Source organism: Heterocephalus glaber, unplaced genomic scaffold, assembly GCF_053883595.1.
Source record: "Heterocephalus glaber isolate CG9 unplaced genomic scaffold, H.glaber_assembly_v1.0 deba00001472, whole genome shotgun sequence".
In the NCBI taxonomy this organism is placed as follows: Eukaryota; Metazoa; Chordata; class Mammalia; order Rodentia; family Bathyergidae; genus Heterocephalus; species Heterocephalus glaber.
Genome location: NW_028258315.1, coordinates 11,671,185 through 11,743,273, shown reverse-complemented (window position 1 = coordinate 11,743,273; position 72,089 = coordinate 11,671,185). Strand labels below are relative to the sequence as shown.

At 40.7% G+C, this 72,089-nt stretch overlaps 1 protein-coding gene across 1 annotated transcript; it reads right to left on the bottom strand.

Annotated features, from left to right (window-relative positions):
- Positions 1-22,645: 22,645 nt before the first annotated feature.
- Edn1 (endothelin 1) lies at positions 22,646-29,156 on the bottom strand. Its single transcript, XM_004847682.3, has 5 exons — positions 28,652-29,156; positions 26,946-27,114; positions 25,613-25,771; positions 25,316-25,429; positions 22,646-23,893 (listed from the first exon to the last, which is right to left on the bottom strand). The coding sequence occupies exons 1-5, from the start codon at positions 28,713-28,715 to the stop codon at positions 23,791-23,793; spliced, it is 609 nt and encodes a 202-aa protein (XP_004847739.2). The 5' UTR covers positions 28,716-29,156; the 3' UTR covers positions 22,646-23,790.
- Between the last annotated feature and the right edge of the window lie 42,933 nt (positions 29,157-72,089).

Below are 72,089 nucleotides of genomic sequence, written 5' to 3'. Positions count from 1 at the left end.
TCAAATATTTATATCAGATAACCAGAGTGAAATAAAAGCCAGCAACCCTCATCAGTCAAACTCTGGTAATTCTCTGGGTAAGTTGGTTACAAGACTTGTATCTTGTCGCAAACACAATTTTGGAAACTATCCATTTCTGCTGATAGTTGCGGGAATAAAAATGCTGAGTTTCAGCAAGTGAGTGAAATTTATTAGTCAAGGCTACAGCAGATGTAATTGTCTTCTTCCTTTCCAAATCTGAAGAGATAATTAGTTAGCTTCAAAAGCAGAAGATCGCTGTGCAAACACACAGGATGTGAATTTCAAATGTGCTAGTGCTTAGGTAAGTCCTGGAGGGCTCAGAGAAAGGCTTCATGGAAGAGGTCTGAAGATTCAGGTGGCATCTTCAACTCATTCACTGTGTCAAGGAACACATTCAAAATGGAGGAGCATTGGCTCGGAAGCTCAAATGGCATGGAGAGGGACACCATTAAATCTCTTCTCAGAAGTGCCTGCAGCTGAGCCATCTGTTTGGGCTTCAGACATGCCTGCCCCGGGCTTTGGCCTTGGGATTTGGTCAAACCACTGTTTCCTGAAACTTTGTTTGTTGACTTTTGTGCAGGGAACCCCTTTCCCCAGTCTCTCCAGATACTGAAACTATACCCAATCCCATTCTTATGAGACGGCCTGAATTTTGCTAGTACTCATCATAATTTCTGATTAACAAGTGATGTAATTGGCAACCAACTTTGTAGTTTAAAGCTATAAATAGTTGCCATCTTGTAAAACATCAGAGCACTTTTTCAAGACTGCTTGAATCTGTTGTTCCCAGATTGCAATCCTAATTAATCTCAAATAAATGTAATTTTCTTTATTCTAGAATATCTTGTTTTTATTCTCATTCAACATTTCACTCTTTCATTCATGCATTAATGCAGTAAATATTTATTAGTGACCCTACCATGACAAATCACCGTGACAAGTAATACAATGTGTAAGATCTACTTCTTGCCTCCCTGGGATCAAGAAAATAATATACATAATCTTCTTTTCCTTTTATATTTGCCTAGTAGCCACCAGAATTTGTTAGTGGTAAAACAATGACTGAATCTCCTAAGGGTACCTGTTCATATTCCTTTAGGATAGGCTTTCCCGACTTTTGCACCAGATAGCTCTTTGTGGCTGAGGGCTAGTCTATTAACTATAGTGTATTTATTAGTATCTCTGATCTCAATCCACAAGATGCTAGAAACTCCATGTATCCAGTTGTGATAATCAAAAGTACCTTCAGACATTGCCAGCTGCCCCTAGGAAGAAAAATCATCTCCAATAGAGAATCATGACTTACAATAGGTGGACAACAAAAGATGGTATGGATGATTCAGTAAGGAGAGAAATAAGAGAAACTGGGAAACAGAGAGTGTCATTTTGTGTGTGTGTGTGTGTCTGTGTGTGTGTTATGAAATTTTAGCTGCCTAATGATTTTAACACCATATTTAAACTTTTGCTTCCATTAGGATAGAAAAATTTGCAAGAGACCATTTTTTCCAGCCCACCCAGACAAACTACATAAGAATACCTTTGAAAAGCCCAACAAAGAACCGAGAGTGTAAGAGATCTAAATGAAATGAATTTCAGGAGAGAGAAGAACATAACTGCAATAACCCTAGAATGAGGGTAGAGACAGAGCCATTGTGAATGGGACGAAAATTCACCAGAGCTTTTTCTGCACTTTTGATGCCTATTGGAGAGCAGGGGACTTGAGAAAACTCCATCCTTCAGAACTTACACCAGATAGCAAAAACAGTCTCCTAGTGGGAAGGGTGAGAAACCCTGGGAAATGCAGGCATACACAAATGACCTATGAGTGAAGGTTAAGCAGGAAAACTGGAAGAAACCTGTGTACTCCAGAACCGACCCTGATGTTAGGCAGAGCAAGCCATTGTCCACCAGGAGAAGGTCAGGAGGGCTAAGTAGGACCTTCCTGGGCAGAGCTTCACTGGCTATGCTAAGGCGGAGGGGAGCAGGAGCAGAGAGCCCAGCCTGCGCTGGAACCCTGTGTGGAGTCGGAGGCACCACCACCCCCATCACAGCCAGAGTAGCATTCATTCTGCATGAGTCTGACAGGGACTCGGGAGATGAGGCTGTTATCTAAAGCATCCCCCGGAAAGCTCACTGTGTTGAAGCCTTCCCAGCTAACGGGTTTCTGAAAGGGTTGGGTCAGTGGATGGACCCACTGATGAAACCCTAACTTGGTGACATCACTGGGAGGTAATGGAGAGAGAAGGTGGGGCCTAGTTGAAGGAACTGAGGCTCGGAGGGGTGACCTTGAGGACGTATTTGGCTCCTGGCTCCTTCCTCTCTCAGGCTCGCTTCCTTTCTCTCTGCTTTTTGGTGGCCAGGAAGTGGCCATCTTTCCTCTGCCATGCCATTCTGCCATGATGTTTCTGCCTCACCATAGGCCTAAAAGCAGTGAGTCTGGCTGACCATGGAGTGAAACCATGAGCCAAAATAATTCTTTCCCCCTTTGAGTCAATTTATGTCAGGCGTTCTGTCACAGGACGGAAAGTTGACTGACACAGGAGAATACTGACAAACACTTCCACACCCCTGGTTTTACCATGAGTGCCAGGAAGTGAAATCCACCTCTGACAGAGAAACAGGGACGCTGAGGTGGATCCCGAAGTCTGTGGACTGAGCCAGAGATCTGAGGTGCCCTCTAGCACCCCAGTACTTACATTGGGGTAAGGAGGCAGCAGGCATGCATTTCAAACTCAGAATGTGTTGACATAACTAAAGCAACAACCCAGCTCAGGCCCGCCTTAGGAGCAGGCTGCGTGGATCAAACCCCTACACTAAAAGCCTGACAGAAGATGAAACACGGCAGTGTTTGAGTGTTTGTAACAGTTTCCTCAGCCTCTACTAATTCTTTTTCATACTCACAATGTGTGACATTGAATCCAAAATTAGGAAATGCATGAAAAAAACAAACAAAACAACATAAGCAGAACCCAAGATGGTACAAATGTTGCTATTTTTAGAGTCTTTAAATATATGCATACATGAAATACACACATATATATGAAATATTAATAAACACATTGGCAACCTATGAGTCAATTAAGAAATAATAATTCGTGATCCAGTCGAGTATATCCAAAAACATTAAAATTGATTTAATGCATGAAAATAATCAATATAATTTGCAATATTAAGGGAAAAAGGAAAAATCCATCTCAATAGATTCATAAAGCCCATTTGATAAAATTCAACACACACTCAGATAAAATGCTGTCAGGAAAATAGAAGAAAACTTTTTCAGCCTAATTACAGATCCTCCTCAAACTAATAACACTGAATACTTTTCCTCCAAGTTTGAGAGGTAGGCAAGAACATCTACCCTTAGTATTTTTATTCAGCAGTATTCGAGAAGGTCTAGCAATTTTATGAAGCAAATGCAATCAAAAACAGAAGTTCTAACAGAAGAAATCAAGCTGCTTTTATTCAAAGACTACATGACATAGAAAACTCCATGGATTCTACCCAAGTGTTATTCATAGTAAGAAGTGAATTCCCCAAAGCCTCAGAATACAAAGTCATTATACACTATATACCATAGTTTAGCAAGAAAAATTGACAAATATAATTTAAAAATATGACCTGTGCCTGGTGGCACAGGCCTGTAATCCCAGCACTCTGAAAGGCTGAGGCAGGAGGATGCAAGTTTGAATCCAGCCTGGGCAATTTAGAAACTTACTGAGACCCTGTCTCAAAATTGTAAAAAATCCTGAAAGTGATAGGGACATAGTTCAATGCAAAAGCCCTTGTTTTCATCCTCAGTACTGCAAAACAAAACAAAACAAAAACAAAAAGACCAAAAAATTATATGGTTAAGAATAATATAATGAAAGATGTGCAAAATCCCTACCTTGAAAATTGTTGAGAAACCAAAGACCTAAGACATGCTATTTTCATTAATGAGAACACTGAAAATTGTGAAGATGTCTATCCTTTCTAAATTGAAGATAAATTCAACCCAATTTAAAATCAAAATTCCAACAGATTATTTTAAGAAAGTGCCCAATCAACTCTAAAGTAAATATAGAAAGCTAGAGAATCTAGAGTAGTCAAAACAATTTGAATAAAGAACAAAGTTAAAGGTCTTAAACTAATCAATTTGAAGATTTACTCTAAAGCTACAGAAATTAAATTCATATAAAGTTAACTATACACCGAAGGTCCTGAAATTCTGTTCTTAGATGTTTACTCAACAGAAATGAAAATATAAACAAGTAGAAGAGATGGTTACAAGAGTGTTCATAGCAGTTTTAATAGTAGTTCCGAGCTGCAAACAATCCAATTTTACCCACAAAGAAGACTACTAATATATTATGATATTTGCACATAATACAATTCCACTCAGCAATAAAGTGACATGAACTGGAGATTAAGACAAAGACGTGGACAGATATTAAAAGCATGATGTTGATCTGTATGACTTGGTCCTGGAGTGTCACCCAAAGACCGATGTGTCCCCAGTGGAGCAGTGTTCAGAGGTGGGGCCTTTGAAATGTGATTGGATCATGATGACTCTAACTTCATTAATGGATTCATCCATTGATGGATTCATAACTTAACGGCATTATTGGGAGGTGATGGAAAATTAGAAGGTGGAGTTGAAGGTATTGAGTCATGAAGGTATGACCTCTATCTTCTCCCCGATCTCTCTCTCTCTCTCTCTCTCTCTCTCTCTACCTCTGTCTCTCTCCCTCTTCTTTCTGCCTATCATGAAGTGAGCAGATTGGCTCCACCACTTTATCTCCGCCATGATGTTCTATTGCACCTCAGTCAAGCAATCATACACTAAAATTCTGAACCCATGAGCAAACACAAACTTTTTTTTTCAAGTTGTTTGTGTCAGGCATTTTGTCACAGTGGTGGAAAACTGACTGACATGTGAGCAAAACTAGCAAAGCCCAAAAGAATATGTACTGTATTACTTTGATTTACATAGGGGAAACCAATTTATAGAGGCAAAATTAATTTATGGTGAAATGAAGCAGAGTGATGGCTTTCTCTAAGTTCCAGCAGTCTGGGGTGGGACAAGAAAGTGTATGTGTGAATAAACCAAGCAGAAAAAGATATGAAGGATTTTTCCAGGTGATGGAGAGGTTCTTTATTTTGGTTTAAGTAGATGGGTATAGTTAACAAATCACACCAAATGGAATAAGGTCTATGAATTTTGTTGTATATAAATTATACCTCATTAAAAATGTTTTTTAAATCCATAACTTATAAAACAGCTTGAAAATAAACAAAGGTAAAAATTCTCTGAAAACAGTCATTGAAGCAAGACAAAGGAAAAATGTCCTGAAACCAGGCAGCTGTGCTACCACTGCAATCTAACAAAAGGATCATCCTTTGCATCTACATCCTGTGTACTCCAGTATGAGCCTTTTGGTGCTGCAATTTTGTCTGTTAGTAGAGATGCCAGGTTCATTTGGCTCTGGGTCAGAGTTATAGAACTGACTAAATAGAAGTACCACTGGAACAGACTAAATGAAAGCCAATGTTCAATTTGGTCTTAAAGTCAAGGGTCAACTGGCAGATATGTACTGCCAATTGATGCTCATTTCTACCATAAAACTCAGACTTCAAATAGAGAGACATGCTCCCAGTTTCTACCCATGAGTTCCAAGAGTCCTATTGTCCATGCTGTTCAAAGCCATTGGCAACCAAAAAGAATTGCTTACACATGGGCCAGACTTTTCTGATGCTCTTTCTTCTCCTGGATATTTTTGTACATGGAGCCTGAGCGAGCAAAGAGAGCTGAGTGAAACCCAAGCATTGGTGAGAAATGAGAGTTGACACATCAGTGTGGCATGGGTGGGGCAGAAGGGAGTGGGGACAGCATTGCCCTCCCTGTGACAAGCGTATTTCCCACTGGTTACAGCGCTCCATCGTCTTTGATGTATCCTTTCCCATAGAGGAAAATTCTGTGTGAGAGAGGGGGAGGTAAGTTAGCTCGTGGGAAAAAATGTCTCTTCGGGCTGTAAGCAGCAAATTGGCTCATGCCCAAGTAATGTCCTCAAGGTGTGCCATGAGAGATGAAGTCACTTGGCTCATTTTACCAGCTTCAGGATGGCGTCAAGACCTGACAAAGCCAGGCAACACGTACAAGGAAACTAATCTGGGGCAAGCCCATCTTCCTGGATGCAATGAGGTGGGGGCCTGCTTCAAAAACAATGCTCTGTAGCTCCTCACCTGAAAAAAAAAAAAAAAGCTAAATGGTGGGACAAGAAAGTCAACTGAGTTGACTGAGTTGAGTAAGAATGCACATGTGAAGCCCAGGCCAACAACAAGTACATGCACCCCAAGCCATGCTAAAGTGCTGGTACCCTTTGAAAGCATTCCTCTTTACATATTTGATGATTTAGTGAGGAACAACTAAAACTTGCTTTTTTGAGAGGACAGAAGTAACATTTCTTGAAATGTAACCTGCATACAAAAAAGTGCATAGATCACAGTGTTCAGTGCAAAGAATCCCACAAAGCAAACACCCAAGTTCTCTACACGGACACGGAGCAATAAAACAGAAGTCCCTCTGCTCTCTTCTGCCTCTAATCGCCCCCAAAAGGAAAGTCTCTTGTCTTTTACCGTTCAAGCATTTTTTTTTTTTAAATTCACGAAGTTATAGGGCTCTTTATGTTCACACATCACTGAATTTCCCATTTTAACTTACTGGGAACTACCCTTTTATTTCATGGCTTATTTTGCTGCCTATAACCAGGGAGCAGTTTTTACTCACACCCTAAAGCTGAGGTCAGTGACATGTGTATTGCAAAGCATTGTCCCCTAGATAACGCACCTTATCGTGCCTTGAGCTCATAATGCTGCCTGTGTGGTCAGCGGACACTGAGTGCTCATCAGGTAGCTGGAGTCACACTTGATCTTAGCCCAAAGGCTGAGAACTAGAGGCAGCTGGATTAGAGAGTAGCAGTCATCATAAAACACATTAGTCCTCCCTTATCCAAGACTCCCAGTGGATCCCCAAAACCCTGGATAGTATTTGTTGTAGTCAGCAGGATTTGGAAAGGGAATACGTTAAATACAGGACACATAACTTATAAGGTTACTTTATAATTACCCCAAAAGTTAAATGCAAAGGAGTACAAGAGATTAAGCACACACTAGAGGTCCAAAGGATTCAGCTGAAGGCCTGGATCCCAGCAGTTTCCCACACAAGTCCAGCTAAAGGCTTAGAGTCCGAGGCAGTGTCCTACTCTAGTCCAGCCACTGTCCTAGAGCCCATGGGATTGTCTCTTGCTTGTTCATATTAAGGATCTGCACCTGTAAGGCCCAAAGCCCAGTGGTGGAAGCCAGAAAATCTACACCGGTGAGATGAAGAATTTGTGCCACACTGAGGGATCCACCTTGGAGGCAGGAAGTGATGCTCACAGTGAAGATCAGAGCTCCCCTGACGAGAACAGCAGCCGTTCCCAGTGACATCGAGGCCTCGAGCTCCTCCTCCAACAAGAACAGCCTAGTTTGCATCGGGAAAACCATCCACAGCAAGCTTCTCCTAGCAAATCAACAGGCCAAGATCTTCCCCTCCAGTTCTCTTTTTATAGCTATTGGTAACAGTCCTCAGGTGGATCCTCCACACCCAGACCACGCTGATTCAGTTCAGCTGGGCATTGCAAGTTGACCATTTGTCAATCTACCACAGTATTGAACCCTGTAACGTAAAGCCTTTTGTATTTTAACTAAGCACTATTACATACAGAGGCCCAGACATTGGTAGTTTGAAGCGAAAGAACAAAACTACAATGAATTTATTTCCTTCTTCACAATTTTACAGTTAGATGATTCATTGTTATCAAAGATCTTAGCAAACTCAGCACATTCTCTTTTTCTCCTTATTAAACATTTTCACTTAAAGGAAGCATTTTACAGCTTCTCATGGCATATCCCAATTACTCTTGCACTTGGGGACCACCTTTCACTAAAATAAGGATTATTTGAATATAGCTCTGGGACACAGGGATAACCAAGAGAGTCACTAACAGGTGGGTAGTGTATACATGGCAGATATGCTGGACAAAGAGATAATTTATATCCCAGGTAGAAATGAACAGGAGTGAGGGAAATGATATTATCTTATTCAGAATGGCATGCAATTTAAAACACACGAACTGTTTGTTTCTGGAATTTTCCACTTAATATTTTCAGGCTATGATTGAACCTGGTTAACTGAATCTGCAGAAAGTGAAACCACAAATAAGTGGGACTACCATATTCATGTGCAAAAATAGCAAAGATAAGTTAATGCAGGAAGGAGTGCTTTTATTTCTATTCAATAGCACCATCTACTTTGGCAGGAGTAGAACAAATTTCTGTTTTGCTGGTAATAAAAGAAGCTGCATGTGGAAACTTGAACTAACGGCGTTTTTCTGATTTATTGCAGTGGCTTTGTTAGTGCCATTTCATACAGACTGGTATTCCAGAGAGCTGCCCAGTCTCTTTTTAGACACCCATATTATAAATATCTTTTTCAGCCTGTAACTTGACAGACTTACTATCTTCCGGCCTAAAACTTTGTAAGACTCTCAGTTCAGACCTGCAAATGAGTTTAAAGGCAAATATGGGAGAGATTCTAATCATTCTCTTTAAACTACAACACTGAGATTGTTGCTTCAATTAAGGGCGTCTTCTCTGGATGCTGAGGACAATACAATAAAGAAAACGCAATCCCCCCTGTATAAAAGCTCACTGTCAAGTGACAAATCAGAGAACAAATATCAGAGCAGAGACAACAGGGCCCTTTTGCCTTAAGGAGTCCAGGAAGGCCTCTCATAAGAGAAAACATTTGAAAAGGAAATAAAATTTCCCCAGGAAAACAATGGGGAAAAGAAAGCATCTTTTCTGAGAAAGTAGCATGAGAAAACCCCAGGTAGAGAGAAAGTTCATGGCCAGGGTGAAGAAACACCTATCCTACTATTTTTTTTCCAGTTATAAACATCTGTATTGGAATGACCCGGATGATGCTAAAGCAGAGTTCTGGGTCCCATCATGCACTGGACCTTATTTCTGGGACCCGTCATAAGAGATTCTTTATCTGGGAAAACTTTATTTTGTACACAAAATTTGAGAACTGTTCCCGTACAATAGTACAGATGGAAGGTAGAGGTGGAAGACAAAGACACAACAGGAGAAGAAAGTTGGGGGCAGTTGGTAAAAGGAGTCTGTGATGCATGGGGGTTGGCCCCTAGTGTTTTATATGAAAAAATTAATCTCAGCAATCACACTGTGTGACAGGCATCTTAGGCATGAACAGATGGGGACTTGGGGAGGCAAAATTGCCTCCAGAGGTGATAGAAGTGGTGGACCCATGGTTTGAATCCAGGTTTATCTGAAGACAATGGCCATGTTCTTGGCCATTTAACTGCATTTGAGAAAATTTCCTCAATACAGCTGAGCTGATGAGAATCTCTTTCTGCCTCAATTCTCCTTGAGAATGAGAACTCTCTCAGTTGGGTACAATGGCAGATGGGACCTCATCTTTAGAGCCCCATTTTTCCATGGGAGTAGTAAGACTTTTGTGTTTCTGACTAGAGGCTTGGGGACCCAGTGGTGGGTCCAACTGCTGTGTCCTGAACTTTTTGTTCATCGGTAGCACAGTAAAAGCTTTATTGTAATTCTTTTTTGATCACTGATTTAATTCATGATAATGTCTAGCTATCTGATAATCTCTATTGGGTGAAATGTGAAAGAGAATTAGATTTAAGTCTCTTCTCTCCATTTGTCAAAACAATTGACAATTCCATGCCAACAACCAGGAATTGAACATCTGGACTGATGAGTTTTATATTTCTGGGTTTATACTATGCATATGACTGAAATTTTAGTATTGATTCAAAGTATAGACTTTCTTATGAATGTGTCTGTGTGTTTATATACTTGTAATTCAGAAAGGTCTTGCCTCTCATTGTGTGAATGTGTAATATTTTCCTACCGCCTGATGGTATCAACAAAGTAGACTATAAAATATCTTAAATTAAAAGATCTCTAGTCTGATTGGGTGAGAAATAAATAATCTCTTAAATAGATTGAGTGTTCCCCAAATTCCTAGAAATTAAGGAAAGTTGACCTCTAATATTTTCAGTGTGGGGGACAGAAAAGAGGCATGCTCACCAAAACTAATTTAGAAACAATTTAAGAATTCAAGTTCATATAACTTAAGAAAACAAGACTAGCTCCATAATTTAAGTTTAATAAAAACACTTATGTTTTCTCTACTTTATCAGTGTGAAATATAGTATAAATGTAGATTTTTATTCTACTTGAGAATGTTCTCCCTAAATGCATACAGACTTACTGATTAAATAAGCTAGTAGCACTTTTACTAAATCTTAATGGTAATGAAAAATACAAATTTGTGCTTAACAAATTTAAATCCTCATTCTAACAAATTTTAATTCAGAAGTGATTATATTTTGCACTATGTCAGATTGAAGATAATTTGTAAAATTCTTAGGAAACCAAAACCTTGGGCTGATTGAGGTAATGAATGATATACATTAGATGTCAAAAACATTTCTTAAAAAGCTAGAATGCTGAAACATTAATTGACGAGCATAATTTTTAAAGTTTATACAATTTTGCCTCTTATTTTTATTTGGTAAAAACCTGATTATAAGTGTTAATGAGTATCTGATACTTTAAGAAATTACATATAGGGAATACATATGCCCAGCACTAGTAGAAACTTCTCAAAGAGGGAATTTTATTTGTTGTGATCAAAACTAGTTAAGAGCTGATAAATTTATAAATTTTCAAAAAAGAGTTTTGCAAAACTAGAATTTGTTTTTCTCTCATATGAATTTTTTTTCCTTGGAGTCTTGATTTTCTCTTAATAAAAGTTTGTAGAAAGTTATTTCTTATCTTCCGTATAATCTGCCTAGATAGCAAAATTTCTGTCTGACCAGAATAACAGCCTCTGGCTTATGTTGGCTTTATTATGTCTTAGTCCATTTGGGCTGCTATAAAACATACTGTAAAACTGGGCAGCTTATAAGCCACAGAAATAAATCTCTAACGATTTGGAGGCTGAGAAGTCCAAGATCCAGGCGAAAGTAGCCTAGTGTCTAGTAAGGAAACTGTTTTCAGATTTACAGATGGTGACCTCCCACATGTAGAAAGCACTAGACGATTCTCTGGGGCCTCTTGTAATTATACAGCAATTAACCCCATTCCCGAGGGCTTCACCCTCACAACCTCACTTCCTAGAGCCTCACCCCAGCACTATCATATTAATGACCAGGTTTCAACTTACAAATTTTTAGGGGACACAAATATTCAGACTGTAATAATATCCTTGATTATCCAGAAGTTTCTCACTTAAGAAAGCTAAGATTCTTTATAATTATATTACCTCCTATTTTTATTTTTTAAATCTTGTGTTGTAATTTTAGTTAATAGATACCCAAATACTGTTTCTCAGTAACCCATGATCTTATCTTAAGCTAGTGTTCAAATCTAACTTTTCATTTTTACCTTCCTCAAATCTAAGGGTCTTAGAAAATCGGGAGGGTTCCCTAGCTTTTCTGAATCAAAATGTGTATAAATAAAATATTATAAATATTGCAGAAATTGTGTGCTGAAAATATTTACAGGAAAAAAAAGAAATGGTGTGCTGTATGAGAACTTGCTAGAAAACTGTCAACACACCATCGATACCCACGATGTGCTTCCGTTTATCACAGTCCTAGTTCAGCCTTGCCTAATATTAAACAACTCTATAGATCAGTCCCCTTATCTATGGGAGATATCCTCCAAGACAAAATGGGAATGCCTCTAACCCTAGATAGTACCAAACCCCAGGCTTCTTCATGCTAACTAAACATGCATTATGCTGGCTTAACTCATCACACTCTGAGACCCTAACTTCTGCACTTGGAAGGGCAAGAGCAAAACTAGCATGAATTTCTTTTTCCCTCTTCAAAATTTTACAGACAGGGCCTGGGGATTTAGCTCAGTGGTAGAAAGTTTATCTAGCCATCTCGAGGCCCTGGGTTCAGTCCTCAGCACCAAAAAACAAAAAGCAAAAATGAAACAAAAAAATTTTTACAGGGACAGAAAATTCATTTTTATCATGGATCTTAGCAACGTACATATGAGATCTATTTTTCTTTCCTTAGTAAGTTGAGAACCTTCATCTTTTCATAAAGCACTTTAGCACCAGCATATCCAAATTACTACAGTCTTTACTCTTACATGTGGGGCTCTTATTAAATAAAATAAAGGTCACTTAAACACCAGTATATGATACTATGACAGTTCATCTGGCTGGTCTTCAAAGTGGTTACTAGGTGACTAACAGGTGGGTAGTGCAAACAGTGCAGATACACTGGACCAAGAGATGGTTCATGTCTCAGGCAGGATGCAGCAGGACTGCAAGAGATTTATTACTATATCCAGAGCAGTACACAATTTAGAACTTATTTCTAGAAATGTCTTATGTCTAGAAATGGTTTTCAGACCATACTTAAGTAAATCTGTAGAAAGCAAAATTGCAAAGGGGGGTGCTACTATAGTACGATCAGTGATCATTTGATTGATTTTTTTTTTTTTTTTGGTAATGGAGATCAAATTCAGGACCTTGTACTCGTGAGGCAAGTGCTGGGCCACTGAGCTAAATCCCCAGCCCCTATTTGATTGATTTTTTTTTAATTATTAACTTCCTCCTAATTTTAGTTCTTTCATGTGAGTCTAGCATCTTCTAGACCAATGACTTTCAGCTGGGGATTCATATCACTTACTTATAGAGTTCTATTAATATATACATGTTTTTTAAATGCTCTAGACTTATTGAATTTCTCTATTTCCTTATATATTCTAATGATTCACTTGACATACTCATGGTATATAGTGTCAAGATTATTACAGTTATGTTAGAAGATTTTCTCAGTACAAGTAATGTTTATCCATTTTTATAAATTATATATTGTCTTAGTTTCTCATTGCTGGGACAAAATACTCAACACTCACAAATTAAAGGAGGAAAAGTTTATTTCAGTTCACAGTTTGCAGAGGTTTCAGTCCATAATCAACTGGCTCCAAGGCAGGGTAGCATGGCAAAGGGGCATTGCAGAGGAGAAACAGTCTATGGCAGGGTAAGCAGGAGGCAGCAAGCAGCAGCCTGCCTTTCCCTTTAATTCTATCCAGGCTATAAACCTTTTGGGTGGTGCTACCTACACCCAGGGTGGGGCTTCTGTCTTCAGTAAATCCATTCAGCCACACCTAGAACTATACTAATTCCAATCAGTGCATTAATTTAGTACCAGTAACATACACCTTTGATCCAGCCAGATCCCCAAAGCCCCACCCATGAACACATGAGGCTTGGGTGGCCACGAGGACATCTAGATACAAGCCATAACAGATATATGCCAATTATTCTTTAAAAATAGGAGAAATCATGCTTAGGATTACTCAGTCTAAAACCTCTTAGACTGACTTCATTATCTTGTTTTACATACCACATAAACAATCGGACTGTCTGGTTGCTTTTCTTGTTATTCAATCCATTATTCTTATAACAAACTAGCAACAGATCATTCCCTTTCTAAAATTACCAATCGTAAGTTCATCTTGGCCATTTTACCTTTCTGATTGTCTAGAGATAGGTTTTTCTTTTATTTTTATGCAGCTCTGAATGCTATTGCAAATCAGGCACATGCCAGGCTTCAGCAAGGAAGGAAGACACAAAGGACATGCCACATACTTTTGGGGACAGACTTCTGATGCTGCCACTTGAACACCGAGAATGTACCAAAAGACAGAATTTTCAGAACTCTCCTTGAAAAACATGAATTCATGAAACTGCTAACTCATGACTGAGTGGAACAAGAATGATTACAAAGGAATCAATGAGCTGGCAAGGAGTGAGTGTTTTTCTTTTGGAATGTGGTTGTTCTATTATTCTATTTTCTGGATATGTACAGAAATCCTTTCTTTTCCCTCTTACAGTATAACTCAGGGAAATTTAGACTCCTCTTTTAGAAACTGAAATGCAATGTTTCTAAGTAATAATATCTTATTTTCTCTGCCTGAATTCTCCACAATTAGGAAACTCTTGTTGAGTATTTTTATTTTCAAGGCAATGTATCTCTTTGCACAAGTTCCATTATCTGTCCTTCATGTTACTATGACATAACTGAAAATTTTGATTATGGTAACTACACTGTGAATGTTGCATTTGAGAATATTCATTTAATCAGATATGACAAGATTCATTTAAAAAGCTAAGGTTGTTTTAGGGAGACAATGCTTAGAATCTTTGTGGGGAAAAATTCCCATTCTTCCAAGTGAGTAAGGAAAGTCACTTCCTGGAAGGCCCAAGAATCTTAGGCCATTTGAAGGATCTAGAAAAAGTGTGGAAGTTGTCCAAATTTATAGCTACTACAGGGGAAATTCAGTAGGGGGGTTTGTCTTGACTGCTTAGTCTTAAAAGCTTTTTTAAAAATTCAATCAGGAATTCCTTATGAAAGTTTTTGAAACACAAACTTAAAAGGCCTACAAGATAAATTAGCATTCTGGCTGTACTTGTCTATATAGCCATCCTAAATCTATTGATACTAATCTTATTTTAAAATAAAACTAATTATAATCTCAAAGAAAGATTATTCTTAATCAAAAGTGAGGGGCCATAGAGAGAAATTTTGTGGGTTTTTTGTTTGTTTTTTTTAGGTACCGGGGATCGAACTCGGGTCCTTGCACTTGCGCAGCAAGTGGCAAAACCACTGAGCTAAATCCCCAGCCCCTAAATTTTGTGTTTTAATGGAACATCACACGTCAAATTGCATATGCTTCCAGGTTATTCCGCTCTAGTCCTGTTCATTACTTTTGAACCATTTTAGATCTCTTTTTAAATTGTGTACATCTGATGCATATGCAAACTCTGTCTTACCTGGTGGAGTTTAATCAACTTGCTCCCTAGTTGTGGAAAAACAGTTTTGGAACTTATCTACAAATTGGACTGTGTCCTAAGAACTTCCCAGATTGCGATCCTTATCAAATTGTCAGTCATGCCACCTGACCTGCTTACTAGAGCCCTTCAGGGACTTTCAGTTTTGTTGTCCCTGTCTTTTGTGATCTCCTTTCCTAGGCTCTGAAAAAGCACTGAGAGTTTAAGCCCAGTGGCTCCACATACATCCCTCCAAATATTCAGTACTATAGCAGACCACTTATGGCTCTGATTCTCCTGGAAAGACACTGTCTGGGATACTGGGGTCAAGCACATCCTGTGAACAGCATCTCCAAAAGCACTGGCATCCAAAGTGAAGAGCTCAAAAGTTGGTTACCCTTGGTAGTTAATATCTGGCTCTTTATTCTAATGCACCTTTTCCACTAACATTTCTCTTTTTCATGCTGAGCATCTTTTGTTCTTTCTTAAGTTTCCTGATCTCCAAAACCCTGAAACAACTAGCCCTTTGCCATCACTTGTACAGATGGTTGGACTGGTTTAGCAGGAACACCAAGCCTCCTTGGAGAAAAACTTCTGAGATCTTACTTCACTGTACTCAGAAGGTTTACGATCACAACTGAGTGTTTCAAGGTGGAATGATATTTATCGTGAATAGAAAGGGGGGCTGAATTTTATCTGAGCTCTTGTTTCTCAAGGAACTCCTACCCTTCTATGTTCTGAAAAATGGGCAATTGCAAAGGACCTACCTGGTGATGCTGTCCTCTCCTCTCCATCCTTCCTCAGAACTTCCTTGTTTAAAACTCCGCTTCTACAAAACTCTGTAAAACTCCAGCTTCTGTTTCTATCTATAAAACTCCAGCTTCTGTTTCTTTTCTTGAGACACTAATGAACAATATCCTTATTGTAACAGCCTGAGTGATACCATCTCCTTAATTGTTCATTGTATTTGGTCTTTCACCAAACTAAGAACAATGTCCCTAGCCATTGATCAGAGTGAAATGAACAGGTAATGGGGAACAAAACCAGAGCCCAATGTTCAGAGCAGTGTCTCTTAGTAATGGTATCTTAGCAAGTTGTTCAAGTCTGAAAAGATGTGAAGTTATCGTGTGAAGGAAGCTATTCCTACTCATAGAGCAAGCAGGCATTCTTGACATGGCAAGAGGACATTGGGACCATGTGGCAAAGAATAAGCAGTTGGTGGAGACTTTGGAGACGATAGTTTTACTTTTGGTTAAGTAACAAGACTTTCAGTAAAATTATTTCATCACATCAGACACAAAATTTGAAATTGCTTTCTTTTTATTTTTAAAAACATATCCCAAAATTTCAATCCAATCTGTACCGCTTGACAATAAGAGACTCTTATGCAATTTTTGTTATTCTGCTGCTTTAATATTTTTTACTATCATTAAATTAATCATTGCTTTCTGAGTTTTAGTTGGAAAGTTTAAAAGAAAAACCAACGCCATTTATAAAGAGGAAATATTTGTGCCCTTATTTTGGTTGTGTTGCTTTAATATCTTCAGTACCATTGAGTTAATTATCTTTTCTAAATTTCAACAGGATAAATCATCGCTTAATGATCTAGATACCTGTTTACCTTTCTTATGAGTCAGTCATGTGAGCATGTTCAGGTATGTTCCTCTTATCAAGTCATCTGTAGACAAAACATTTTATTGAGACTCCTCTGTACCTTTGCTTGAGCTTTAAATCTCCTGAGTGGGATCTTGCTTAGTTAGGGGCTCCAGGCTCATTCCTTACTCTTTCTTCATAAACCCTTTCCTGACACCCCCACCTCCAGGCAAACTAGAGCACTGTCACTTCACACCGCCAGCAGAGCTGATTGTCCCAGTGTAGCCTTTGCCACTTTACATTCTTCCTCATGGAAAAGCATAGCGAATAAGATTTCTGCTTTACACTTCTTAACTAGCTGCCTGACCTTGAATAAATTACCACTGAAGAGTCTTCAGAATTTTTTCATCTCTAAAATAAGATAAATAAAATATTACCCCACTGAGTGACAGGATGAAATATGTCGATATACTCCAAGCCCTCAAGAGCATTTCTGGTGTTTAGTAAGCACCACATAAATGTTAGCTACCATATGCATTTACCTTGTTTTCTACTGTGAGTCCCACAAGGCCGGTAAATGTTTGCGGTTCCTTCCTTTAAGCTCTGGACCACATATCCAATTGACTAGCGCACATTTTAGTTGGCTGAATAAGGATCAATTGATAATGATGACTGACATTAGGTTCAAAGTAACCCAGGGAGCGAAGGGGGGATGTAGGTAGAGATGAAATGACATCAATCACATTTTGACACCTATTAAAACTGTATGACAGTATATTAAGTTTATTACCGTATGCTGCTCTTTCAAGGGTTGGATATGTTTGAAGATATTCATAACAAAAATGTTTAAAACTCAGTAGGTCTGGTTTTGAAGTTCTAATGTTTTCCAATCTTTTTTCCTAGTCTGGTTCTTTTCTAATGAGCCCTGTCTAGATGGCACTTTTTATTCCATAAGCAGAGAATGGCAATAGAAGACTTCAGTGAATGAAAGTTAATACAAATTATTTTTAAGTTCTTTCTATATCTGTATTCACTGAGATCATGATAGGACCCTTTGGGGAAGATTATTATTAAAATCGTGACATGTAGGATGGGTTGGAATACAGAGAAGTACAAGGAACCACTGCATTGTGTCAAATAATTTACCAACATTCCTGAATAAAGGAATTTTGGCTACACAAACTCCACGAAGAGCCCAATTTGGGAGGTCTTATAAATTCTCTGCAATCTAATCACAGCTAGTCTAGGGAATGTCATCTTTATCTTCCTTTCATTGAGCCTGTGACTTATCTATGTATTTACTAACTCATTGAAGAGGCATTTAGTGAATGGTATATTATGCCCTAAGCTCCTCACTTGAAGCACTAGGGATGAGGAAGGTCCTCTGCCCTAGCCTAACCTGCAGCTAAAGGTAACTACATATTGAGTAGGGTCACAGTCCAGATCATTTCCAAGAGACCAAGGGGTTCTAAAATGCCAACCTCCAAGGAGTATCCTGATGTAGAATGACCACGTGTCTCAGTGTGCCCATGACAGCCCATGATTCCATGGGAATTGTTCAAAGAAAGCATCACCAAACATTATTAAATGTGCCCCACTTTAAATAATAAATTATCTGGCCACTGTTTCATGGCTTAGAGTTTATCTGAGAAGTCAAGACTCCACCTTACAGGCTGCTCCCCCTCCACGATTCTTCCTAATGCAGACATAGGACCTTAGAAGCCTTGGTCTTAGGCAAACCTTGGGCTTGGTGACCATAAATTTGCTAAATTTTCCATGCTAAAAATTTCCAAGGAGACAATGAATAACAGAGTATTTCCATTACTGCCAAAGGAGTCTAGAGCGTAGGAAAGGGAACATGGAAGTAAAAGGGACCTTACTGCAGCAGGACAACAAATGTGCACAGTCAGAACAATGCCATCCCTCTCAGTAGTACTGTAGAGAAGATAATTTACCAATCCAGGAATAGTTGGATTCTTTGAATCTGACATACACAGGGGTGTGCCAGTGAGACTATTCCAGTTTGTAAAATATTGAAATGATTTCATCCTGGTTGGTAAATAGCCATAACATTAAGAAGCCTGGAAATTTTACCTTGGCTGTCCCTTCCTTCCCCAGACCACAAGATCTGCTTGCAAGCCAATATCTGGAGTCTTAACGCCTGGTTCCACCGGAGTTCACCAGGAGCCTGCCCCAGAGCTCGGTCCCAATTTAATCCAATTGATCAGTGCCTGTGCCGTGCCAGTAGTAGCTCAATCGTGTGAATATCATTCCTGTACACTTCTGCAGCAATTTGGGCGGAAGGGCCCTGGGATCACTCAGAATACGAAACAGAAGAATAGGATACAGAAACATAGAGATTGTGAGCCAGCAGAGCTGCACATCCAGTTCCTAAAGTGCTGCCTCTCCCACCTGTGGGCATCCTGTTGTGCTGGGAACCCATCTTCTCCATCACTCGATGTCCCCAAGGCCCAGGGCCTCTGATTTCATTATCCAATGGCACCACTGCTAACTCTTCCTCTGATTATTGCCCAGGATGGGAGGAAACTTGACGGCCCCTGGCATCACACTCTCCCTGCAATTTCTTCCTATGCACAGCTTCATGGCCCAGAGTTGGCAGGCACTGTATACTACCACACAGCAAGTTTTCTGCCAACTGTACCTTGGCATAGAAAGGATGACGTAGTAAAGAAAGTATCAGAGAACTGAAATATTGACCCCTAGGGCTTATGGTACATGTGGAACACTGATCTTCCTGAAAGAGGAATAAGTTATTTCCATTCATTGCTCACTTGCAAACCAGAAATAACTACATTTCTCCAACGTGAGGTGCCAGTGCTAGCCCCTCTGTTCTGGAGAAGTTTAAAAAAAAATGAACAGGAGTCCTGAGTTCCTGTTTTGTTATTTGCCTGGTGTAGCACTGGGGCTGCTTAGTGGGTAAATCATGTGGCCCCAACTTCCAGAAAGGATCTGTTGGGCAGGGTCACATGAGAAGGAATGTAAAAATGTTAAAGGAAGCTGAGTTCTCTGCAAAGATGAGGGGTCATTGCTACATCTTTCAGGTCATTAAAGCAAAAACTTTCACTTGCCATAGAGGAATGCTGAACTTCAGACTCAGGACCCCAGGAACCTGAAGTACAAGGACGAAAGTTTTAACCTGAGGTAGAGTGAATTCCACTGACACCACAGGACGGAGAACAATGTGTTCTGCACCTTGAGAACTTGAGCTTTAAACTATGCTTCTTTAAGACTTTAAACACAGTAACTTTTAAAAACATTGCTTTCCTGAGTTCAATCCCCGGTACCCCCCCAAAATAAAAAAGCATTGCTTTATATTATAGTGAAAGACAAGTAGGCAAAAGATTTCCCCTTCACTCATATTAGATAAGGATAATTTGGCAATTAAATCTAAAAATAATAATCAAAAGTTCCTAGTTATACTCATTTAGACTCCAGAAATCCACTTAATGATGTGGCCAGATACATAGGCCTCTTTACGCCCCTTTTCTCCTCTCCAATGGTTCTTTTTGGGCTGTGCTGGGGATTAAACCCGAGGCCTTGTGCGTGCTGCAACCACTGAGCTCCAGCTCAGCCCTGATTCTTCTGTCTCATCTCCAAATGAACCTGCCAGCCATTATCAGTGAGGGAGGGAGGTTTCCTACATTGATTTTGCTTTAGCCACCCAGAACCTTTAATTAAGGCTTGCTTGGGCATCTGTTTCCACTGAATTCCAGGTGACACAGCCAGCTCTCTGGATGGAACTCAAGAGTTCAGGTTCAGCCGAGCGTTGAGGTGCTTGCCTGAAATCACAGCTACTCAGGAGGCTGAGGCAGGAGGGTCACAAGTTGGAGGCCAGCCTTGACAACTTACGAATAACTTGTCAAAATAAAAATAAATGAGGCTGGGAATGTAGCTCAGTGCAAAGGTCCTGAGGTCAAGCCCCTGTAGCACAAAAGGAAGAGGAGGAAGAGAAGATGGGAGGGATGGAGGGAGTCAAGCCTCAGAGATGACACAGCTCAGTGTATGATCTTACACCTCTTACGCCCATCACTTCCCTCCGGGCCTTGGCTTTTTCGCCTGGAAAAACAAAATGTTGCTGTTTCTCAGTGTAAGCCAGAGTCTTGCCAGGGGAACCCTAGCTGAAGCACCACCCTAAACTGAGCTTCAGGGAACTGCAGGTACTTAAAGCCGATGGTTTCCATCAAAAAGAATCTAACCCTGGGGAAAAGTACAATATCCATTAGCGCCCCCCTCCAGGTCACCACTCCCAGCCCAGGCTCTGCTGGTCCTCAGATCAAAGCTCTACTGTGTCCTTAGAGTGAAGAGAGAAATCTGTTCTAAGTGGGCTTCCGGAAACCATGCTGTTAGTATGAGAAAAACAGTAGGACGTGCGACAGATTCTCCAATCAGGTCACCCCCCAACCTTGTGTGGCCCTCAAATGTTGTTGAATATTCCCTCTATGTGTCTGAAAATATATGAATTTTTTATGAACCTCCCAATTTATTGCTAATCCTTAAGCCCTAGAGGAGTTGCTTAATTCCTTTCATTTTTCTTGCTGGTTACTGAAGCAGGAAGCATGGGCAAAGACAACTTAAGAATGTAACTGATTTTATTTAAAAAGCCAGGTATGGTTGCACACACCTGTAATCCCAGCACTCTGGAAGGCTGAGGCAGAAGGATCACCAGTTTGAGGCCAGCCCAGGCAATTTAGTAAGAGACTATGTCAAAATAAAAACTGAAAAGGAATTGGGGATATAGCTCAGTACAAAGGCCTGGGGTTCGATCCCCAGTACCACAGAAATACAAAACACACAAAAAGCTATCACTCTTACTTGTGTTGTTCTTTGAACTGTTTTGCTCACTGGCTTCTCCCACCCCATCTTTCTCTAAAATGTACTAGACCCTTGTTCTCGAAGCTCAGATATTCCTTTTCTTTGTGCCAACTCAGCATCTTCCCATGATCTCAGTCTCCTTGAAGTACCTAGTCCCTCACTGACGAAGGACAGATGAAGAAGTCATGATGCCAGGGACCCAATCATTTGCTAAGATACGAGAGTGACCAAGGTCAGGCCAAGCGCCTTCCCAATTTGAGGAAGACTTCCTGATTCCTTGGACACAACATACTGAGAAATAGTGAACTAGGTAAAGTGAGCTTTATAAAAGCAATTCCCCAAAGACATCAGACTGTGCTTTTAATGTTTTTAAAAAAGTAGAAAATGAAAAAAATACCAGTAGACGTGGAAACGGCCAAGAATATTGGCTCTAAGCCCCTGAAGACTGTTATTTGACAGCTTTCTGATGTGTCACTATTAGACCAACAGTAATTACCATGAGCTAATATTTGTTGAATGCTAGGCGTTCTTTCTGCCACTACTAGAGAAGGGCAAGGAAAATCCCAAAGGGCCATCAAGCTCTGGTGAGCTTTTGTTGGTAGTGACCCTTGGCAATGCTGTTCTCGCCAATACATTGGCAAGCAGAGTGGAGAGCAGAGTGGCACTCAAGGGAGGTGGCTCAGAAGCAGCACCAGCTGTCTCCACCCCCGTGGGCATAAGGCTAGTCCGGGGCTACCACGAAGAAGCAGTGGTGCTCAGTGTTCCTTAATAAACAAAATTCTTAATCCAAGCAAATGAAATGCCATTAGGAGCTTCTGCTTGCACTGAGCAGGCAGGCCTAGGGTCTAACAGCAGCTCCGGTGTGCGACCATGGGTAATTAGGGGAAGTTTGGGGTTATTTTTCCATTACTTCCTTCAGCCCGTTAATATGGAGAAAGCATCTCTCACCACACCCCCATCTCAAATTGTGGGATCCTGCCTCACATGTGTGCAGTGAGGTTAATGGATAAGGTCTCAGGAGGGCATTTCACAGGGAAGAGAAGCATAAGGGTTGCTTTCCAGAGGAAGATAAAGGAGTCAGAGCTGCTCTTGTTCAGTTTCTATTGCTTTTACCTCAATGGCAAATAAAAACAACTTTAAAGATATAGTCAAGGGTCAAGTTCTCTTTTGTTTGCCTACTTTCCTTCTAATCATCTACCTTTAACCATTTCCCCATGTAATTCTTACCCCATTAGCCCACTTGTAGGAACTTCGGAAATGACTCAAAATCACTACAGTAGGGAAAAAAATATTTATTTTCTAAAATCATTACCTTGACAGGCAAAACAAAGCATGTTCTCAATTTCATTCAGAAATACATTTTTAAAAAAATACATAGACCAATATGGCCTGCCCAGACATATATTCAACATGGTAAATATAAAGAATAAATTGTTTGAATATAAATATCTCTAAAAAAATAAGAACAGCAAAATTCAATCTAACCTCTTCCATTGTCTGGTTACATAAAGAAAAAATAATTTTACTGCTTGAAAGCATAACCAACATGTACTTTTCTGTATCTGTCAGAAATGCCCCTATACCATAGTGTCTCCATAAATCAAGGTAAAGGAAGCTCCTGATTGTATGATCTTTTTCCTTATGGATCAGAGCTAGTAGATCAGCACAAAAGCATTTAATCTACTACTGACACATTGGACCAGGCTTCTGTGAGGCTGGGCTCTAACATGCGGGTTGGAAGGAGTTGGTGACAGGAGGGGAAGAGTTTGGGGAAGCAATAATTAGAGGTGGGAAATACTCCAAGCAGAGTGCATTAATGCTGAGGTAGACTCATACTCATGAATCACATCCTGATTTACAGTAGTAACAGTTTCTTGCAGTTTTGTATTTTATGACTTTTAAAAACCCCGTCTTTTTAAAAAATTTTATGTGTGTTTGTCTTTCGAGTGTGTTTTCAATTTATGCATTCCTTAGAAAATCTTTGCATGAACTTTGGAGTTTCTCCCTGAAATGTGCCAGGCGCCTGAGTCAGACACAAACAGTCCCTTAGGACTTTCTTCTGAAACTCCACCCTCCCGTGGAATCTCCTTCCTCCCTCCGTAGGATGCCACCCTAATACGAGTGGCATAGTGTGTCCTGCTTTCTGAGAGGTCCATTGTCGATACCAAAGGCAAGAAGAGACAAAGCAGTTACCACCAGTGGAAGTAAAGGAAGCCAGGCTGAGGGGCACCTTCACCTTTCTTAGAATGCATACAAGAAGGACACGGGTCCTTTGCCACTCTGGAACAAGATGCGGTCTAAGCAGGGAGGATGCTCTTGCTCTGATCCTGGCCAGCTCGGAAAGAGTGCCCAGTTGGTCACAGGGCTCTTTCTCTGGAGGTGATGGCTTCAGACAGGTGGGACTGGAAGCTTTACAATCAATGTGTTCGGTTGTGGGTCACTTTCTGCTCTCTGTACAGCATGGCTTTCAACTTCGCAAGGGGCGAAGATGGTTTGATGCTGTTGCTGACGGCCTCCAACCTGTGAAAACAAGACGAGGGAAAACGAATGTTATAAAAATCATTCCTTGGCTAAAGAAACATCTAAATTTAGAATCTGGAACAAACAAACCTAAATCTGGATCCTGAACTTTCACACCAACCACAACGGCGTGTTACCCTTTGATAAAACCTCAAGTGGTATGAGTTACCATTGTGAAAGAGTTTACCGTTTTTGCTTAGAATGGGGAGAACAGTCATGTGACCCTGTCTAAGGGGAACTGGGCACTAAAGCCAATTTTGAAATAAACCAGAGATGTTCTAGAATCTTGTATACCTCTATCTCAATATTCTCTACTATGCAGACACTCAGCATAGGTTTCCAATAGTCCTGGACATCTACATCCCATAAAAACTGATAGTAACAGATGGAAAGAGAGAAACAGGAAGTATATGGGCGACCCCCAAACAAACACTTGTAGCAATTTTTTTAAAATTGCAGGCTTCATGTTTTTTGTTTTGTTTTGTTTTGTTTGCAGGAGAAGGGAAGTGGGAAAACTATAACATTGATTTCATAGCTGACATAACACAACTAATAGAAACAGTAATCATTCCCAAGTCAGTTCAGCAACTGTGATCTAGTGAGGATCCCTGCCAGCCCAGGATGCTGAACCCAGAATCTGCAGGGGTAGCTCAGGTGTCCACACTCAGTAGCAAACAAATCACAAGACCCTCCTGACTGCCAAGCCTGGGCTCAGAACACTCCGCTCACAGAACCTCTTGCCTCTGAATTTCTCAGAAAACTTTCCGTAGAATGCAGAGCAGATGACAGATCTGAGCACAGATGTCCTCCCTCAAACTTGTGAGTGCCAAAAAGTTTAGGATTTGGAAAGATCATCCCCGTAAAGCTGCCCATAGTAACCCTATGAGACCTTTGTGAAAAAACCAATTCTCCACAAATGCATTTCCCCATTTAAAAACTAATAATAAACTCAAAAAACAGCATGTTCTGAGTCTCACCAACCCTACCTAATGACTTTATTTTCCCCGTGGCCATCTGAATGACTGGTACTTTTGCAGGACTTGATTAGGCATGACTTTCATTTTTTTAAAAAAATGTCCTCTCCTCTCCTTGAAATGATTTTTAATTTCTCCAGAAAAACAGTAAGGGCACTAGGAGGGAAACACTGGACGTGACCAAATAAGAGTTGTCTCTGGATGTATTTGGCTTGGAAAATATACCTGAAACATGAATGGCGCGTGCTAAAGAAGAGCGGGCAAAAGTCTGCATGCAAGGCCTCTGTGAAAATACTGGAGGGGGGCTCCCTTGCTCTTTTCAATCTGTAGACCATGAATACCCTCCTGTCACTGTATTCTAAGCTGCTTCTCCACCCAGGTAGGGAGGACTAGAGGCTTAGGCCACAGTATCAATGACCAGGGCTAAGCCATTCTTGTGACCTCTTACCTTCTTGTTTTCCTTCCCTTCACCAGCTTCTGGGAGATGCACTTCTTTCCCAGCTGGGAAAAGTCTTTTCCTTTCTTGTGGTTCTCCCAGCCTTTCTCCACTGTTTCCTGGGACCTGTTAAAATGAACAGGAAAAACCATTTCAGCAGTGGTATCTTCAGATTCACCTCGACTCTCAACATCCCTGCTACTCTAAAACAGGAAGGCAGCTAGCTTTACAATAGGAAGGAGGTCAGGAGGCTGCACAACTGACTGAAAAGAAAAGGTAGGGTTTTGTTATTGTTGTTGTTCTACTCACCTGAGTTCTTTTCCTGGTTGGCAAAAATTCCAGCACTTCTTGTCTTTTTGGTTAGCACATTGGCATCTGTTCCTCTGCTTTATTGCCTTTGTAGGAAATAATTCCTTCAAGGATCGCTTGGACCTAGAAGGGCTTCCAAGTCCATAAGGAACAACATGCCTATCATCAAAAGAGAGGAACAAAAGATATTAGCATAATTAATAGTCTTCCAAATGACACATTCTTTTGAGCCAACTCATTCTACTGGGCACACAATGAGCTAAGCACACAGCACTGGGACAGTAACTTGAAGTGTGGCAACAACAGGAACACGTGTGCGTCCAAACAAGAGAAAACTAGTTTTCCTGATTAAGTGAAACTCTGTCTCAACTCTTCAACAAAGTTCAGATTCTTCTTGACACGAGCAACATTGTTCTTTGTTCCAAAATTATGACATCTCTGCTTTGGTGTCTATTTTATATTTTCTTCCTTTTCTAAGGTTCTATTTAGTTAACAGCTACTTGGAGTGGGAAGAACAGAAAAGCTAGTGCAAAACCATGACTCACAAGATTTTTAAGACCTACATTGAGTTGAAAGCATAGATGATGAAGCTACAGGTGGCCCCTGTGGGAGACTCGTGTTTACATGGTTCTCCTGCAGCAGGGTGACATTAAGAGGCTCCAGGAGGACTTATTGTCAGAAGCTCTCCAATAACTTGCAGTGTTCATTTTGAGGGAATACTGTTTTTCTTTACTCTATGAGTAGGAGAGAAGCCCATGAGCTATATTTCTGTTTCTGTCATCAAATAGGCTTTCTAAAGAGAAACAAGAGCACCAGAATACCGTTCTAGTTCTGCCTCAAGCTCATTGCTGCAGAAGGGACTTTCACAGTTTGGATTGGAGCTTTTCTATGAGTAAAATGAAGGGAGTGGATTATAACTCTCTCTACTCCCTCTGCTACTCACTCTCCACCCTCCTAGGAGAAGCATGGGGGAGAAACGCACAGAGGACCTCAACAGCTCATTCTCTAAGCCAAGCCCAACACTGCCATGCAAGCACTGCTCCATCCCCTCACTTAAGGACTGGGTGAGCTTCTCATCTGGAATCTGTACCAGCTTCTTGCTGGTCCCAGCCCCTCCCATCCATCCCATCCCACAATGAGCAGCTTGACCCTGAGCCTCAGAGGACCACTGGACTGCTGTCCCACCAAAGCATTGTGCCACCAATGCACTTTCCTATTGTCAGAAACACTACCTTCGGAGTCCAAGCCAGGAACTCCCCAGCAAAGCAAGACTAGTGCCCGGGAAGCCAGAGCTGAGGAATGACTAGAGCTACTATGCCCTCTAGGGACTCACTCGGGAGTGTTGACCCAGATGATGTCCAAGTGGCAGAAGTAGACACACTCCTTGTCCATCAGGGAGGAGCAGGAGCAGCGCTTGGACCTGCGCAGCAGCCCGGGGGCGTCGGGAGGGGTCTTCTCCCCTCCGCTGTGAGCCTTTGGGCTGAGCTCCTCGCCAGAGACCGCTGCAGGGAGAGAGGGAGTGCAGGTGAGGGGTGTCCTCCAGACTCCAGACACGCTGGGTCACAGTGTTTACACCAGATTGAGCAGAGCAGATAAAGGCAGACAGAACATACAGCTGCCCTTAGCAAGAAACACAAACATCACTTTTCCCTCTTTAACATGACTCACCTTTAGCTGGCTGGCTTATCCACCTGCAGGGAGATTATCCCAAAACAGAGCAGATAAACACCCAAGCTGAGGTTTACCAGCCCCCTTGAAGAAGGCTTCAAGGAAATACCTGGAAGTGGTGCCTATTGGAAACTTGAGATGGCTTGCTCAGAACTCAGTAGGGCTGCACAGACTACGGTGCCTTAAGATTGGATGATGACTAAAGACCTAGCTCGAGGTGGAACCACTTCCCTGCCAGGGTGAGCTTCTCCTCGAGGTCACCCACCCCCTTACACCTCCACCCCGTGTGGAGTGCGGAGTGCTTGGATGGCAGATACCTCTTGAAGTTAAGCAGAAGGCAAGAGCACTGGGAAATGACAGAGGAGAAAAGTTAACTCTCTAATATTCATTTCAGGTGGGAAACTCCACAGAAACCACTGATCCACGGTGAAGTTAAGAAGCAGCTGCAGGCACCCAGCAAAGGCTGTGGATTTGGATTCAGGGTCGTGGAACAGCAGCATTGGCTTGTGTGGGACACACCGCCTGTCCCTTCCCCAGCATAGCCCTGCTCTTCCTGCTGACCATCCAGCACACAGCTTATCCGCCCGACTTTGTACATTTCAAATGATCACACGCATTCCAGGATTTCCATTCTCTTAACGCCCTTGCTCTTTAGTCAGGGTCATGGAAAGAAAAAAAGGTGCACTGACCCCCCAAACAGGGGGAGAAACAGGCAGGTGCTCTGGGGTGCTGTCTAAATCCTTAAGCAGCAGGAAGTATCCAGCCCCCCTCCCAGGACAGGTGAACACAGTTTAAGTTCGTCCTCTCGCTGTTTCAGGTGCCAAAACCTGCCCAAAGAAACCTAACGTCAACAGTGACAAATTTTAAAGAAAACATCTGCTTCGCCCTGAAACCGCCTGGGGATACGCAACACACTCGCGTTCTTCAGGTAGTTTTACTGTTCACGTATTCCTCAGACGGCTTGAATAAATTCCCTTGGCTTCAAGCTGGAATGTTGAACTATTTTGCACACTAACACGCTATTCAAACAATGTTTGAATAAGTTCCTAAATGTAGCATATACCTGTACGAACACACGAATTGCTAAACACACATTTGGCTAAATTACAGTTGCCCTATACGCTTCTTGATTTTTTTTTAAAGCTCAGGAAGTAAATTCTGCAGTGATAATAACATAAGCTTTTTAAAGCTACGGTATATTTAATTGCATTCAGTTGACTTCCATTTGTTCGCTAGAACCCTTACATAGCTGTGAGCAAAATTTCCCAGACACTTGCTACCTGAACAGAAAAGGGGAAAAACAGAAGCAAAAAGCCTTCAGGCGAATCAGAGGACCCTGACGGTCCCACTTTTGCAATGCAGCGTGCCTACCTGTTTCTGGAACTCCGTGGAGAGTCACCAAGAGCAGGGGGAAAATCACAGGAAAATAATCCATTCTGGAAAAAAAGGTTTTTTTCTAAATTCCCCTGCAAACTGAATTCAAAGGAAAATGAAGAAAAACAGCTTCAGTTCCTTCGACGCGCTTCTGAGTATTCAGAGCTCAAAGTGATCCTGCAGCCCAGTGCGCTTTTCCGGGAGCAAAAGCGACTCCCCTGGCCGGTGTGGAGGCAGAGGCAGCGAGCTGCAGCGCAGGGCGGCGAGGAACAGCGCCGGCCAGACCGCTCGCCAGGCGCAGACAGAAGCGCTCTGACCTGGACAGCTCTCCGCTGGCTTTTTATATTGAACCCCCATCGAGTGGGGGTAAACAGCTCCGACTTTATCCCAGCCCTAGACAATGTTATTGTGTTATTAGTCACCAACAGGCAACGTGCGCCCGGAGATAAGACCGGGTCTAAAGGAAATCACTGCTAACTTCAGAGGCAGACGCCCGCCGTCTGACAATTCAGGGGCAGGGCTAAGAAAAAGAAAATACCCATTAGAGACTTCGGTAAACCTGCCCGTGCAGGGCTGGAGTCAGCTTCCCCTTTGCAAGCTGCCAGCCCGAGTCCAAGAATCAGAAAAGGGACTCCACAAAAAAAAGTCATACCATTGGTATGAAAAGTATGAGCTACAGTTTAAATAGATTGCATTGTGTGCCGGGGGCGGCGGGGGGGGGGTTCTTCATTGTTCACTTTATTTTCCTTTTATGTCTACCTACTTAGTCTCCATCGAACAAGGGGACGCGCTCTCTTCGCTGTCCCCTACTCGGTGGGATGATGTGGGCAGATGAGCACGTTTTCCTCTTACAGCAACCCCCTTCCCCGAAGTCATTTTGGGGGGGGGGTAACTAAAAGTTCTTTGCTTCTACAATAAGAAAGATCAGAGAAAGACTGGCACGAAAGAAAGACTAAAAAGATAGGGCTGTATCAGGCACGTCCCCCGTGGGGGGGTGCGATATCACTATTTAGAAGCCCCCCGAATTTTTTTTCTGTGCCCACCCCTCTGGCAATTGCACCACAGTCAATACCATTGATCTTTTTTAAAATTGCATTTTGAAAGATTTTTATTAGTGTGTGTTTGCAGTACACAGTGTCTCCATGCCTTGGGTGGAGTTGGTCCACGTAGCTAACACACCGCAATTCCTTTTCCATCGCTTCCTCTCCCTTGCTTCCCCTCCGTCCGTCCATCCCTTCCCATTGACAAAGGTCTGTCTCCCTGCTTCCTGTCGTCTATCTTTCGTTTTGCTCATCATGTTTAATTTGGGTTTCTCCTATGGGAGAAACCATGCCCCGTTCTGATTTATTTCATTAACCATCAGTCTTAAGGTTTGGCAGGGAAGAACAGCAGGGGGAGATAAAGAGCCACGGGGGCTGGTGTTTCATTAGGACAGAAAAATAAAAGCCTTGGCCTGGAAAGGACAGGAAACAGCACGGGGCCAGGGCAGAGGAGGGACAGGGAATGGCCTAACACAGGAGAGGGGAGCCCTGAGAGTGCCCCGTTGACTCCTGACACTCTCTTGCATCCTCTCCCTGGTTCAGAGGAAAAGGGTGCTTGCCGCACAGGGTACTGGCCTTGCCCTTCAGGGTCCTATTGGGAAGGCGGAAATGCCGGTGGCCAGTGAGCAGATCCGTGATACCTCACACTTAGTAATCTGTTGACGTTTTCAAAACACTTTCTTGTCTATTTAACCTTCACATGCCCCCAGAGGTGACCACAGGCCACTGACACACAGGTGCCAGCACGCCTTAGTGAATTCAGCAAAACACACAGGTGACACATTGGCTTTTTCAGTCAGCCCCATTTTCCAGTGAGGGAAACTGAGGCCTCCAGGATGTCCAAGCTGCACCAAAGTTCCCCCAGCGATCCCCACAAGACCTCCAAGATCGATTTACAGTCCCTTCCTTGCACAGGAGAAAGATGAGTCTCTATCCAGGACCGAGGGAAGCTGTGGGGATAAAGCCCTCTGTCTCCTCCCAACCCTCGGATTTCCCCACTGGGGACCAGCGGGGGCTTCCACATGGACCATGTCTAATACTTGACAACACACGAGTATCCTCTAAAATCCAAAAGAGATTTTTACCCCGTCACTGAAGCTGTGGATTTGGTCCCCTGGACCTCCCTGAGGACACCCAGCAGCTGTGTCAGGTGCCGCAGGACATCTGTTCCCTGAAAGCACTACGGGAAGGGAGATGGGGCTGCATGTCCCTTCCACACCTCCAGATGCTGTCAGCCGGGGCTCTGCGGGATGAGGTGTCCACCTTGACCCGGCCCCGGGGCCAGGAAGGCACAGCTCCCCCTTGAACTGAGCCCAACGGGAAAGCTGAGGTCACAGTCCCAAGAGCCAAGCTGCCCCTGAGAGAGCAGGAGGAAGAGGTCTTGGAAGAGTCCTGGGGTCTCTACGCCCTTCTTTTTTAAACTTCTGGCAAATTTGCACAGCCACAAGCAAGAGTCAGGACCAATTTTCCTCAGCCCCTTCCTGGAAGCCCCCGCCCCCGCCCGTGCCGGTGCCCTGGGGGTCCCAATCCGACTGCCGTTCACCTGGGGGAGCAGCTCCCCGCGTCACCCGCACCCCCGGCACCCTCCCGCCGCCCTCCCTGCTCTCCTGTACCATCCTGGGAATGTATGCGAATTAGAAATACAAAATCTGGGCAGCGAACCACCCCCCACAACCTGGCCTTCCAGAACTTTGGGAAAATAAATAAAAATGCAGGATCTGATCCTTCCAAGTATAATCTTGCCCCATTATTTGATTCCTGCATTCCCAAGGTGCTGGCACAGTGTGTTTGTATTTCCAGGTCCTTTTATGTGTACATGTGCCTCGCAGGAAGGGGTGGAATCTGCCTTTTCTGTCCACCCCTCCTTGTCTGCCTCGGCCACGGCCCCCTTTGCAGGGGTAAGGAGGGAGGGCCCTCTGTCAAGCCCAGAGAAGGTGGCTGTAGCACTACCGGGCAGCTGCCCAGCAAGAACATTTCCCAAGAATCAAGGAGAGGGGAGGGGAGGAGAGCCCCCAACAAACCAGTTTTGCAAGCTGGATGCTCCCATCCCACTCCCCACTCCTGGCATTATTAGAAAAGGAGGTAGGAGGAGAAAGTTGAAAACCCGAATAAAGGAATAAATATGAAGGTTTTATAAATATGGAGGTGCACCCCCTCAGAGAACTACCAGGGGAAAGGCTCTCTGAAGCCCTGCACCCCCACAGCAAAGGGACAAGGAGGTAGAGAAGCAATAAGATGGGTTTTCTCCCCTCAATAGCAACTTGCTGTTACAGCTCTTGCCTTTGATGTTACAATCCAGCTGCTGGAAGCTATTTGATAAAGCTGTATTCTTTTATGTATTCTTTCTGTATCTCTGGCTCTGTATTAATAGATATCTATAAATAAAACACCATGAGCCCCAAATACAAAGACTACACAGTAACAAAGTGTACTGTTATTAGCACTCTTCAGCTTCTCTGTTTCTCAATTTTTGCGTAATAAACTTTGCAACTTTGTCAAGCCCATAAATTTGGTGTGAGATGTTGCATTTTGCCCACAGAAGAGAACAGTCATGAAGCTCCTTGACAATGGGACAAAACAGAAGCTGTCCACATCACTAGGCTTGGCTCAGTCATACCCTGGTGACTGTTCTGCATCTCTACTCTGTGTAGTGCTCTTGTGAAAAATTGTGCTTTCCATTCATTATGCCTCTGACACACTACACACCACCAAGAGCCCTGAACAAAGACAGCTTCTCTTCGCAACCACAACCTCAATAATCACTGTTGATTTAGCACAGGAAATATGACAATGGTCAGGATAGATTCATCCTGTGCATTTTCAAAACAAAGTATGCAACTCCATTTCCTTGACATTCATCCACTGCACCGTGACAGATAGCAAGTATTTAATTTAAAAGATTATATCCAATCCTCTAACCTAGCTTTTCCCAAAGCTCAGTCATTCATAAAACTTTTCCACAATTTTTGCCATATTTGTATGTTGCATATTTCTACTCAATATTTTCTTTCAACAGACTTATTTTTTCTACTTGAATGATTTTAAGGAAGTTTTATCTCACTACTATCCTGAGCAATAATATACATGAAATCATGGTTTATGTATGTAAAACCTTTACTTTCTGTGTATTCATTAAGTTATTAGAAATCAGAATGTTCATAAATATGTATAGGGTCACCTAATATCCCGACTCCAGCTTGCTTGTCAGTCTTGGAGAACACTATTCCACCCCTGCAATGTCTATGCTTACTGTGTTAAGAATTAAGCCCTGCTTTGGTTCTCTGACTCTGCTTTCCAGATAAACCCCAAATATCCCATGTGAAAATCCTCCTATAGATGCGCCTCAAAGAAAAGGAATCTAGAAAAACAAAGGGGTCTCATCCAGAAAGATTTCGTTGACACTTCTCCTAGGCTTACAGCATCTGTGACTCAGCAACCACCCTTTATTGTACTTCCTACCCTCTATCCCAAATTTAAATATCTCGTCCAAGTGGTCACATTGACACACACATGCACATATGTGTGTAAATCTATAGATTCCGGTGAGAAAGTAATAACTTTGCACACATCACAGAAAATGTGGCAGCCACTGTCTGCCTTCACATTTGTATCCTCTATTTGTACTTTTGTGCCACTCATGACATTTGGAACTGGAAGGACACTGACACAGAGGACCAAAGGAAACGCTCGTTGGGGAGAATGGCTGGGAGTCACCTGATAGATTTCACTTATGGAATCATTCTGAACAACCACATACCGGAAGGGATGTGCTAGGCTTTGAATAAGGTTTGTCCCTTCGAAACTCATATGGAAATGTGATCCCCACTGCGGTGTGCGGTGTGCGGTGTGCGGGTGTTGGGAGAAGAGGCCTTTTAGAGAGGATTGGGTCATTAAAAGGGATTAATGAGTTGTTACAAAGCCAGGCTGCTTCTGGTGTTTCTCTCTTGCTCACACCCACTTGCTCTTCCGCTTTCAACTATGAGTTGAAGCAGCACAGGGCTTTTACCAGAAGCCCAGCAGATGCCAGAATCATGTTCTTGGACATCCCAGCCTCCAGAACCGTAAGCCCAAATAAGTCTCTAGTCTTTGTAAATCAAGCCAGTGTTAGATACTGTGTTACAGCAACATAAACTGAAATAATGACAGTAAAAGGACTAATTCTGAAGGGCAAGTTTCATATTAATATGACAGCAACCTTCATGTTTTCTTAAGCAAACTTCATGTGGGAGGCATTGAGTGGGCTCTTTCCATAATGTTAGGTCTACTGTAATGCAAACCCCTTTTTATGATGCTATTTCACTACTGATTACGCATTTTAGGTTTACTTAACATCTCATTATGTGGCAAAGAAAAATAAGCAAGATCTCTTGCATCTTTCTTACACAACATCCTTTCATGCTCCTACTAAAATTCAGAGAGCTATCTTTGGACAGTGGCAAGAAATTGGCTGACTTGAAATTTACTCTTCGTATTAGAAATCTAAAATCGGAAAGCTGCTTTTGTTCAATGTAGATTTTGTGTTCTTGAATCAATGGACAGACGGTGGATTAATCAAAACCACCAAAGGAAAAGCCGGGGGAGGGATGTGTCTTGAAAAGTAAAAGGATTTATGGTTTGTGGCAAAGGCCAGAAGGTGGATAAGAAAGGAGAGTTTGAAAGGGGATGGTTTAGGTGTTGGGTTGAGAGGGTCCGCAAGAAAACATGGTAGATGAAGGCGAGAGAAAGATTGTGGAGGTGACCGAGGTAAGCACTATTCCCAGGGTCTCTGCAGCGTTATCAGTAGAACATGGAATGTCTACGTGGCTTAGCTTTCACACCCATTCTCAAGGCCTCAAGGTGACCATGGGGGCCCTGAAAGGAAAAGAAAATGGTAAAAATAAGCCACAGTTCCATGAGAAACTCCTTCCCAGCACATAAACTACAATGATCTTGACAGTTTATTGTGTGGACTGTGTCTCCATTAAGAAGCCTAGATTTATTTGTACTAAAAAATATTAATGAGTTAAAATTATTCTCACATTTTGTGAATATCCTTTTGGACCCAGCTATTTACAGGAGAAAAGAATCACTAAGAGTGTTGGAAAAGTTCTCCAGTTCTCAACATTTCTTCCCAGTTCTTCATTTCATGAGAAGAGATTTTTTACATTGTTTTATTACTCCTACCTCCTGCCTATCTACAAGAAATTCAAACCTTCTCCTCTAAACTGTAATTTGGTAACAGTAAGTTTCTTTTTATTAATCATTTTTTTCCAAATATAAATATGCTGGACAAAAAGAAAAGAATATTACTGGTTGTCATTATTGGGAAAAAATGGGGCAAAGTGAGTTACTTTTGTAAAGGGGCATTTGGATTCATTTAAAAATGCAAATTTAATTCCACAAGCTCCAAAATACATTTAACACTAAGGGTTGTATTTGATTTGTCATTTCTACTTTTTTTCCACTTGTTCTTTTGATGAAAAAAACCAAAAACTTTGGGAGGTTGTTACATGAATAATTTTTCTGGAAATTGATGTCTTTAATTTATTTTTCTGTGGAAGGAAAAAACGGAAACAAAGCTTCTGTCATAGGGAGGGGAGGGGCTTAAGGGAAGAATGGGGTACTTTATTTTTCTGTGAAGCTTAAAAATGCCTGGACACTTTGTGACAATATTAATTTAACATTTATTGATTACTGGTATTACCCTCAGTGTAGTTTTTCACCAATGGCAGTCAAAAAGGCAGCAAATACATTCCTTCCCTACATATGACTCACAAGAGCAAAGAATGAAGAGGAATAATATTGTGTTTCTAATGAGCTTCTCATGTAGATTTATTTTAGAGAAATGTGGGGAAAAGAACAATGGGATTAAATGAAGAACACCAAGGGAATCTGTTTATGGCTGGTGCCAGACCCCTGCAAGGACCTTGGGGAGGGCAGTACTAAAGGTGCATTTTAAAAGGAGGAAGAGAAAGAGCTGGAGAGGAGGAAGAAGAGCAGACAAAGGAGAAAAGGTCAGGCCCTGGAGCCGTTTACCCTTCTCAGCAGCCTGCTTTCCCAGAAGGTAAGAGAGGTAGGAAGCTTGGGTTAGAGAATACCGAAACTGATCATGTGCACACAAGGCTCACAATCTTGCTACAAAGTGGAAAAGTGGGAAAAATCTCATGAATTGCAAAGTAGCTTATTTAGACTATTTTTTCCATGCTTGTTTTAAGGTTAGTCAAGGAGGCCTAACATTTTCTAGATAAAACTTTTTACAGCCTTGTTTCTTCTTGGCTGTTCTCTCTCCCCCACCATGCCTTCTATTTTTGCCCATTATCTGGAAGAAAGTATCAGTTTGGACTAAGGACCAGGTCTCTGCACCAGCCGCCTGGTTTTTCCCAACTCTCTCCCATGCTCCTTCTGTCTTTTAAGGAGCATTTGCCACTTTGTGATGACTTGTATCAAAGAACAAAAATGGGACAAAGAGCACAAGTCCCCAACACATACTGAGATTTCCAGCTAACCTTTACCTTCCCTCTTTGGTTGATTAGCATCTATCTTCTTCCATATAGGTAGAACTAGATGTAGATTTATTTTTCTTGTTCTCAAGGGTTGACCAGAAAACGCCTAGAATATGCTAATTATCTAACATTTTCAAATTTCTTTCGATCAAATCTCATTTTATTTTTTTAATTTAAAGCTGTTGTACTCTTGGTTTAAACTCTAGATACAAAATACATGATCAAGAATTAATAACTTCTCAATGATCTTTGCAAGGGCTTTAAGAACACCGAATCTATAAAGGGCAACCATCTTTGGAGTGAGTATACCCAATAACGTAGAAGTGGTGGAAAAAGTAATGTATTAGAAAAGTAGAACTTAACTAGGGAAAGTGACCAATGTATAATTTAGCCAGAAGAGCCATATCAATTGGAAAAGTTTAATTGGTGAGGTGTAGAGAGATTCATACAGGTCTTGTTAAGTCATGAATCCAGAAAATAAAGAAAGAGCAGCAGTTATCCAGTGCAGAATATAAAAAAGGACAGGGGATGAACAGTTTTATGTATCAAAGTCATAATTAGTGGAAGAGATCTTCAATTTGAGGAGTCAAAAAATCCAAAACCTGAAACACAGTGGACGTTGTACACAGACATCTGAAAGAGGGAGGGCTCGGCCATCAGAAAGAAGGTGTGGTTCTGAGGCTGAGCATGTGAGATAGATCTTCATAAATGTAGCTGAAGATGGGCACTGGAGAAAGTGGCAGTCACGTGCCATTTAGCAACAAGATGCCTGCTGAGAAATGCACTGCTCTGTGATTTCCTGATGGTGCCAACATCGCCAAATGTACTTAGACAAACCTGGGCAGCGGAGCCTGGTCCACACCTGTTTTATATGTCATGCACTGTTGCACATGTGTTCTGTCATTGATTGATATGCTGTTATGCAACACATGACTGTAGTGTGTAAATTACCTTCAGAAAACAACTATCTGAAGGGGGAAACTTCCTATCATTTCAATTGCCTGTAACTGTTTCTTTATTAAGGGCAAAATTTGCTATGGAAATTTTCTATTGGGCTGTAAAGAAGCCAAACCAGTCATGTATACAACAAAGCACTAAAATGCCCAAGAGGGAAGAGAATAAAAAATTTAGATTTTCCAACTTGAGGCAATGTTTTAGGCGAAAGTAGTCAAATATTAAATAAAGTAGTGCACATAAAAGCTTATTGTAGAGCATGAGGTTATTATCAACAAAAGGACATGCTGTTAATAAGATCAAGTTCTTAGAGAATTAAAATGAAGAAAATTTCTCTCCTGGTCTTATAGTTTTATATTATAAAAGTTATATTATACTGAAATAGTAGGGCTGGTCACTGAATAGTCATTGAAAACAGATTTTAAAAACTTATTGTTCTGTTTAAATATTCTTGAAACCATTAGCTCACTCTAGAAACTAACTTTTCTCTTATTTTGGTGCAGAACTATTTTTTTCACAGATTAAAGCCATCTTTACATCTGTATTTGATTTTATGTTATTATTTGTGTGGGTTTCTTACAAGCAACTCCAATAAAACCTCTCCATAGTTACACAGACTACTATGCTTTTTATTCTGTATTAACTTGTTTTTCATTGGATTGCTTATGGTCATACTCTTTTGTTTCATATTTATAGCTTCCCATTTCTCTTGAGCATTTTCCCTTTTAACAGTCTCTGGAGGTTTATGCTTAATTTTTACTGTAAGTTTTTAAATCTAATTTCTAAGAGCCTGTAGTATCTACCTTCATTCTAGATTTTCACTCTTTGGCTATTGAAAGGAATAAAAATTCAGAGTTCCCTTAAACGTCTGACCTTTTTCATTTCACTACACAGTGTTTTCCTGTTCAATTTAGAGGTTTCATTGTCATCTTCCAGAAAAAGAAAAAAAAGAGTGCATCAGAGAGCATACACCTCTTACAGAGTAAGAGCCTGGAAAATGGTTAAGAGGAAATCTGTTCCCAGACTCTGACTTAGCAACATGGGTCCTAAGCGAGCCCTCACCTTGACCTTTGCCTGAGCCCTGGCCCCATTGCTCTGTCTTCCCACTGTGTCAGGGCTTTCTTCTTCTCCTCTCTTGACTTCCAGCCTCCTTTGTCCTCCATCCCAACACTCCACCTCTTAGTTCCCAGCTCATTCCCCCTTCACCGGCCCTGGTCCAATCCCTCAAACCAGCCACCTAACGTTGCCTACTCCATGTAGACCCAAGAATGGACAAATCCCAGATTCTTTCTGCTTCTACATGTGCGTTGACCAGCCCTCCCTTCCTTGCCTCTGGTACCAGAATGTTGTGGTAGAAGAGCATCAAACTTGAAATATAAGTAAGGTTTGTAATGATGAATAAAAATGGCATGACTCCTATTTCCCTAGATCTTTACCATACCAGGAGAGCCAAACACATAAACAGACAAATAAAAGCGGACAAGTTATGCAAAGGCAGGTTTTATCACTATGATGGTTTTGTGATGACTGAACTGGGAGCTCTGCTGCAAGCACTGCCAGAGAAAGGGAGGGAAATAAAAATACGAAACTGCAGGAAGAAATGTAGTATTCTTTCAAAAAACAAGTCAAGTACTAAATTTTATAAAAGACTCCAGTTGGCTTTTGTGAGAGGGTTTTCAATGTAGGTACACTTCCTCTCCTTTTGAAGGAAATGTATGGTATACGTATTATAAAAATGGTCTATGTGGCAAAGACTAGTTTAAGACATCCACAGTTCCTGAGGAACTGCCCCAGCGATGTCCTAAGGACAAGGGCAGCAACGGCATCTTCTGGGGTTCACATAGATCACTGAAAGGAAAGGAAATGACTGGCAACCTAGTGGACCCAGAAAAAAGAGATCCCTAAGAATTGATGTGATTTGCTGAATTTTAATTGAGGGAAGCTACTTAATAAGGTGACCCTAGCTATTACGGAAAACAAGAAGGGAGGCCAGGCCAGCAAAGTTGCTAAGCTGTAAGCCACCCAGGATCACTAAAGCAGCGAGTACTGCAGGGATAATTGAGATCCTCCACCACTCCTCCTAGAAACGTTTTAGCAGGTTCTTAGTGGGGAGGACAGGAGAGTTAAAATGTAAACCAAGTAATTTTCTAACTCAATAAATGTTCCAGTAAAAGATTTCATAGAGAGGAAATTAGACTTACAACCAGCATTCAAATAAAGAGATAATTTGGGTTGTAATTTGTAATCAAGAGCCAGCCTCCCGCATTCCTCATCCTTTCGAATTATCAGGACCCCAAACATATAAATAAAGCCAAAAATAAAAATCCTAGCCATGTCCTCCACCTGCTGCCTCCATCCTAAGGGGCTGTGTCGCCAGGGAAGAACAGGGCATTCTAGGCCTCCTTACCTCCCGGGGCACCATCACTTCCTCATTGGGAAAAGGCGGTTGTTGTTCTGACCCGAAGGCCTGGCTGCGAACACACCATTGTCTTCTGAGGTCTCCGACCTGTTAGGCGGATCCAGCCCAATCTCTTTTACAGTCTGACTCCTGAGATACCGGAATTTCCCCAGGTCCTGCCCTGGCCCTTCGATTTTTTTCTCCCAGCAGATGCCTCCTGGGTAATTTTATTCTTTTGTCTTCAAGATCTTTGTGAACTGCTCCCAGCTCCCAAATCTAATTGTGTAACCTTGGGCAACCTACTTGCCCTTTTTGTTTCCATTTCCTCCACTGTAAAAAGTGAAAAGAGAAGTTCTCACATAGAGATAGGACAAAGAACAAGGGAGTCTACCTCTAAAGCTTGCAGAAAGGCTTGGGCAAACACTTGGTGCTCCATGCATGTTCATTATTGTTTTACCACCATTCTCCTATTTGTCCAAGGCAGAAAGAGCAAAGCCTCGCTGACACCTGTGCGTCTTCCGCCCTTTCTCCTCAGCCCATCAGCTCTAATCTCTGGAGGTGGTGTAGCCACCGGCTGGTTCACTCAGACAAGGCCAGGGCTGGTTCCTTCCTCCAGCTTCTCTTTCTCCTAAATCACTCACTGTACTGCAAGACGATCCACTTAAACCAGCAAACTTTCTGCCTTACTAAATATTTCAATACAAGTTCTAATGGGGAGAGAATGAGACCAACAGCCTGCATAGTAATCAAGAGATCATAGGAAGGTCCATTTAACACAAAGTCTTTGACCCTCATTCCTTATTCTAAATAATCAAAAGTCCACAAGAGCAAACAGACATATTCAGATGCCTATATTCAAAGTCTGACTGATTTATGTTTATAAAATGCAAAAGTAATTTTATTTCCCCCATCTTAAATCCTTTACCCATTTTCCTTAGCCACCACAGCGCCTCTGAACCCCGGAAAGTGGCCTTGCCTCCTCCGCAGGTATGGAAGCAGAGTCCTTGAACCTGTCCAGCTCTCTTGCTGCTGGAGCTCCTGCATGTTTTTCCCTCTACAGGCAGTGATGCTGCCCCACATTTTTCCCTGGATGTTTGCAGACCCAGGGTGGATGCCACCTCTTTGAGGAAGTCTCCCTAAAACCTCTCGGGGACCTTCATATTTACTAAGCTGGTCTGGTTGCCTTACTAAGCCTTGCCACCCTTTGGCAGAGGAAAGACAGAGGCCCCCCTCCTAAGCCCTCCTGCACGATGACTGTAAGGCTGCTTCAGAACACTTATTACACCCAGTTCGGACCACCAGTTGTTCACCTGCCTCACCTTCAACTGACTGTACATTCCTTGGTGCAAAGGAATGTGCATTATTCATCTTTGTCATCCCAGCTTCTGCAAGGAACTTACTTTTCAAAGCTACTCACTGAAACATATTTAAATACAAACTGAATTCACAACATACCTAAAGTTCCCAGCACGCCGCTGTACAAATGCTCAAGTAGTTCCCTTTTCTTTCCCCTATTAGAAAACATCAGCTGGATGAAAATTCTCCTTCCTACAAATTACCCTGAAACTATCAGTATGTTTGTGTAAGTGATAAAACTTGTGCGTTAGGACTCTTATTTTGTTCTTGTGTCCAGCCACGTACATGTGAACACACAAGCCAGGCCCTTCTCTCTTAAAGTCCTTACTCTGCAGTCCAAATAGCCAATTAGGAAGAGAAAGTGGGTTCAATACAAATCCTTAATACTATTTATTAATGCTAATGCTATATATTTTCCCAAAATAATATTCATTTAACCTAATCTGAAACTGTATGCCCTAGATCACATTATGAAGTCAGAAATTTAACATTTATAAAATATATATATATTAAATGTATTACAAATATCCCACTAAGTATGCTATACATATCATATAAATATATAAAGTAGGTTATCATCTTTGTGACCATATCCAAAGTTTGGAGGAAAAGTAAATTTTGGGTTTTGTACAAGGAAAAAAATGTACTACAGATCTGCTGTGTCAAGCAGAAGATATCTATTTTAATCAGGATTTTATAACAATAGAAATATGTGTTGCCAGGCCAGGTCTCTCCCTTCAAGAACTCATGCCAAGCCTCTGCCATCCCTCTGCTGCCTCCTGAGTCAGAAGAGGCTTCTGAGCCAAGAATGGTTCATTGGGACAGAGCTTTGTGACTGCCCTGTGACGGGAGGGCGGGAGGCAATGAGATCACCCACACAGACAGCCACACAAGGGATCCAGGGAAGCAAGAGTCCTTTGAGGGCCACCTGGGTACCTCTGCAGGTGCTGTTGGCACAGAGCATTCTGAGACTGCAGGATGTCTTGGTGTATCTTTAAACACTGAGATCTGGAAGGAAATCCACTCGTGATTTAAAAAGGTCATATTAGAGATCTTTGGGGGAAAAGTATGAGCAGAAAGAAGAAAGAATTCAACAAGGTTTCCAACAGCCAGGCCCCAGTCCTTCCACTAAAGAACCAGAACTGATCCAAGGTAAATAAGCAAACATTCCTGAGAATTAGAAGGCCTGGGTGGAGAGCCAAGTCTGACACTAGCTATTTGTCCTTGAACAATTAGCATTTCTGTGCCTCACAGTCAAGTGAGACAGAGACCGGAAAGCACCTGCCCCAGAGTAGAGGGGTGGATGATTCCAGTTCACTCTGGAGAGATTTATGGAGAGCCTGTTAGGGAAAGGACAGTACTCTAAAGCCAGTGTCACAGTTGTAACCAATCAGGCCCTATAATTATATTTTTATATTATGGTTGAGGGAGAAATACAAGTAAGAATTTAGGCTGTAACTAAACAAATATTTCAAAAATAAATTATCAGGTCCAGGGATTTAGCTCAGTGGCACCGCACCTGCCTTGCAAGTCAAGGTCCTGAGTTCAATCCCCAGTACCGCAAAAAATAAATACATAAAATAAATAAATAAATGATCATTTTTCCATCAGGGAGCTATCTTCTTTTACTGAGGCCCTCTCACAATATAGTAAATATGTTTTTCTTATATCACAGGACCCTGTCCTAACATACAACCAACTTTACTCTTGCAATTGGTCTCTCTCCTTTCCTCCTTCTAAGAAATCAAATAACATTTTACTGAAAAGGATTTAAATCGCTACCTCATGTTCCTTCAAATTTTAGTACTTGTATATATCTAAATGAAAGGCATTAGAATTCGTTACATCTCGAACTCTAATTTCAGCTGGCCTGACAAGTCTGGGGGGTGGAGTGTACGTATTAATAATTCTCAAAGGGGATCATGTAGTCACAGTGAAAAGCCACCAAGTAAGTGCTCCTAAGACCAGGGTTGGTTTCGTGTGTGTGTGTGTGTGTGTGTGTGTGTGTGTGTGTGTAACAGTAACGGTGAAGACTAAGTGAGGGTAACAGATGAGATTTCATCCAGGTGAAGTGGAAGCCAAGTACAACACATGCTTAAGGAAAAAAATTCACTTCCTACTTAGCACCCCATCTCCACCCCCCGAAGGGTCCTTCTCAACAGAGTTCCCGCTGCTGTTGCATGGCCAAGTCACACTTCAGTGAATGATTCCTTTTGGTTCTGTTTTTCATACTGAAAGACTTTCTTCATAGTTCCACTTTCCCAGTAGACCTGATGGTAAGAGCACTTATGACTGAAATTGAGGCCAGCACAGCAGTGTCACTGGAACCATAGGAGTCCAGGAAAGAGCCATGAGCTCATGCATTGGGGTGTTATTTTGGGCCCCGGAAATTTGCACATCCCTGAGCTATTGTTAGAACCAGGGAATTTGCTGGTAAACAATAACTTAGAAAATATGGTCCTGCCTACAATTCTGCCTGCATCTCTCACCAATGCTTGAACACATCCCTTTTTTCCCCTTTTATATATATTTTTTAATTTTTATTTTATTGGTACATTTTAGGTATGCTATATAATGACATTCATCATTGGAAATTTGCACCTTTACATAGTCTCTCTTGGTTCTTATTTTTCCCCACTCCCCTGCCCTCCCTTCAACCCCTCCATCCCTCCCTATTTACAAAGACTTTGTTTCCATTTTTTCATTTTCTCATATTAATTCCATTCCCTTCTTTCCTTTCCCCTACCCCTCCCACTTCCCCTTCCCCTTTGCCCATTTTCTTCCTATTTCACATGACCTATTATACCTTTTAGTCCTCATTTACACTTTCAGTTTCTCACACTAGAGAAACTATTCAGTATTTACACGTGTGTCCTGTTTATTTCACTTAAGAGTATCACCTCAATGTGTATCCATTTAGCTATAAATGTCTCTAATTTCTCATTTTTATGGCTGAGTAGTACTCCATTTTATTTTTTAAAAAGCCACATTTTCTTTATCCAGTCTCCAGTTGATGGGCATTTGGGCTGTTTCCAAGTTTTAGTTATCACAAACTGTGCTGCTATGAACATGGGAGCACATATATCACTGTGGTATGATTCTTTTAATTCTTTGGGGAAGATAACCCAGTACGGGAGTACCTGGGTCAAATGGGACTTCCAGTCCTAGTTCTTTGAGGTATCTCCATACTGATTTCCACAGACTGGTTGGCCCAGTCTACACTCCCACCAGCAGTGGAACAGGGTTCCTCTTTCCCCACAGCCCCGCCAGCATTTGTTATTGGTTGATTTCATGATAGCAGCCATCCTTTCTGGAGTGAAGTGGAATCTCAGCATTGTTTTCATTTGCATCTCTCGAATGACCAGTGATGTGGAACACATCCCTTTAAGGAAAAAATTAGAGCTGAATTTGGTGTTGTCCTCAATTATCTTTATTGTAATAGTACTTGAATATTTCCATTTTATCTAGATGATTCATAATATGTATATATTAATTTGCATTATTAAAACGGAGACATCTGTGAGCTCTGAGAGAAACACTGCGGGCCCTTTTCCCTTACTGAGAGAAGACCAAGTTTCAGAAGCAGTGCTCTTTCCTCCCACCATAAGACCCTACCTTACTTCCATGAACGAGCCACACCCTTCCGTCTCACACACTTCCATGTGTCTGAAGTGTACTTCCGCCCATCTCTCTCCTTGCCTTGCTCTTATTTTCTTTTAGCTTGGGCATCACCCTTGCAGAGGAAGCCTCTTCCAAAGGCCCCCTTCCTTCCAACAGCAGGTAAAGCACCTCCGCTTGTGCACCCAAGGAACACCGTGTGTCCCTGGCTTAGCACATACAGCACCACAACATCTTCACAATGTACTTGTCATTGCTCATCCCTGGGTTGAGTGATTGTTGGAAGGTGGGGCTGTATCTTTCATGAATATCCATGAATATCCTCCACTTCTTTTTCCTTCCAAGGCTATCTTTAACACATATTCCCCAAAGAGTATGGATCAATAATTATTAGCTCTCTTTTCTTCCTTGATGTTTGTCCTGCACTTACTTTTGCATGGGTAAAGATGTGAGGCTCAGGCACAGGACAAATTCTCCCTTTCCCAAGCTCTGCCTATGGTCTCCTTATTTCCCTAACCAACACCCGAATTCCATCTTCTCTGCGTCATCATGTCAGCTTCGCCCTCCTGCCCTATAGCTGAAGCAATGAACTGATGCAGTGCCCTAGGTTGCTGCATCCTCTTGGAATACTAGTGGATTCTCCAGGGAGAAAAATGCTGTCAAGTACTGACCAGCACCTGAGTCACTGGAAAAGAAGGGAAGGCTTCCCTCAGCCTGTTTCCTGATGGCTTTGTACCATCTCAACGCGATTTCCATGTAGACTTTTATTTCTGTTCCCCATCTACTTATGTCCTCTATGTATCCAATTTTATTCACTCTGTTCCCCCTCACTTAGTCATATAGGGCTTTTAAAGAAAAATGTGAGTTGCTACCATGGGAAAAGACAACAAATATAACTGAGACATCACTGTCATCTGAAGGGACAGTGGGAAAAAGGGTGGGGCATTAGTTTGTTAGGATTGCCATAGCAAAGAACTACAGGTTGGGCAAAAAATACAACGAAAATGTATTTTTTCAGAGTTCTAGAGGCTATCGAAGTCCAAGATCAAGGTGCCAGTGGGGTCTTGTTTGTGGAGTCTCTTCTTATAAAGACACTAGCCACTGACTTAGACCCCAGCCTAGTAATCTCATTTTACTTAATCATCTCTTTAAAGATCCTATTTCCAGTGTAGTCACAGTCTGAGATAGTGGGGGTCAGCGCTTCATGAATGTGAGGAGGAGACATAGTTCAGCCCATAACCGTAAGTTATTTTCATCGATGTGTCAAATTCAGAAATTATTGTATGTCAGAAACTTCACTTGTCATCCAACAACCTGCTTGTCCAGAAACTTGGCGAGCTCTAACACCAAGACTCCCATTGCTGTTGGCAGCTAAGATGCTCCCTCCAAATCTGGCTTCTTCCCTAGAACCTGCCATGCCCCAGCCCATATTCATTTTTGGCTCTACAAGTCTCTTGCACTGATAACCAGGCTAAGGGGAATTACCTTTTATTCCCTCCATGCCTTTTGCATGCTGGACTTGTCTCTTTAAGAATTAGAGACAGAGGAATAGTTGAGACTATGGTTCATAAAGGAAATCCCCTGTTAAGAAATCAAGCACTAAGGATATGAAACTAGTAAATAGATGCTCCTAGTAGTACATATGAAAATGTAGGCAGTCATCTGTCCTAGTCATCTTTTCCTTTCTCCTTCTCCTCCCACTCTCCTCTGACTTTTTCTAGTTCTCCCCAGCTTCCATCTCTGAGGAGCCTTCTATGCCAGGACCTTCCATCCAGAACACACTGTCTTCATTCTCTCGCGCCTACTGCTCAGTGGAGTTAGCGAGAAACTCAAATAATATCCCCTTTATAGATGTGTTACAAGTGGAATTGGGAGTGTGTCAAGGGCGGGGCCCCACCCCATGGGTCTACTGGAAGGCAGTGAGCCCTCTAGTAGGTGGGCGTAGTGGAAGGGGATTAGATCATCAGGGCCATCCTCTTGGCAGGACTGTGGACCCCATCTCTGTCTCTCTCTTTCATTTCCTGGCCACCACGAGAAGCGGTTTTGTTCCTCCACCACATGCTTCCTGCCTTGATATGTTGCTTTACCCACAAGCCTGGAAGCAATAGTGCCAGCTGACCATGGACGAAACTGTGAGTCAATGTAAACCTTTCCTCCTTAAAAGTTGATTCTCCCTTGTATTCTTTCACAGTGACAGAAATCTGACTATCACAGTTTGCTTCTGAAAATTTCGGAAATACGATTATCTATTCCCTTTAGGACCATTAGCTGAAACCCACTTTTCTACCCCTTCCCCAGTCACCTACAGACCCAGAAGTTCAGAGAGGTGGAGAAATGTTTTCCCATTTATGTTGATACAGGTTTGAGCACAAGCTGTTCTCACTCTGAACTCATCTTCCAAACCCAAGACCCTGCTCCAACCACATTCTTGCAGCTCCCTCCCTTTCCTCTGTCACTCAAGCCACTGGATTCCTGACGAACAAATACCCGGTCACAGGAAAGATGAGACTATGAGTAACATTATCAGAGGTGGCATGCAAATTAATTGTTAGGAAATACTCTTCATTCCTCACTAATTAGAATGTCTTGAGTATAACAGGTCAAAACAGTTACACAGGTTATGTTGGTAGAATGACATTTTAGTTTTTAATGGAAATAACATTAAATATTTCAGTAAAGTTTTAAAAAATTTAATTCATGAGCTCAAACCCAAGATCAGATAAAGTGAGAACTGTATCATCCCTGTCTTTCCTAGTCTCTAGAAATCAAGAGAACAGAGCTATCATTTACAATGCAAATGTCATTCACAAAGACAATTTCCAAGAAGCATACTCTTTTCTCTTTTTTAACAAGAACCTGGAAGGATAGAGAAAATACTATAGCGAAATTAAAAAGTTGCTTGGAAAAGGAAAATATGCAGCAGAGAAATGTGAGGAGTCTGAAACACTCATGAAATATGACCGGAATCATCCATTTAACCCTCTCTTCCAACACTGTATCGCGTTTGTGTAACTTTGGGTGAAGTATCAGTAATGTTTGAGTTGATTTATGGTAGTGACAGGTTTTTCATGAGAACTGATGATGAAAGTCAAGACGCTAGTCTTGGGAAGAGAGAAATCTCTCTGTAGACCCAGGGGTGGGCTGGACAATGTCCAGGGAGGCTGGACTGCGAGTGTCCAGGACCCCGGATGAAGGCAAAGGCAACCAGGAGTCTGGCTGTGCTCTCTGTGAATAATTTGCATATGTACACCATTTGGAATGGATTCTTTGGAGGCTAATCCAAGAAATTACTTTCCCTGGTTTTGGTAGATGTTCGTCTATTGGATTTGTTAAGAATGAGATTATTTTTGGAGACTGGTTGAATTATGTCTCCTGGATTCATCAAGAATGGTATACTTAGAAAGTAAGAATCTGAAATTCAAGTGCAGAACCTATTTGGGAATCTGGAATGAGGTTACACAATGGCTGAGGAGTGACTCTCTCTGAGACATCATGTCAGAATATGCAGGTCATTCTCTATTATCCACATGACCCATTTCTCAAAATTTGGACCAAGGCGATATTAAGCATGTAAATAAATACAAGACTTAGGGCTGTCTTTTCAGTTATATCATCTACTTTAAAGAGGATTGTGAACATTGATTCATAATCACCCATAAATAAGCTAGCACCTGTAAACATACTCAGCTCCCACAACCCCACCTACGTTGAATTATGCTCTAGGTTAGAAATAAACATTGGGAGAAGTTGGGGAGGTAAAGACTGTCAGGTGCTTTACTGAAATCAAACTGTATGTCTGTTTGAAAAGCTCTCTCTCTTCCTCTCTCTCTCTCTCTCCCTCTTCCTCAGCCCAAGTCCGCCTCCACTAATTTACTCTAATCCCTTACTTTAGTCCAAAATGAAAAGCACTTCTGGAAGATTTTTCTCTCAAAAGAGGAGTGAGCTCCATTGTGCTGGGGGCCAGATCCACACCTTGGTCCACTCTGAATCAAAACTCAACCAGGATTTCACTCAGTGTCAACATGTTCCCATCGCCAGCCACTTGTTCTTTCAGGTTACACAGCCAATCCCAGGTATCTTCAGCTAATGTCAGATGTTCAGACTTTTATTGATTTACCCAGAAACCTTCTCTCACCCTGCTTTTACTTTAATCAATAATCTTAAACTGATCTTCCCTATCACTTTATTCTTTTGCAAAGCATTCATTCAAATTACCTACCAAGCCCAGCTAAATGACCTAGCCCTAGGGTCTTCCCCAACATTATTTGTGCATGAAATCACCATAAGCATCCTTATAGGCCCAAGGCAATTAGGTGGACCCATGGCAGTTGGTCTGTGGAGGCATTTGCCCAAGTTCATTCCAAAGTTTCAGTTGAAATCCTGGAGCTGCCCCCTCCAGCCCACTGGTTCTGTGTCCTTCCTCTCTCCACTCCAACTCCCTAGAATATCTCATACTATGGATCCCTAAGGGCACATTGAGGTGCCTCACCCTTGTCATAGCTCTCTGTTTCATCCTGACCATTTTGTGGTACATCCTTCCCCTTTGGACTCTTCCTTACCCCTCAGCATTATGCCATCTGGAAGCCTGGTTCTGCTGCCAAGAGACTTGCAGAAATTTGGAAACTTGTTCTCAACTACACCCTACCCTGGATTTCCCCTGATGACATAACACCCTGTGCAATTCTCAAGGCGAGTCTATTCCTTCCCCCTACACACTTTGCTCCTTACCTCAGCACTAGGCCACTGTCCTGTGGGCCCTGTGAACTTTCAGCTTCTCTTCCCCACCTCGTCAGTTTCACATTCCTGCCTACCTCTCATTACCCATGCATCGGTAGCTGTCCTCTTTCTCATTGCTCATGATCATCCCTACCATCATCACATTTGGAACTCAAGCCCTGTGGCCCAGGTGGGCCATGCATGCTACCTAGTGTGGCCAGTGTGAGCAGCCAGGCCAGGTACGAAATTCTAAACATGAGACGTTGCAGTATGTGACCTGTATCTTTCTATTTGCCTATGAAAGCCAACTTTGTTTAGGCCGTCCAAGTCTCCATATGTAACAGGGTTCAGAAGCCTGACAGTCGTGTGCTTCTCTTATTATATCTCACTTTTAGCTGCTTGAAAATAGCTGCCTCTCTCTTTGAGTTATATCACCAAAGTAGATTTCAAAAAGTACTGTATCCCAGCTACTCAAGAGGCTGAGGCAAGAGGGTGGCATGCTCAAGACCAGATTAGGCAAATTAGCCAGACTCTGTCTCCATGTAAAATTTTCAAAGGCTGAGAATACAGCTCAGTGGTAGAGTGCCCGTGGGTTCAACTGTTAGTACTGAAACAAAAGTGCTCTACTTTTAGTGAATCTCGAGTACAGCTGCTCCTGGATTTATAATGGAGTTATGTACTCGTAAGCCCACCCTAAGTTGAAAATACTATAAGTTTAAAAAGCATCTAATATACTTAATCTATCGTACATCATAGCTTAGCCTAGTCTATGTTAGACATGCTCAGAACACTTCCGTTCACCTATAGTTGAGCTATATCATCAAACACCAAGACTCTTGTAATGTATTCTTCGTGTGTCCTGTATTCACTGAACACAGAGCACTGCATGGTTAGTTGATTGTCCTCATGGACACATGGCTGTCACATGGGCTGCAGCTCACTGCTGCCCAGCATGCCAAGAGGGGATTGGACCAAATATCATTATCTCAGGAAAAGATTCAAATGCAAAACCCAAGTATGGTTTCTGCCAAATGCCTATTGCTTTTGTACCATCATGAAATCAAACATCGTGAAGTTGACCTCCCATGAGTCAAGAACTTTCTATACTCCACAATCTACCAACAACTCCCAACCATGAGAATGCACAAGTCGTGCTTTTTCACAAAAACACCACCACAATGCAAGTGGATCTGAAAAACATCTCTGGTTATTTTTCACAAGAAATTTCTGCAAGTAAAACATAGGGTCAAAGTCTTTGAATGTTTATAACTTTTGCCACATAAGGGTAGCCTGCTTTGTAGAGTGGCTGCAGTAATTCACATTCCACTTGCAGCATTTGAATGTCTTGCCACACCCTTTTTCTCTATATAATCATCTCAACAGATCTTTGCAGAGCGACCAGCCCAGATTGAAGACTAGGATTATGGGGCAGTGGTCTAAGTCCAGGAAAGGAGTTGCTAGCTTGCCTGATATGATAAAGGGTTTTTTTTAAAGTATGATAAAGGCAATTAGTGCTATAAAAAAGTAAAAGCAATAAGAAATTTCAGAGGAACAAGGGACAAAAAGCCATAAAAGACATATAATCATAAAACATTACTGGGCCTTATTTATATGGTCACAATAATGCAATGATTTAAAAGTGATATAGTTATCTGGGTAGGAAGGGAAAGAGAGGAGGGTGTGTGAGAGCTGACATTTCATTTGTTACTGTGGAGCCTGAGGTATGAAAGTGAAAAGCAATTTAAGCAATTGAATCATTCAGAGAAGGGAAGATAAATATGAGAAGCAGCAAATTTGGAGAGTAGGACTGATAGAATGGAGAAGGCAGGAAGCTTACCGATTTTTAATGAACTCTCTTTAATCAGGAGCACTCTTGTTTCGATTTTAAAAAGGTACCAGTCTTCTAAAATACAGAATTGAAAGTCTATCGATTTTTTAAGATTTGTATTACTTGAATAAGTATTATTTTTCATTAACCTATTACAGTCTTCTAATATTTCTTTTCTCCTCTGTCTGTCAATGTTTTTTATTTACCAAGAGATATTACTGGTTTTGTTATTGATTGGTAAATGCTTTTTATATATTTGTCTGCCATATTTACTAAGAAATATTTTACCCAATTGACTGCTAGCTTGGTCATTTGTTTCTGGTGTGGAACAAACTATAGCCAAGTGTGTCAATCTTTACCTTTCTGTAGAAAAATGCCCAAATTAGTTAAACATTCACCAGTATTTTCTTTATTTCTAAAGGCTTAATGTTTTTGTCTTGTGTAACAGTTTATCTTAATATCTTATGTGTTTTATTTAAACAATAAGCACTTATACAGAGCATACTGTATACCAGCCTCTGTGATAAGCTCTCATTATGTAATCATTCAGCTAATGAAATATGAGCGGGAAAAGACTCTTGCTTGTTTCTCCCTAAAAAGCAAATTTCCTTATATTTACAATAAATTCTGTCTCTTCTCCACACAATTTGCGTGTTTCTATTTGTTTTGGATATACCTTCTTATTTTTTTCAGTAAAATCACAGGATTTCACTAAATGCTACTTTCTAATATAGTTTATATCTGAGAGAATAACTTTTTCCCATCATTTCAATTTTTAAAATTCTTAATCATTTTACCCACTTCCTTTTCTAGATGCTCCTTGGACATTTTTTGTGAAGCTCCAAAATAAATTCCATTGTAATTCTGACTGGGAGTTTGTTGCATCTACAAATTAATTGAGATATATTTACATCTTTCAAATGCTACTTTGTCTCACTAGTCCGTTTTATGTCTCTCTAATTACATAAATCTTTTTAAAATCCTAAGCTGCTAAAGTTTTAGTTTGCTAATGAGCTCTCATTAACTCTAAGAATGTATCAGTTGATGCTCATACTAACATTATGTTCATGTCATCTATAAATAATGATGATTTTATCCCCTTGCCTTTAGGAATTATGCTTCATTTCTGATTTAATACATTGGCCCTACTCGGTAGAGGGATAGGGATACTAACTACACATTGGGAAGAAATACAGTGAAAGACTCATGTTAAAAATTATTATCTAACCAAAACCATACATCATCGACATAGAATAACACCAATAGGAATATAAAAACAATATAAATTATTAATTATAATTATCATACAGACAGGGCTGAACTCACCATGTTTCCACTTTTTATTTTTTGGCTTTACAGTGGCAGAAAGCAATACACATTCAGTAGAAACTGTGCTTGAAGTCCTGAATGTGGATGTTTTTCTGGGCTGGTGATGTGTGATCCTTTCCTCTCCTGACACTGGGAAGGGGCAGCCACCAAGGCTCCCAGGCAACCCCAAGGTCCTGACAGGAAACGATTTCACAGTGTTTGGGGGCTGGGATGCCCCCAGAATTAGGTGTGCTGACAGCACTGTCACTTTGCCATGTATTCCACCTATAACAGGTTTATCAGGATGTGACTCCTTTGTTAGTCAAAGAGCACCTGTACAATTTTATCATTTTTAGTAGTCTCGTTTTAAAAATTTGATAGTATGACTGCGGACTGGCAATTTTTCAGACCTCTTGGTCACAATATGCTTGCATATTCATGACATTTAATGAATGCTCAGTTTCAAGGCTGGGGGAGGAATTTAGCTCTGCCAGGATAGGTTCTGCTGATGAAAATGTTGCCAATAAGCTTTCCTTCCTCTCTACCAGTACCAAGGAAGGGAAAGGCTTTTTTTTTTTTTTTCTGTTCTTGTGACTGAACCTTATCCTTCACACTGAGCTACATTCCCAGCCCATTTTTGATTTTTTATTTTGAGTCAGGGTCTTGCTGAGACTAAATTGCCAGGACTTGGCTTAAATTTACAATCCTACTATCTCAGCCTCTCAGAGTGCTGGGATTGCAGGCAAGTGTGCAAGGCACTTTCTCTTAAGCTCCTATCTTTGAAGATGTGGCCACTGACAATGATGCAGTTTCAACCAAGATAAACTCACTGTCTGCGAGTGTGTGCGTTGCTGCAATGAGATGCTTTCTGAATGCTTTCAGAATCGCACTTAAGATTTGATTTCTAATATTTTTCGCATTAAAATAGATCATTTGATAAAAACATATTCTCAAACTTTGAATCTAGAAATGTTGCAGTGGAATGTGATCAGTTTTGAGGAAACCCAAGGAATCTCTGACTTTTCTCTCTGCGTTTCAGCTTTCACCGCCTGTATGCTAATTGTAGCCTTTTTTTTCCCTAGAGCAGAATGATAGAAGTGTTTTCATAGGAAGAATCATGTAAGAAATATTAATACTCCTTAAGACTCATCAATTTCATTATTTCTTCAGCAGGTTCTAAATAGTTCCAAACTAGTTTCTCTGGGGAAAAATATATTAGTGAGTAATACGTCCCACTAGACAAACACCTCCAATGAGCAGTACTGAGACTTTATTTTGTTCAATCAGCCTAGCACTTTCTCACCTTTTAAGACATTACAAACCAGGCATAAAAGCTCTCAGTCAAAGAATAAGAATTGAAGAGTCATGTGATCTTTCCAGGGTAAGTTAATTTTGTTACCTTGTGCACCATGGAGCAGGTAAAGCAAATTCAGCATAAATCCACCATGGTGTCAAACTTAAAATGATTTCTAGTAGGTTCTGCTTGTCTCAATGACTAACATATATGATATAGAATACAGTTAGTACAAGTATGTTAGTCAGCTTTCCATTTCTGTAGCAAGGATCTGAGATAATCTGCTTACAAAGAGAAAAGATTAGCTGAGCATGGTGGCAAATGCCTGTAATCCCAGCACTCTGGAGGCTGAGGCAGGAGAATTGCCGTGAGTTTGAGGTCAGCCTGGCCTACATAGTGAGTTCTTGCCTGGGCTACATAGTGAGACCCTGTCTCAAAAAATCAAAAAGAGAAAGGGAGAGAGAGAGAGAGAGAGAGAGAGAGAGGGTTTATTTTGGTTCATGGTTTGGAGGTTCTGGTCCATGGTCAGTTGGTCTTGTTGCTTGGGGCCTGTGGTGAGTCAATTCATCATGGCAGGGAGCACGTGGCAAAAGAAACGTTCATCTCACGGTGACCACAAAATGAAAGAGAGAGCGGAGAGTGGGTCCCATAATCCTCCCCAAGGACATGCTCCCAGTGACCTGAGACCTCCCACCAGGCTTCACCACTCAAAAGTTTCAAGCATTAAACTGGCTCCAGGGGCTATGGACCAAGCCTTTAAAATATGAGCCTTTGTGGGACATTTCAAACTCTAACAACAAGAGGCTTTTAATACATCAATAACTCTTTTTTCACTAGGGATGGAACCCAGGGCCTAGTGCATGGTAAGCACATACTCTACCACTGAGCTACACCCTCCATCCTCAGTAACTTTTTGTGCATAGCAAAATTGAGTTCAGAAAACATCTTTTAGTAATATGTACACACACAAAAAAACAGTGTATGTAGGATTCATAGATGGTGAAAATCTGAATAATCATTCATCTTTAACTGCTGGTAATAATTTCCAATATGTAATTATCATTTCAGCAAGGTTTTCAGAAAAATATTTAGCCTTTGATGACTCATAGATGTAAGAAATTATCTTCTTAGAGCATTCTTGTTAAATCTGTTGTTTTGAAGCTAGGAACATCATATCAGAATCATCAATTGTATTTTTGGTTCCTCATTTTTCTCTTATTTTCCACGTTCATTCTCTGCATTACCTCAATATAACTGATTGAGATTGTTTTCAAATATAATTTTAGCATGTCACTCCACATGAAATTCCTGGTGGTGGTGCTGACATTCTGCTTTTAACACATCTTCACAGGTTGTGAAAATTCCCACTCACAACCTGAAATACTCATAGTAGTTCTGTTCTTCTATTGTATTATTAATTTTTTTAAAAAGAGGTCTTAGTTGGTTCAAACTGGGTACTGCCACCACATGGTTTCAGGCAAACTCAGCCAGCCTCACTCAGGACACGCTGGAGCAGGTGGGGAGAGAACTGCAGTTTTGTGCCCATTTCCTTGGCCTCTTGGAGAGACCCAGCTTTCCCTGGTCACAGCCAGATGCAGAGGGCTCCATACCTTGCCATTCTCCTGCTGCTTAGGCTGACGGATCATTGCAGGGATATGATTACAAGGTGAGGAAGAGCATTGTGTGTTCAGGTGGCAAGCATTCTCATTTTTTGTGCAAGTTTCTTAGGAACAAGCTGAGCAACACTAGGTCCAAAGCATTGTAATAAGAGAAGTTAAGCTTAGATGCATGGTGCCCATAATCATCTGGCCTACTTGTAAAACATTCCTGCTCTCCTCAGAGGCACTGTCCTCCCTAAGGCTATTTAGCGAATATATTCTCTTTTAGACAACCCATAATGTGGGGAAAAAATCTTCACCTGCTCTTCCTCAGACAAAGGTCTACTATCTCAAATCTATAAAGAACTTAAACAGATCAGACCTCCCAAATTTAAAGACCCAATCCAAAAATGGGCATCTGAAATGAACAGACATTTCTCAGACAAAGAAGTAGAAATAGCAAATAAATATATGAAAAAATGTTCAATATCACTGGTCATTCGAGAGATGCAAATGAAAACAACGCTGAGATTCCACTTCACTCCAGAAAGAATGGCTGCTATCATGAAATCAACCAATAACAAATGCTGGCGGGGCTGTGGGGAAAGAGGAGCCCTGCTCCACTGCTGGCGGGAGTGTAGACTGGTACAACCACTGTGGAAATCAGTATGGAGATACCTCAAAGAACTAGGACTGGAAGTCCCATTTGACCCTGCTATTCCACTGCTGGGGATCTTCCCCAAAGAATTAAAGGAATCATACCACAGTGATACATGTGCGCCCATGTTCATAGCAGCACAGTTTGTGATAACTAAAACTTGGAAACAGCCCAAATGCCCATCAACTGGAGAATGGATAAAGAAAATGTGGCTTTTTTTTATAAAATGGAGTACTACTCAGCCATAAAAATGAGAAATTAGAGACATTTATAGCTAAGTGGATGCACATTGAGGTGATACTCTTAAGTGAAATCAATAGGACATACATGTATAAATACCGAATAGTTTCTCTGGTGTGAGAAACTGAAAGTGTAAATAAGGACTAAATGTATAATAGGTCATGTGAAACAGGAAGAAAAGGGGCAAAGGGGAAGGAAGTGGGAGGGCTAGGGGAAAGGATAGAAGGGAATGGGATTAATATGAGAAAATGGGAAAATAGGAACAAAATCTTTGTAAATAGGGAGGACTGGAGGGGTTGAAGAGAGGGCTGGGCAAGGGTGAAAAATAAGAACCAAGAGAGACTATGTAAAGGTGCCAATTTCCAATGATGAATGTCATTATATTGTATACCTAAAATGTACCAATGATTAGAATGAATAATCGATAATGCAAAATAGGAAGAAAAGGTCCAAAGGGGTAGGGGTAGTGGGAGGGGCAGGGGAAAGGAAAGAAGGGAAAGGAAAAATGCTGAGAAATGGAAAAAATGGAAATAAAGTCTTTGTAAATAGGGAAGGGTGGAGGGCGTGAAGGGAGGGCTAGGAATGGGGAAAAAATAAGAACCAAGATGCATTATGTAAAGGTACAATTCCCCATGAGAAATGTAATTGTGTTGTATCCCTACAATGCACCAATAGAAGAATTTAATAAAAAAAAATTCTCTTTCAATGTTTGTATTAAACCAAGCTTTAAGAAAGTATTGATATTTGATAATTTCAACCTATAAACATGGAAATTTCACAGGGTTTGTATCAATGTTGATTTCCATCAGACATGATGGTAATCTACATAATCACATGATCTTTGATCTTTGGCCAGGCACAATCTCAAAGATGTCAACTGAGGCAGACATTTGTCTATTCAGTCTTCACAGTCAAATACATTACTAATGGATTTTGGTCAATTATAAGGCTAAATGAGTGTTCAGAGCCTTCCTATAAATTATATAATAACATTAGACCTCCTGATCTTGTTTGAGAGAGAGCGAGGGAAAACCTCTGCTTGCTAGCCATCAGATATTCACAAATAATTTGAGTAAATGTCATTTGCATATTTATTTTCTAATAATTATCCAGAATGATATTAAAATAATTTGTGAGCTATATAATTTGTTTTTCTCAGTGGATCTATCGATTCAGTATGCTAACTTGTTTCCCTCATTAAACTATTCTTGAATTCGAGAAATAACCACATCTGGATGTGCTGGATGACTTATTAAAGTATATTTGTATTTGAATTGTAATTATTTTAAAGATTTTTGAAGTTATGTTCAAAGATAAGAGTCAACTCAGAATTTTTGTGTTAATTCATTTATTTGAAGCAAAATAATTTCATGTCTATAAAACGAATTTGATAGTTTTTGTCTTATTATGTTCCATGGGATAGTTTATGTACAAAAACTTATCTGCTCCTTGAACATGGGAAAGCTGTAATGGTGTCCAGATCAATATTTTTTTTGAGATAGTTATTTGAAAACTTTTTCAAAGTCTTCCAGGGTTATTGGTGTTTTCAGAATTCTTAATTAGTAGACACTTTTGCTCATTCATGTTTACCCAGGAAAATTTGTCATTTTAAAAGTTGCTGTAGAACATAACCATAATATCTTTGCTATCTGTTTTCCTTCCTCATACCAAGTTTTCAATCGTACATGTGCTTTTTCTCTTGATTATATTTGCAACAAATTTATACACATTATTGTGTGCATGTTTCCTTTCAAAGAAATTCCACTTTTTTGCTTTCTGATTTATTATTTTGTTTTTACCTTGGGTTGAGTCCTGTAGTTGATTTCCTTTAGCTTGTTTTATTTTATTCTCTCCTCTAAATTCTTAGATTAAATTCTTACTTCATTAAAAATATTTCTTAATGATAAAATCTCTCCTGGGTAGATCGTTGTCCTGGGGATATGGTCCACAGCTTTACGGGATTTGGAATCTAGTTTGGATTGCACACATAGCCACAGGTCATGGTAATTAAGTGGAAAAGCTGCTCCAATAGCAGAAGTCCAAGGGTCCACTAGAACATTTAAAATAAGAACATAACCAGGTTGAGTAAAGCAAGGAGTTAGAAAAGTCTCACAAGTAGAAGAGCTATCTAAGCTCAGGGTAGGAATTGGCCAGGCGAGGCAAGGAAATCCAGAGGAAAACAGCCCCTGCTAGGACCGAGAGTGGGAAAGAGTCTGACCCAGGCTTGGGGAAAGGGACACATTCACGTGGCTGAGATGTAAACAGCAAGATGAGTCTGGAGTCTGGAGAGATCATCCACAATCTTGACCTTCAGGAGTTGGGACAGTGAGATGCCAAAGATGTTTTATGCAGAATAATGATGTAATCAGATTGTTTCAAAAGGTTACTTTGCTCTCCTGGTAGAAAATTTGATAAAAATAAGACAGAAGGCCAAGAAACAAATTAAAGGGTTGAGGCAAAAATCCAGGTAAGAAATGGAGCCCTAAATGAGCCAAGCATCAGTCAGCATGGAAGGAAAGAGATGGATTAAGGTGTACTTGGGAGGTGGACAAACAAAACACAGTGGTGATGGATCCAGGGGATGAGGTGAGAGAGAAGGAAGAAGAAAATAATGAGTTTGGGGACAACCAAACTCAGGCGATTCCCTGAGTTAGGGAGGCAAGAGCAGAAAGCAAGTCAGAAGAAGGGGAGAGTGGATGGACGTTGGATATATACACACTGAAGATGATGATGAAGATGATGATGAATTACTCCTTTTGTGAAAAGCTGCTTACTTTGAGAAATATTTTTCCACCTTTCATTTTGTACGTGTTAAAAACTATCAAATTATTTTCTCTCTTCTAAATAAGATAGGGATTTTTATCCTTCTTTACAGGTTTCTCTTATCCTTTTAGAACCTCATTCTACTTTTTCTTATTAAAATCTGTCCTATTATACTCACATTATTATTATTATACGATTCTTATATTATGCCTTTCATTTATTTTATCTTGCTTATTCTCTGATGGCCCTGTAGGAAACCACACCTTATATCCTATTTAATATTTATTTATTTAATTTGCTGTTGTGACCTCACCGGAGGAATCTGATGTTACTGAAAAGATCATTTTTCTATTGTGCATGTTCTCTCTCCTTTGTTCCTTGAGAGCTCCACACATTTTTCAGTCACCACTTTCACTGCTCATGGATTGTCCGTTTCTAACACAGTTTATGTTCTGAATTTTATTCAAGTCTTGGGATGCTAGAATAGATATTAAAGCATTTTTCACCCAAAAGTGAAAGTGTATTTTCTGATTTTCACCCCAGAGACAACTCACAGTGTGATCTGATCACAAACTTTCCCCCTAAAATTCTGTAATTTGTTCCACTGTCCTCGATATGTAAGGTTTTGAAGGGATCTTCTATGATTAGTTGAATTTCAGTTCCTTTCTAGGTGACCTTCTCCTCTTCCTCCTCCTTTCTCCTTTTCCTCCTCTTTCTCTTTCTCCTCCTCTTTTTCTTCTTCTTGAATAAAGGTTGGATATTTTTATCTTTTAACTTTAAAACTATTTGTTCTTGAAGATATTTATTCATCTTTATATACCCGGAGTCTTCCAGACATATGGCCTTCCATACCACACATGTGTACCCAGCCATGACTAACGACATAAATGAAAATTAAACAAGCTTAAAACTGAATCTTACCATCCTTTCTCCACCTTACTCTCAATTCCAAGTTTAACCGACACTGATATAACTTTAAAAAATCAGACTGGCCACCTTACATTCCTGCAGAATTACCAAGGCTGGAAAGCTCTGGAAGGCCTTCATGACTATGCAGAAAGCCCACTTCCATTAGAATCCAACCGGAATTAGCCCTCTCTTTTTATACCTTCACGATGAGGCAAACTTCAGAGACCTACTTCAAAACGTTTTACATCAGAGAATTTCAACATTTGTTGTTATTTCAACATTCTATTATTAATGGATAAAATTGAACCTAATTTTTAGATTCTTTTGTGGTTTCCGCAAAACAAAAGCAACGTCAAAGCCACATGTGTGAACTCAAAAGCCCTCTTTTGTTTCTTTTATTCTCTACTCTTGACACCTGTTCCTAGGAGCAGAGCCCTATTAGAAGCTCAAGCAAAAGAGGGAGGAAGGAAGTGAAAAGGGGGATGAAAAAAGAATGGGTTATGTCCATGGATCAACTCCGCACGATGAATGTAATCACTATGTTCTGCAAACATATAGTATTAAAAGATAAATTACCTAAAAAAGAATATAAGCCTCTTTTTGTTAAATATTTTAATGAAATGTAGGTTAGTGATAAATCTAGGTCTAGAATCATAGTTACATAAACTTTCAATATTATTACACTGATTTATTTTTAAAAAGAATGCAGCTGTCATAATCATTCTATACAAATGTACTGTAAAAGAAGTTACATGCATTGTGTAGCATATTAATAAACAATGTGACTCCTTTATCCAGCTGCTTATTTTTCTTTTCGTTGTATTACATTTTCTCATATTGTAAGATATTCTTGCAAAAGTTTGCCTCTAATGCATATATAAAACTTCATAACATAGTCATACAATGAAAAAAAACCAATGTTATACTTATACAATTTATCAAGAACTCTTGTATCACAACCAGATTTTAGGAGCAAATGAAGGGAGAACAAAAAAAATGGATTGAACAAAATAATACCTGGAAGGTGTATCAGTTTGACCTCACATGAACATAGAATGTTAAAAAGATAAGGTTAAGTGTATACTTACAAAAAATTTATACACAAGCAAATATAAAATGCACTTACATCAAAGTCATCTGAGAGTGTGCTTGTTTGAGACACAGCACTGTCTTCTCAGAAATTCAGAAGAGAGGAACAGCAGGTATCTCTTCTTGAGTGACACTTCAAGGTTAGTGAAATACCCACTGACATATCATCCACATTAATTATTGTGATAATTGGATTTACTTGTTGGAGTGGCTTTTCTGAAGCTCTACGTCATTTGTCGCTTTTATTGTACAAGTCTTTGTAATATTTCAACTAGAAGAAATTTACACTGATCTGTGTGCATTTGGTAATATAATGGAAGTTGCTAACCAGGTTTTGTTGGGTATGACTCAGTTTACCTTTCAGTGGCCTTTTGTTTCATTTTTATTTTAACATTTACAGTGTTTCACATACACAGGAGTGCTCTAGGTCCCTATCAATTTCATCTAATGTTTAATTTTAGAGGAGCAGCCACCAAGAGTGGGCTCTCCCATAATTACATTATTTGCTAGTCCAGGCCTTTTGTCAGCTCAATATTTTTTTATTTTATACTTCTAGAAATTCTAGAGGCATTTTTTCTTAGCCCAATTGCTGTTGTTTGAATGTGTCTTTTCCAACACACACACGCAGAGAAAAACGTGTGCTAGAAATGCAATCATCAAGGTAATGGCATGAAAATGCGAGAACTTTGCGAGTTGATCAGGTCTTGAAAGTTCTACCCTCATAAATAGATTATGCCCTTAGGGTGAGGCTGGATTCCTTATAAAAGGATGAATGCAATCCCTCTATCCCTTTCCTCCACCCGCCTCTCATCCTCTCTTTGTCCTCCTGCCAGAGGATGACACATCAAGAAGGCCACCCCAGGCATCAGAACCTTCATCTTGGACTTCTCGGCCTTCAGAACCATGAGGAAGTAGGTTTCTTATCTTATATAAATTACTGAGTCGCAGGTTTTCTGTAATACCACCAAAGAGACTGTATATGCAAAGCTTCTGGTTGCAGTAAGCATGACTTAGTCTGTATCCCATCAGTGAAGCAGAAATGGCTTGCCGGGCTTCACTACTCATTTGAACAGTATTGTACGCCATGAGTAAGTGGGGAGATCCCAGCTGGTGCACACAAATGTCCCAAAAAAGCACACAAGTTTGTGCTTAGGGAGCCCTAGACTTCCCTACCAACGAGGGCAATTGACAACATTCTTTATTTCCTATCTCCTAAAAAGGCATCTTCTGAAATAAAGCTTTTAAGAGAGTGCTTTTTTTCCTTAAAATAGTATATTTCTGATAAAAACAAAAAGCATTGCATACAAGAGGGTACGAGATGTGCTTTCAATTGCCAAATTTGGACCTTGGAATTTTTTTTCCTTTATACACAGTGATAAAATTTCCATGAACAAGCATTTTTCCTGGTTATGCAACATGAAACTTTTTCAATACCCAAGCTTACCCAAAGTTTTTCTCATGGAGCAGAACAGCGATCTTGAAAATTTCTGCACATTGATAATAGAAAGAAGGCCAGAAATTTTTGAATAATGTGGGGGGAAAGAATCTAACTGAATCGATCCTAAAGACACCTGCTCTAAATCAATCATCCTGTAAAGCTTTTAGCTATTTTCACCACCAGCTATAGTGAAAGAGATAAAGACCTTGTTTTTAGAGTGTCAGTTCCAAGGTCAGATCTAGTTAAAAAGAAGGCAAAAAAGAAAAAAAGAAAACCAAGCAAATAATGAATAAAACACCAAAAAAGAATACCACCTTTATCTGATGTTGGACATTGCCCAAAAAACCCAAAAGCAACACTGTGTTACCTCCAACAGTCTCTATTGACCACTACTTCCTGTTACTGTCAAATTGCTCTTCTTGTATACTTCTGAGGGACCTGACTCAACAGGAGTGGGTGGGTAAGTAGAGCTCCTTTTAAAATTTATTTACCTACTTTTAATTTTGTTTCTGTACTGGGGATTGAGCTACATCTCTAGTCCTAAATTGTCAGGGCTGGGCTAGAACTTGGAATCCTCATGCCTGTCTCCCAGAGTGTTGACAATACAGGATTGGACCACCGCACCCAGTAAGCTCTTTTTTCAAATCAAAAATTTTCATAAATTTTAATTTTATCTTATTAGTTTTAGTCTCTTTCACAATATACAGCCACACATTTATCTGAATATGGACATTTACACATACTCTGAAAAGTACAAAAGCTTGCTTCACTTGGAGTTTCCACCTTCCCTTGACCACTGGGAATTTCCTGTTTCACCCACAGGTGAGCCTGGGTCTTGCAGGCTCTGGTATCTAGGAGAGAGAGAGGAGGAAAATATAAGCAGCCCTAAAATCAATCCCAAGTGGGCCAGGGAGATGTAATCAGCAGTAGGAATTTGCTTATCATAAATCTCAATGAAATGAACAATGGCACACCCACGTATTTACCAAGCCTTGCAAATAAGTATTCCAGCTTTTCCAGCTCCTGTCAAATTTTTCAGTCCTTTCCTTCACCACAGGTGTCCAGTCATAGCAGGATGGGCGAAACATTCCTTACCAGGTCCTACTGTAACTGCTCATGCCACATGAGCAGCCGTTTACAAAGAAGCTGTGTTACTAGACTCAGGTGAGCCATGCATTTGACTGGCTCTGACATGGTCAACTTGAATTTGTCTCTAAGACACAGAATTTGGATTCCTTAAATAACGATGTGCCATCTTACATCACTCAAAGACATTTGCTACACCTCTCTGAAGATCTACTTTCCAGAAATCAACTGATCGAGAGTAAATACATGTTCATGCCAACCACTTGCTCCAGTCATTTTACAATCCTTACAATGCACGTCTTCGAAGTGTAAGGTTTTGAATCATTTTAGAAAGGAATTGTTATGCACAGCAAAATAAACCAAATGAAATTTACACAGTGTTTTATTCATAGGGAAAATGAAATGCTTCATATTTCGGTTTAGTGCACAGTAACCAAGACCCTTGCCACTCCCGATGTGGTCTACAGACCAGCAGCACTGAGCACTGATTAGAGAAATGTTAGAACTCAGACTTTGAAGCCGTCCCCCAAATCCGCTGGGTTAGAATTTGTATCTTAACAAGCTCTTTCAGTGAGTTGCAGGGACATTTTCAAGAAAGAACGCGATAGATTAAATTTGCCTTGTTAGTATCTAAGCATTTTCAACTTTGTGCTAAATAATGAGAATTATAGCACTGACCTTTCAAAAAAGATAAAGTTAAGCCTGAAATATCAAAATTCAGTCTCCATACTTGATCTAGGATAAATTTTTTCACCCTCCCAAGTAGTCATTTCCCTGGGCATGTCAATTACAGTTCCACCTGATACATCCAAGTAGCAAGAGGACTAATGAGTGCGAAGTCAATTGATTAAAATGAGCTCTGGGCCACTGTTTTAATAAACTTGATGCAATGGAAAGTCACCGGCCTTAATCGTATGGCTGGCAGAAAATTATCATCTCCAGTGTAAGATGGACAAAGAAGGCAGAGAAAGCGTATCGGCTTAGTGCAAGCTAATAAATTACAGTGAGGGCCAGGGATTTAGCTCAGTGGCACCGTGCCTGCCTGACAACTGCAAGGTCCTGGGTTCGATCTCCCGTACTGAAAAACAAAAAACAAATAAATAAATTACAGTGTGATCTAAAGCCTGAGGCTCCTGCCGTGTTCCAGTGTCCTTTCCTGCCCCACAGTTCACAGTATTTTTCATCCCAAAATGTCACACTTCTAAATTGAGAACAGCAAAGTGAGAAACAATAGGACCAAGAAAGGAGAAATTTAAAGGTCAAAAGAATGGAGAATTGACTCCAGAATTTAGCCTTGACATTCACATTGGCCTCAAATAGCAGGGTTACCAATGGAACCTGCTTGTGTGTGCACGCGGGGACCTCCCCATGGCTCCTGGGAGAGGGACTTTTGAGCTGATGGATGCTCTTGGCACAGAGGAACAATGTCTTTACATTTTCTGGGCAAACCTCTGTCTGAGAAAAGGGCTTTCCATCCAGGCAAGTTTGTTCAAATGCTAAGAAGTGATTGCATCTGAGCCCTGTGTGTTCTTGCTATCTTGTTGACCCTGAGACGTGGGGTGTGGAGGTGGGGTGTGGAGTTGAGCATTAATACCGCCCTCTACCTACCAGGTGGCTTGGCTGGACGCAGAAACACTCCACATGCGCCTTCCATCCCTTCCAGCTAAATCCTGAGCCAGCATCGCAAGAGCAAAGACGTAACAGAGATAACAAGGAAAAGATAAGGCCATTTTTAAGAGAGCAGAACCCTGTGGCTCAGAGTGGAAGGTATATATGTTTCCTTAATGATCTTCCTCCACCTCTGGGAGGTAAAATATGGGTCACATACATACAGCATTGTTACAGCAATTGCTCACTGGTGACACATAGAAAAGATTCTGTTACCTATAAAAGGCTAGTAAACATGAATATAAGCTTTTTCAACTGCACTACAACAGGACAAGGGGATTGTACTTCCCTTGTCTTGGGCTTCTATCCATCTCCCACCACATTCTCTTCCTCTTCAACACATTCCACCTAAATCTCCAAATAACAGCCAGTCTCATTTCCATTGGACCAATGGTCAGAGGCTGTGACTATGTTCCCCCCCTGGTTCCAAAGGAGAAGGAAAAAAGTGCGTGTGTACTTTCAGAATGAGAGCCTCCTCCGTAAGATCCGGGGTGGAAGGCTCTGTAATGCAAGGGTGTTTCTGTAATCCGGAATTCTAAATTTAGCAAGTAGGGTGGCCAGGGCAGCATTTCTTACTTTGCATGTATTTCCACCTATCAGCAGAAACAGGAACTGGAAAAGCTCCTTGAAGTCAGACTTTCCTTGTAGGTTTTCAGTTATTTGGAAACCTCCACACTGGAGATTTTCAGAGTTATAGGGTTTACTAGAATTGTCACTTTTTTATTAAAATGGAACATATTTGCTGAGGCTGACTGGTCAGGTGGCCAAATGATGCTCTTGGTGATAAAGGCATTGAAGGAGGGCTACTCTAGTGCCTTCATCAATGTCCCAGTGGTTGTTGGCCAGTCTAGTCATTTTCTTCTCTCTCTTCACCTAGAAAATGGACATGATATCAAGTCCTATGCAGCCATATCACAGAGACATTAAAATAACAAAATACATGATAAATAGGGAGGAAAACTGCTGAAAACACATTCAAAGTGGGTTTTGTACATATTTATTATAATTATTTCCACTCTTAAATTCTGAAATATTTCCAGGGGTAGAATGTTTTAAAAGATGTCTTGATACTTCTTTTTACACCAATAGTTATTGGTAAGATATTTCTGCTGCATTGACCTACAACTCAGTTATCACCAAACTATGTCATATTTTACTCTTGATTTATTTGTTCCTGATGGGGCAGGGGATGTAGAGAAGATGCTTAAGTAAAGGAACACATTGTCATATCTGTCATCCAGCTGATGCCAATGGACATTTTTCTTTTTTTTTTTTTTGGTACCAGGAATCGAACTCGGGACCTGACCTTGCACTTGCAAGGCAGGCGGGGGAACCACTGAGCTAAATGCCCAGCCCTGGACTATTAATTTAATATTAAAATATTCTACAATGACAAATCTCAAAAGTGCAGTCAGTGGTCTCCTGGGTTACTGAGATCCTTATGCAAATCTAGGGATCAAAACCATTTAAAAATAACATACTAACATGTTATTTGCCTTTTTTGCTGTGTGCTGATTTATGCAATAACTGTGCAAAAGTACAAGATGGCAAAATAGCTGTGGCCCTGCTGCCCATCAAGGCAAGGACTAAATATGACAGCAATAGTCACTGTGTGCTCTCAATGAAATAGGAAAAATGATTAATGTTAACAAAACCATCACTTGACCACATGTATTTCAATGTTCTATGTGATAAAATGGGACATATACACAAAGCACCTATTGTAAATTTAACATGAATACAATTGTTTGACATTCAAATAGAAACAGCCTAATTTTCTTGTGAAATATTGTGTTTCCTTAAAAAGACAACTGACAGAAAATTATTGTTATTTAGAGTTGGCTACTTGACAGACTTTTTTTTTTCTTGAGACTGAATAAAGAGAGCTTGTTACTTAAGAAAAATGACAGGCATTATTTGTTGCTAAAGATAAAATTTGAACTTTCAAGCAAAACTTAGAATTTTGGAAAATTTGCAGCAGCAAATGTAATCTTGGCAGTTTCCCAATGCTTTAAAGAATTTTCTTCTGCGGTCAACGATACTAAAATATTATTTTTTTAAAATTGTATAACCAATATTTGGAATATCCAATATTCATTCTGTGAATCCATATTTTCCAAATGATCAATGCATATTACAAAATCATATTTGTGCAAAAGATCCATTAAAAAGTATAATTGATTTCATTGAAATTAGCTATCTTGTTTGATGTGGTATGTATTATTTATCATTTAAACAAATTAATTTTTAATATTTTTAGTTTTATTTTCTAATGTAGTGAATGAAAGACACACAAACAAAGCACCATGAGATTTTCAAATATTTTTAAGAGTATAAAGGAATTCTAAAACTAAAATTTTTCAGATCTACAAGACTCAGTTTATATTTTGTAAAGGGATAACATTCCTAACATAATAGAGGGTGTTAAGAAGCTGAATGCTTTCTTATTAAGAGAGAACAAAACAATATTCTTATAGATTAGTTTATATCTGGCAGAAGCCTTTATAAGACATTATAAGACCTATAGTCAACCGAGAATGTTACATTTCAGTGAACTGGATGTGAATTATTATCATTCAGTATATTCATTTACTTAACAAATAAATTGAGTTTCTACTAATTGCCCAGCACTGTGTTAGGCTCTTTGGGATACAAATAAGGTTTGCACTCAAGAAATTCAGTTTATAAAATCAACAGAAAATGAAATTCTTCTCACACTCTACCTATGTCTGTATTCATTCAGAAAATACACAGTGTCAACCTCAGCTGGTGTAGACATGAGGCTGACAGACACAAGGCCTGTTAATCCTTCTTGGAGCTCATAGTCTCTCAATGGAGATAGCAGCAGCCATAAAAACAAGTGCATTAGCATGATGCAAGTGCCCTGCACGAGAAGCGAGGAGCTCTCCGAGAAGGACCTAAACTTGACCTAGAAGACAGAAACAGCCTTCACAAGATAACAATGGTTCATCAAGAGCATTCCAACAAGAAGACATGCTATAAGCAGGCCATAAACAGGGTGGAGAACTAGGAAGTAGTGTGGCCCAAGTGTGGACAGTTAGAGGCAGGCAGAGCCAGGGCAAGCCACCGCCATCAAGGTGAGCAGAGAGTCAAGGTCACCTAGCTAGTGAGGAGTGAGGTTGACATTCAAACACAGATGGCCTCATTCTAGTATGTTTAACTAGCACCTTATTAAGTTTCATAAAAAATAAATTACAGTCCAATGCCTACAAAATGCTATATGCTATGGGATACACGTTACAGCACATTTGCTAGTGTCACAAGAACTCTGTGAGGTAGGTGCATATAAATCACCTTATTATACGTGCAATGACTGAGGTAAAAAATGTGCCCAAAGCTATAGAGCACAAAAGTAGTATAGGCAGAGTTGGAACCCAAGTAGTGTGACTTCAAAGCTCGCACTTCTCCCTTTCATTGCTCCAACTCCTAGTCTATACAATTAGTCACAGGCAGGCCTAGCAGTCACAGTCAGGTCTGGCTTAGTCAAAGCTCTTCACTTTTCTGCATGACTGGTCACACTCCCTGGATTTGAAGTCACTTTCGCCAAGTCTGGACATAAGACCGACCCCCTACTGAACAATGCCTCCAGAACTCCTATTAGAGAATACAGACTTCCAGAAAGCCCTTGAGACAGATGGACAAAGGACGCCCAGACTGCTTCCTGGGTCTCACCTGACATTTTAGGGTTAACTTTGCAGCAAAGAAATATGCTATTGAGGAAATTCTTTCAAACCTAAATATTTCCCTTCCTCATTCCAGATAAATTGCATTAATGCAGAGTCTATTACCTAATGGGTTGCGGTTTAACTTCCTTCTCTCAAGCCTTTTATGGAACAGCAGTAAAGACTCGAGCAGCCCATCTTCACACAGCACAAGAGCGACTGCTTCAAGAGAAAATTCCCACCATCACACCTTTGCTCTCCTTGGCCTATTGAGTTTACATTTGCATTGGACATATATATGGATACAATTTGCAAAAGTTGCTTAAGATAAAGTACCTGCTAGACAATGCAAGCGACTAGAAACAATGATCAAGTGTTTGAAGAGGTCTTACTCATATGGTTGTCTGCTATGAAAATGAGTAAGAGAAGCAATGTGATTTAATTCTAAACTATAATTTCATTTCTGAAGGAAGTAAGTGAACAATTATATGCAGGTTCTACTTAACTATGGAACAGCGAGCAGCCTCATCATGTGAAAACAGAACTATGCTCCAGGGCAAATTACCTATCATCTCTCTCTCTCTCTCTCTCTCTCTCTCTCTATCTCTCTCTCTCTCTCTCTCTCTATCTATCTATCTATCTATCTATTTTGATGGTGATGGGGATTTAACCCAGGGCCTTCACACTGAGCTACATCCCCAGCCCATTTTAAAAATTTTGTATTTTGAGATAGGGTCTTGGTAAATCATCAAGTTGCTCAGGCTAGGCTGAAACTTGTGATCCCCCTGCCTCAGACTCACAGAGTACTGGACATAATTTTTGTAAAGCAAATGTTGGCCCTGTAGAAACTGTGCTGTACCAAAGCCTGTCTCTTTTTCTCCCCTGGAGCTGTCTCTCCCACCATAATCTCCAAATTTCTTGTTTAGAAAAGTACACCCTAAGTTTTCCATGGTGAAAATATCTTCCTCGAGCCCCTGAGATTTGGTTCAGCTAAGAGTGATGGAAAATCCAGAATAAAAATGGCTTTTAACTTACTGGAAATGTGTATGATCTCTCATGTGAATGTTGGTGACCCAGGACTGGTCTGATGGCTCCAATGCACCCAGTGCTTTCAGCATCCTCAACACACAACAGGATCCAGCACTACACATCACACCTGAATTCCAGATAGTACGATACGAAACATAAGAGGGCCAAGCTACATCGCTCCTTGTAGTAAACCTCCTAGACGTTGTACATACCAGTGCTACTTACAGTCCTTGGTTCTTTTGCTGAGAAATGTAAAAAGAATAATATTTGGGGGAAAAAATCCCATCTCCCTTTTGTCTATTCATGTATCTATGCGTACCCTTATTCCATGTTTGTTAGTATATTTGTTTTATTTGTCTTTTTTTCTTCTACTGAGCATTGTATTCAGGGCTGAACTATAGCTCTTCATGTGGTTTTTGCTTTAATTTTAAGAAAGGGTCTTGTTAAATCACTAAGTTGCCCAAGCTGTACTCAAATTTGCAATCCTCCTGCCATAGGCTCCCAGAGTCTATGCTTAGACTAATTCAATCGCTTCCCAAAGAATCCCAAAAGTCCCATAAAATTCATGTATCTGATTATAAATTCAAAGTTTGGGGGTAATATTTAGTGGTTTTCATCAAGCTTGCATGTGGCTACCCATGGTCCAGGGATGGAGGGGCTATAAAGCCTACCAGGATCTCATACAGCACACCCAGGAGTACAATCATAACAGGGTAAACCACAGATAAACCATATTCCTTAAAAAAAAAAAAGGGTAAGAATCATATCATAGTCACTTTCTCTCAAAATGATCAGATTCCAGTTGGCAGAAAGAAAGGAAAAAGTGTCCGGCTTTCTGGTAGACCCTCACTCAGCTTGGTGGGAAAGACTTCTTTGTCCACTGTCATCTTGGCCCTGGCTCTCCCCCCTTTGACCTATTTCCTTGTCCATTTTGTTCTAGAATATAAACCTTTCTTGAAAGTGTCAGAGCTCTCCCATCCTTCCTGCTGATGCTGGCTGGGGAAAGCAAATGGCCAAAATTTTCATAGGCCAGGCTTGTGGTCTTCATCAATACAAAAGTCAGGGGTGACTGCCCTATTTGATCTTGACCAATTCTGCTTGTCAGCAGGCAAAAAGATCTTGTCTGAACACGATTTTTATGTCTAATAATTGTTTTATGTTAGTTTGTAATCTCAACCTAAGCTCCTTTTATCACATTGCTTCAATCATTTTCAACAGAGAGTTTCCTCTGTGTGGTCCAAGATGCCTCTTCTAAGCCACCAAATTTGGGTTCTTGGTGGCAGGAAGTAGTATGGAACCAGGAAGTAGTATGGAACCAGCAGGAAGTAGTATGGAACCAGAAGACAGACTACCTCAAACTCTTAAATGCACAGCCTGGTAGCTTCTGCACACTACTGCCAAGGAAGCACAGTTTCTAGGTGATCACAACTAAGCCTGAGTCACAGGCTTTATTACAGGGAGGGGAACAGGAACATTTGGAGATCAATAACATCCTATTAAACTATGCATTACATTTGCATTTTTAAATGGATTTCAAGATATGAACAATTACTGTGAAAGGCTTAATGAATATCTCAGCCAGAAAGGAACAAACTGCATTGGGGCACATTCTGAAAGAGATGTTGCTCACCTTCATCACTCACTCTGGGGCCAATCTTGTAATAGAACCTAGAAGTGTGTTCTTCAGACAACACATAGGCTGACTGGGTGCTGGGGACTAGGTACTCAAAGAGTTCTGGGTATTCACAGGCCTTGCCATTACCTGTCTAGATGATGTATACTGAAGAAGTTTATAAGTTAGAATTTTATACCAGATACCAAAAGATCAATTGAGCATGGCTAAGTCCATCTAATTGATGTAATGTCTATAGATTTCATATAACTGGCCCCAGCACTGAATATATTTATATATCCACCTGGAAATAATATAGAATACAGATCTTGTATAATTCCTAATTCATTTTCGTGGGGCAATTGTGACACCTTGGGAGCCAAAGGAAAGGACTCATTGCACATCCTCTCTGGTCTTACCTATCCCTTCATGTTTCTCTTTGTGATGGTGTAGGTATGGTCCTCCAAGGGTTCAGGTGATGGAAGTGTGGTCCTCACTGGGGTGATGTTGAGAGATGGTGGAACCTGGTGGAAAGTGCTTAGGTCATTGGGGGCACTGCCATTGGAAGGGATTAAAGTAGTTCTTGTGGGACCCTGGTTAGTTTCCAGAAGAGTGGGTTGTTATAAAAGAGCAAGACTTGTCCCTTTATCCTCTCTGGCTTCCTCTGT

Coding starts and splice junctions, on each gene's coding strand:
- Edn1 (XM_004847682.3), bottom strand. CDS start 28,715: ATGGATTATTTTCCTGTGATTTTCCCCCTGCTCTTGGTGACTCTCCAC. Junction 25,772..26,945: donor ATCTGGGTCAACACTCCCGA/GTGAGTCCCTAG, acceptor TTTTGATGATAG/GCATGTTGTTCCTTATGGAC. Junction 25,430..25,612: donor CAACCAGGAAAAGAACTCAG/GTGAGTAGAACA, acceptor TCATTTTAACAG/GTCCCAGGAAACAGTGGAGA.